At 43.7% G+C, this 72,089-nt stretch overlaps 1 protein-coding gene across 1 annotated transcript; it reads right to left on the reverse strand.

The window, feature by feature from the left end:
- Window positions 1-16,566: 16,566 nt before the first annotated feature.
- BCAS1 (brain enriched myelin associated protein 1) lies at window positions 16,567-53,403 on the reverse strand. The gene is made up of 12 exons (XM_052683892.1): window positions 53,330-53,403; window positions 53,136-53,217; window positions 48,129-48,709; window positions 42,662-42,820; window positions 42,055-42,099; window positions 38,192-38,329; window positions 35,435-35,470; window positions 34,891-35,094; window positions 29,217-29,381; window positions 25,327-25,392; window positions 21,749-22,018; window positions 16,567-17,506 (listed from the first exon to the last, which is right to left on the reverse strand). Exons 1-12 carry the CDS (start codon window positions 53,396-53,398, stop codon window positions 17,432-17,434), a joined length of 1,890 nt encoding a protein of 629 aa, XP_052539852.1. The 5' UTR covers window positions 53,399-53,403; the 3' UTR covers window positions 16,567-17,431.
- Between the last annotated feature and the right edge of the window lie 18,686 nt (window positions 53,404-72,089).

Below are 72,089 nucleotides of genomic sequence, written 5' to 3' on the forward strand. Positions count from 1 at the left end.
AACTTCCCAATTCTAGTTTTCAGAAGCGGTGTTATGGAGCTGCATCCATAGCAAGCCATGCAGGATCTGCTTTCACAGTTCCCAGAACAGAAATCCAGACCCAGGTACAAATCTGGTATCAGCAGGCTGGATTCCATTCTAAACTGAATGCTGTCTCCAAATTTACTTCAGGGCCAACTAGCTTTTGTTAGAAATATTTATGTGCTCTTATTAATCCCAGTGGGAGCACCTCAGACGTGCATTATCAGTGATTTCCTGTCCCAAGAATGCCTTTTGCTCTCCCAGCTGATATGAAAGAAGTTAACAGGAAGACCAGAATTTTTTGGACCAGACCAGGTTGTGTAGAACAGTCTCGCTGAGCAGGCAGTGTGTTGCTGACCTCATCCTGGGGCTGAGGGAGCCCTGGGCCCAGCCCAGACTGTCCTGAAGCAGCTGCTGGGGCTCTGCCTCCCACCAGGCTCAGCACTGCTCACAATGGCACACAGGGGTCCCACTTGGTGGAGGGTTTGGAAAACCCCCCCATCCTAGGACAAGCAGCGTGTTCAAAGAAAGCAAAACCAAACAAACACCTGATTTTTGCAAACTGGAAACCCTGCTTTTCCAGCCAGCTGTACCTGGGAGTGATTAAAAGATGACAAAGAAAAAAAGAAAAAAAAAAAGAGAAAAAGATTTCTGAATCTGAGCTCAAGGTTTAAAGGACAAGAATCTGCCAGGAAAGACTCTCCAGCCAGTCACTGGGACAGTCAATGCTGAATATCCTTTGCTCACATCATGCATACATCCACAATGGGAAAGGTACATGCTTTCAAGCATGTAATGTATACATTGCTTATCTTTGCTTATCTAAAGCCTGAGCAGCAACTGTGATCAAACAGAGCCTCAGTGAGCAGTGGGCTCTCTGTGAGTGCACGTGTGTGTGTGTGTGACCACAGGGCTGGCGTACAGCGAGCTGCAAGACAAAAGCTGATGCTTCTATGAAAATTGTCTTGACTGCATAGCTATTCCAGCCAAGGTGTGCCTTTCTGGGCGCATCTGGAAATGCATGTAATTGCTTTTCTGATTGAGTTTCATGTTTTAGTAACAGGTGGTTGGACTAATCCTCACAGAGTGGCATGCAACACAAAGCTTAACTCATCCCCACACTGCTTTTCCCGTGTTGAAGCAGCACACACCCAGCTTAAAGGTTATGAAACATTTCAGTGAAACTCTCTGAGTTATCCACCCCCCGATATGTGCAGTGAAGATGTTACACAAACGTGCTCACCTCGACTTTATCCAAGACCTTCAGGCCACACCTTTGATTGGAATAAATCAGAGGAACTAAACTAAGAGCAGCAGGACGGTGCACGTGCTTAAACATAAAGCTGATGGCTGGCTCAGCTGGAGTTTTCAGTTTCTCCCAGACTTCACCTCTCATTCCAAGGATTTGCTAAAAAGTGCACAGTTCCCCTTTAAGCCCCTTTCCTTACTCCACTTTCCAGTTTTCTTTACGATTTAATTCCTTTCTTCTTCCCACTTCTACTGCTCCTCTGCTTCCCTCTCTGCTGGGGGAGGGGAAAGGGAAGAATAAGTGCTTTGTTGTCCCTCCCCTCCCCCAGCCTGCCAAGTTTGCTTCTCCTCCCACCCTCTGGAAAACTGCATTTCCCAACCATCTGAAAAAAAAAACCCAAAAACCTGCAGTTTTTAATTGACAACGAAATGTTTGAAAAAGAAGAGAGGGGGGGAAAAAAAGGCTTATAATGCTTGTTGTTTTTTTTTTTTGGCCATGTGATGCATAACTGCAGAATGGGGCTGTGCATCTCGGTGTTACATTTGTGATCACATCACTCCCACCAGCGAGAGCAAAGCAAACTGAACTCTTTGAGAAGTGAGAGAAGCCACTCCGCTCCCCCCAGCGACTGCAGCCCCGCATCCTCATCCACTTGGCTCCAGCTCTTTCAGGATTTTACTTCCCTGCGCACTCTATTCTGTGGGCATTTCCTATTCCCAGCTCTCCCAGTCATCCTCACGCTTTATGAAATGACCAGCAGTTAAAACTGCAAGTGGCACCATGCAGCAGTGTGGAGCTGCAGCCCATGCACTCCCACAGCAGCCCCCCAGGATTGACAGAACTCACCCTCCCATCCCTTCTGCACTCCCTGCTTAGTCCTCTTCCGGCCTTAACTTCACTCCCAAAACTGACAGCTTGGAAGGGGAGATTTATTGGCTCACATAGGGCCAACAGCAGAATGAATAATTTCACATAAACTATGAACGTGCTAAATCAAATCACTATCAGAGACTCTAGAAAAAAAAATGAGTCATGAACTAATTTTAAAGTCATACAAATCCAACTGAGAAGAGCTCTGCTTGGAGAGGAACGTGAAAAAGCTGAGACCTCATTTGCACAACGGTTATAACCCTAAACCAGAGCGTTAGAACTAACTAAAACCAAGCCTTAATTCTCAGCTCTGGGGCGCGCTGAAAACCTCCTGCCTCCAGGCAGCTCCTGTCCCTGCTGCTCTGAAAGCACAACCCAGCAGATAACCAAAGCAAAACCAAAACAGCATCAGCCCAGCTTCCCTGTGAGCACAGGGCTTCCTCCCAAAGCAAGAAGGGCTCTCTTGAAGCCTGACACACGCTCTCCCTCTGGGCAGCACTCCACATTCTGGTCCCCAGAACAACATCCTTTCATCCAAAAGCAGAGCTTTATGACACATGAATTATAGCAGTCATTCTTCTGACATGGAATTACAAAGGTTGGAGAGGATCTCCAACATCACCCAGCCCAACCAAGACTTCCTCACTAAGCCATGTCCCAGCAGCACCCACTCCAGAGCACAGACAAATGCTGAAATAACAGGAGAGTGAGAGGAGCAATGGCCCGAGCAGAAATCCTTCTAAAACTAAAACTCGTAATACAAAAATTGCACTAAAAATCTCCAAGAAAAAACTGCTGAATGAAGATTAACAGTCATATACTCATCCACACTCAGAGCCTGCTCGTACATCATGACCCTAAAGTGTTGTTATATTTGTGTTTTATAAACCCAATCTAGTCAGCAAAATAGCCCTGGGAGTCCCACGTTGCCAGCAAGGTTTGCAATGTTCTTACATTTCCAGGTAACTCCCTGTTTAAATGGCCAAAGTGGCAGCACAGTTCACTTGTACTAATTCTTTTTATATCATTATTTGTGTGGTTTTCTCAATTACTATTAGTCAACAATGCTGAGACCACAACTGCAATGGAGAGGTTGTTTGAGATGCATTGTGCAGTGCTTCCAAAGCGTCTCTGAAAGCCATCAGTCTGTGTGCTGGCCATGCACTGTGCCATCATTTGTGCATGCAGATGCAGACTATGCACATGCATTAAATGAACATTGTAAGCACTGCCAAAAGAAAAGAAAAAACCAAGAAGTGTAACAGCAGAGAACCAAGATTTGTGCATCTTTGTGTTGAAGAAAAGCAGCTGCACCATAAACCCTGATGCAGTGCTGGCTGGGTAGAACAGTCACAAATAAAGGTGTTCTTAGGACAGTTGAACAGCTTTTTTTACAAAACAAAAAACCAAAAAAACTTAATGCAGTTAATAGATGAGATGATTGCAAGACCTGCCATCTCCCAGCCCAACCACCAAATGCGAAATAGCAAGAACAGAGTGGGACTTGTGACCCACCATGTGACCAACACTGAACAAAGCTGAATCTCTTCCTGCACCGTCTGCAGAGCAATCACAGGACGGGGGCTGTTTGCACGAGCTGTGTGATGAATCACTGCGAGCGAATAGATTCGAACCAGGTGGCTTAGAAAAAAAAGGAGTTAAATTAGATAATTTGTGATGGCTGTGATCAAATTTATAAGCGGCTCGTTTTACCTCATTTCTTTTTGTCTAAACGGGCCACTCAGTGCTTAAGGCACTTCAGTGTTTCTTTCAGTGAGCCCACTGAGCAACACTTTGAGTGATGAATATGTTGAGCCCCCCACAGTTCACATTTGGGTTGCTTGTTTGGTCCAATCCGGTCTCATTTGAAAGCCAAACCTGACCCTCACTGTTGTTACAAATACCACTCCCCTACTCTAGGTACTCTGAGTCTCACTCTTCAGCACATCCCTTCTGCATGCAAACCAAAGCAGCCCTCTCTGTGTCCATAAAAGCAGCAATGGCTCCCAGCACAGCAGCCTGGGATGGCTTATCAGCAGCTCCACATGGGTTGGGTATAGATCCCCAAATCTCCCTGCGTGCATCAATCCAGGATTAGAGTATTTGACTTGATTCTATTTTCACTTGGTGGCCTTAGAAGAAGAAACTGCAGTTGCTGCTTCAAAATGGAATAAATCGTCCTGCCTGCAAAATATTGATTTCTGGGTCCCAATAAGCCACTCCACGCCTCGCATCCTGCATCCCAAGCTGCACCTGGGAGATCGTCCTGTCAGAGCTCTCTCTGAGGAGCTTTATCAACAAGCCTGAAATAAGTGATTTCTCAGAGCAGAGATGTGCTCTTTCTAAGAACACAAATATCTCTTCTGAAAATCTGCAGCGAGACATTTGAGCAGAACTGGTGCACGTGGGAAGCTGCATTTCACAAGCATCTCACCACGCTGCCTCCACTCCATGTGCCAATAAAACGGCACGGGCCCTCGGAGGTTAAGTGCTGCATTTATTTGGCCTTTAAGTTTTGATAGAGCTTTAGCTGCTGTGTGATCTTTATTAGAAGCAAGGAGACACTGTGCAGCGTGTCAGGCAGCGGCAGATGTGAAGGAGTGTGTGGTTTCTTTTGTTTTGTTTTTGACTCCTAGCAAGTCCTGACAGCCCTGCAAACATTTGACCTGACACTGCATATCAGTACACAATGTGCATTTCTTTATGCTTTTTTGTTTCAAGGTTTCATTCACCGTAGTGTGGTTATGGTCAGAAAAGAACCGTTTGAAAACACACCCAGCCCTCCTGTGATAGGTCTTGCTGCTGTGTTCACCACAGTGGCTACAGGCACGTTACAGGACAAGGCAGCACATGAAGCCAACCTGTGCAGCTGCCCAGACTCACCCCAGTGATGCTCCCCATCTTACACAGTGCAGGGAAACTTCCCTGAGGAGAACCTGGAAGTAGTGTGGCACCACAAACAAGTCTCCATGCCCACCCAGCTGCTCCTTGCTGCCAGCTCTGAGTTTGCTGGTGAGCTGGTTGTTATGGCTGGGTCACTCGGCCTGAAATCAATGAACGTAAGCAATCAAATGTGGTGCTTTCTATCAGCCTGAGTCACATTGCCTGAAGCAGCTTTGGGACCAGCCGTGCCAGCAGCAGGCAATGTAGGAGCTTGGGCAACTGGGAAAAGGCATCCCTGCCCCACAGGCAGCCACCACCTCACGCAGGGAGCTGCAGCTCACACTCATCCATGAGGCTCCTCATACCCTGAGCATCTCACAACAAAGCTTGCTCAGAGCCCCAGCGCTGGAGGAAAGCCACCCCTCTTCTTCCATGGAGGTGACCAAGCTACAGCAATGGCACTGCATAAACCACGGGTCTGGCAGACAGGCAATGGAAATAGCTGAACAGGTTATCCCACCCTCACCGATGCCTGGCAAAGCCATAAGGAAATGCAAAGATCGTTACTGGACCAACTGACACATTGTTTTTCTCCTCCTTCCAGATAAGCCCCAAAACAGAGCCCTCCTTCACAAGCAGACCGAAGCAGAGGCATCCAAGCAGAGAGACTGAAAACAACAACTGCACATCTATGTTCATTGCTGCCTTTAGAGAACATAGAGGTGCTTCTGGTGGGATAGGAGGAGTTGCTGCAGGGGCAGAATGCAGAGAAAGGGGACAGCACACCTCCAGCATAACAGCAGCAGCTCCACGTCAGTGATATTCAGAATCCAGCTGTATTCTGAGTCTGAGAACTAACGTTTCTAACTAACATTTCTTTTTGGAATATTTGTGGGTTCCCTTGAAGATCAAAGTCCCAGAAGACAAAGAAGGCGGGTGTGTAAAAACAAACAAACAAAAGCACTCTGGGGCTCCGCTAACACGGAGGCTTTTCTCCATCACACGGTTCAAACGCACACAGAGTCAGAAATACATACACCAATAGATACCAAACTTCTCAAGGATGAAAACAACAGTTATAAAGAGAAGGGCCTCAAAAAATAATATTTTCTTCCTCTTATCTAGGCGTTCGCCCCCTCCCAATAACTTCTGTTTTAACCTGCGAGCCGTGATTAAAGGACAGCGCGCTAATTGCTTCAGCCAACAGGCTTAAATACTCGTTCTTATCACCAAAGAAATCGCAGCACAGAGTGGTGCCCGTCAGAGCCAGTCGAAGGAACCGAACGTTCGCCTCATTTACACAACGATTCGATCCGGGTCCGTGACTCAGATCTGCCTGAACCAGAGCGCTGACACTGACTACCGGCAACTTCAGACAGCCCTCGTGTAGGAGCCGTTCCCCATCTGCAAAGAGAGGGTTCGGAACACGCTTTTTTCCCCCTTTATTAAACTGAAATACGTATTAATCAGTTCTAGAAGCGTTTCACCATTTTCAGTCACGGGAAATGCCATGGTTCCTAAGCACTGCAGCCACAAAGCAGAACCCCGTTGTATCAACGACTGCAGCAAAAGACAGAGACACTTCACACAGCCAATGCCTCCTCCCACATATAGGGAAAGTGGGAAAGTTTTCTTTTATGCCCAAAGGGTTAAAGGATAATGCACACTCTGTAACTGGTCCTGCTAAGTGTGCTTGTCAAACCCAGCTGAGTTTGCATTCAAAATAATACAGGCAATACTGGGAGATTCCTCCCAGGCTTCATTTCAGGGCAGGGAGCACAACGAGCACAGGGCTGGTGCAGGAGATCATCACAAGGGATGTCCCACAAGGGATCCCCACTGCCCGGTCCTTGCGAGGCTCTCGTTAACAGCTCGGCTCCCTGGGGATGCTCAGCCAGTCACGACAGGTACAGCTGCACTCCTACCTCACTCACACGGTTATCATTGCAATACGGTATTTAATTAATCAGGCGCATAACCAGGCAATTAATTATCTCAATAGGCAGTTACACAGTTATCTGATGCATGAACCAAAAACACAGACCCGGCGGTGCAGCTGCACACACACGTGTGACAAACCAGTGGACCTGACTTAATTTCGAGCACTTGCCAGCCACCATCAGTATTTTTGTGCCAGGCACCCTTTGTCACTTCCATCAGCCAGCAGCTCGCTCAGTTAGATGGCAGCGATAGGTGGGAAAGGTTTACATCAGGAACTGAAGGTCTAGAGCAGAAAACCGATAGATGCTCTCCGAGCAGGTTGTGGTGAGAGCAAACAACGCAGGGCGCCCGCCAAGCAGCGCGGGGGGGGAGAAGGGGGCACACAGGTAAGCTCGTCTCCCCTCCAGCAGCCATCTGCCCCAGCAGGGCTTTGTCCCCCTCTCTCCATTAGCATTGCTTTTATTTCATCCTTAATACGAACAGGGCAGTAAGAGAGGAACAATCCCACTTCCACAATAGCACAAAGAGTGACTTCCGTGTTATGGTGTCGGCCAAATCTCTCTTGACCTTTTTGTTTCTTCTGCATTTGAAAGAGAAAGAGAGAAAGGAGCGGGGAATGCATCTTTTCATATACATAAGGCACTTATTCTCTTTTATTCTTTTTATTTTTAACGGCATTTCTGCGGTGCTTACTTAACGCTCCTGTTAAACTATGCACCGCTGCCCATTTAAGGTACGTTATTATTTTTTTCGGGCTTAAATACATTCGGTTTTGAAACAGATGAAGCCTCCGAAGCTCTCATTCCCCCCTTCGGCTCCTCCTCTCCTCGCTCCCCTCCGGCTTGCCCGCCCCTCTCGGAGGGCTCAGCGCTGAGCCCCGCGGGGTCCCCCAAAGCTGCAGGTGAAGCTCGGTGCTGCCCCGAGCGGGAACTCTATCGATCCAAAGATGCAGAACGAAACCACACCGCGATGCTGTTTTATTCTTCGGGTAGGGACGTAAGGATCGCAGCACCTCCGAACAGAGGTTACAGGGCACAATATCTCAGCTGAGGAATGAACCACGGAGGGGAAAACAAACACACAAACACACAAACACACACACACACACAGAACACATACATAAAACGTGGAACGTATATGATGAACCCCCAGAAAGGAGCGCACAGAGAAGGAAGCCGCAGGCGCGGAGCTGCCTGAGCGCCACTGAGCGGAGCATCGCTGGGGTGAAACCGCTCCGAGAGATTTTGGGGGCAGCTTTCAGTGCCCGCCCCACGGAGAGGAAAGAACCTCCAAAGGACGGCACGGCTTGGAGCCCACCGGCACGGCGGCCCCGCAGGCACCGCTCCCCGTGCGGGTCACGCAGGCTTCGCCCTTTTCTGCTTTTAGCCTCCCGATTTCTATGAATGGGACATGGAAAAAAACAAAAACAAACAACAACAATAAACTGCAAGAGCAGCTCGCAGCGCTTCCAGAGAGAGAAACATCCGAGACCTGAAGCCAGGAGCCCTCCAGCGGCGCGGCAGAGAAACGCGCGGCCGGAACGGGGCTTGGGGGGGGGGGGGGGGGGGGCAGCGCTGGCAGCTGGTGGGGGAGCGGCCTCTGCACGGGAGGGGGGGGGGGGGAGGAGGGTGCTGAGGGCGCTTCGCTGTAACCGCGCTGCTGCTGGCGCACAGCACCGCCCCCCCCTTCTTCTTAACACACAAATGTTGAGAGATACAGACGGGAACTTTTGAGTATTCCCTACTTAACGCCTTGTTTTTAAAGCTAAGGAAAAAAAAAAAAAAAATCAGTTGTGCAACAGTGAGGTTACTGCACAAATCTGGCCCTGGAAGAAATTATATCATGTAGTGCTTATAGGAACTTAATCCATGAGGTCCCAGGAATGCTGGGACGCTGTGTGTACATGCACGCACGCATTGACAAAACCGTTCATGGAAAAATCCGTTTCAGACTGTCATTTTTGGACAGAGCAACTCATTCTCGCCCTGTTAAAGAAGCCCTTTTAGGATTCTACTGGTGCTGACATTGGGTGGATCTGCTGGATGTGTCATATATGATTATAGGACAGATTTCAATCGAGCTTGGTAAACTATGGGATCTTATCTGTGTCCTGACTAAGAATTAAAACAAAGGTAATATTGCTATGGACAAACAGGGGAGCTGCAACAGAACAGTGGGGCTATGTAAGAAAAGAGGAAAACAAATCACAGGCAAACCTTAACATACTGGTAGTTAAAAATATATGTAATTCCAGGAAAATACTTTTCATCCCTGCAATAACAGCAGCAGGTTTCTCAGGTTCACTGAAGAGAACACATCGAGCATGACAGCATCCCAACATGGATGGTGCAGGGGGAAGTGAAGCCCAGAGCAGGAGGGCTGGATGGAGATGGGATTCAGCATCACATGGGAAAGCGACCTGGGGAAATGACAGCTCTGCTTTTCTGGTGGGAAGGGAGCAGCCAGGCTCTGTGCAGCCTGGATAGAAGTGGACAGGGATGCAATTACTCCATGCAAAACTGAGGTAAGCACTGCAGATCTGTGCAGTGTCACTTTGCCCTGCTGTGTCCCACATCAGTTTCAGGAGAGCCACGTGCCAAAGCCACTCAGAACGTAGCTGCAGCATTTATCATGCTGGGAGAGGACTGATACCATTCATGATCTTCACTACTAGATCTGCTCTGCACTCTGCAGTCCAGTTTACGTAACCCTGACTTGCAATCATTCAATTACAGTAAAAGCAATTTGATTTCTCACATGTAAATTATTTTAACACATGCTGAAACCTATAGAAATGGTGGTAAAGCCCCATGTGAATTCAAGTTTATGCACCATATTTTTTATATATTGCATATTTGTTAGATTGGAAGCTGATGTGAGGATTGGGTTCTCAGTAACCACCACATCCAGACTGACCTAAAGCTTAAGAATGTGGTCACCTTTCAGATATACATTAATATATATATATATATATATATATATATATATATATATATATAAAAATAACCTGCTAGCCAGTTGGCTTTGGATCTCTTTCTGTATGAAACACATGTTGGTATTTGATTACTCACTATAATAGCATCCATCTGTGAGAAGGGCTGCAGTGCTAATACACACACGAAATCAGTAATCTCATTCTCAATACCAAGAACTGTTTTATCTGCTTTATCTTCTATATTTCCCTGCTGAGAACAGGTTGTGCATAGGGCTCTGGGGCAACTTCCTTGCAGTCCTTCCACTGTGAACACCTCCCCTTTCCACACCTCCCCTTTCTCATTTGAGCTGATCCTTTACACAACCCAGCGTTGGTTTTTCTGTCTGTTCATCATCTGGCCCAAAGCCAAACCTCCTCGTGGGCCGGATATTAAATCATAAACAGTTCAGGACTAGCGCTGGTAATGGAGGTCCAGTATCAAATGCAACAAGAGGGGGGAAAAAGAGTCAGCGTTGCTTAAACGAGGACATGTCTCACTTGAACAGCGACAACACGGGTGTCAGGGCTGGAAGCATTTCCCCTGGAGGCAGTTCCTAAGCCTACCTCGTGTCAGGTAATGCACACTGAGAACAACCAAGCACATGCATACACAGCTGTGTTTTGTATCTCCTCGTTCACCACGTTGGGAGGAGCCCAAGCCATCCTTGCATGGCCCAGTTACCAGCTCAGCATGGGATCTCAGCCTGGGATCTCCCAGCAGCAGCACAGCCACACTTTGCCTCTCACCTGCTCGTTTTGCTCTGCGGGCTGCTAACAGCAGGATTGATTGCAACTACGACTGGATTAAAGATCTCTTTTCAAGTCTCTGAGATGCTTGCTGGCATTGATGGCAGGATTACTTTCATTGGCTGTAATTCTCATCTCAAATGGAGAACTGAGATCTTACAGAAGTACTCTGATACTTGCCGTTCACTTGTTGGTAGGGCAGAGATCATCCAGATGTGCCAAGACGGAGTAGACAAAAAGCAATACTTAGGTCAATGGAGTAACCCACAATACACATATTTGATCCTGAAAACAAAAACAACGTCCCCAAAACCAACAGCACTGTTTCTGGTGAACGCTTCAAGTCCATTTCTGAACTCAGCGGCTTTTTCAGCTTGCGTAGAAAATAACACCGCGGTTTTACCGGGAGCACAATAAGGAGAAAAAAAATTCAAAACAAACAAAAGAAGGTTGAAATATGGTAATAGTGTGAGTTTAGAGTGATCATCACAGATCTCACTGTCAAAGAAACAGCATTCGTAAGAAGTTCTTTGAGAAGTTAGAAGCCAAGCACCCCAAACAGGAGCATGCATAACCATGAGCTGCTTGGAACATTCCTGGCAAACACCACCTAAGAACAAAGATACATCTGTGAACAAAACGCTTAAGGAACACTCTTTGCAAAGCCTTAAATACCGCTTCTATCCTAGAATACAGGCATTTACAAGTCGTTTTGCCAGCAAGCAGTTGTAATTTTAGTACAATGTTTGTTTCCAAGTACTTGAAAGCACCCACTCTCGTGTAACGGACTAGAAATAGTCACTGCCAACTTCACCCTGTCTGCAGAAATCACTGGTTTTTCCTCCCTGAAGCTGGAAGAATGAAGCACAGATTTATCAGAAAGAAAAAAAAAGAACATCCTCTCTAAATTCCTCCACTTCCAACATATGGTTTAGTTTCAGTTTCCTCCAAGCTACAACAATATGCTTTACAGGAGACAAGATGACGAATGCTCGATTTTGGGCTCAGGAGAAGCAAACAACTTTCTCTAGAAGCACATGCTTTGTTTCAAAGTGACATTTGGTACGAGCCCCGGTGTCCGTGTTGTGTTACATCACTGCAGGTCAACTGCCGGCACTGACACGGGACAAGGCAGGCTGCCCTTAACCCTTCCTGCTCTGCTTCTCCCGGGCACTCTGCATTTCCTTTTGCACCTCCTCTAAATCGCAATCAAGGCTGGCTACGAGCTTTAAGTTCACGGAGGCCGAGGAAGGGATTAACACGGCAACGGCTTCAAAATACACCAGAGAAGCGTTTAGCACGGCGTGCAGACAGCGGCGTTCCGATGAGCCGTGCCGGGAGCCATCGCACAGCGAGATGCTGCACACAAACCTGGCTCCTGCCTGCAAAGACGCACAGCCCCCTCTCCCCACCGCCAGTGCAAAAAGGCAGGGCTTGCTGCTGCTCTGAGAATTCCCGCTACTTCTGGCTATCAGTAAGTTTACATTTTAGCACAGCCATTTACCTTTCACAAAGTATCAACCGGGATCAGAGCTGTTTATGTTTCCAGGTTGAAGTTAAGTGGCTGAATCCACGTTTAAACTTGTAAGTCAGTGAGGTGATTTTGTTACACCACCGACTTACAGGTGCACAACATTCCCAGAACCTTCACAAACGAGCCAAGATACTGCCTCAACTTTCCAAACCAACCACGCCACGAGCTCCAGATGACCTAACACCAGACAGGCTTGCTTACTAAGGGCCGACATCCCCTTAAGACCCCCCATGAAAGACTGAACACACACCAGGACAGAACAAACCACCCCCCACCCAGCCCATCTGCTCCCATTTGGGAACAGACCACTCCTACCTGGACCCTTTCTGCACTCAGTCCCCTCTCAGGGCAGCTGCCATGCTACCTTTATATTCTTTCCCAATCCCTCTCAAAGAGAGTTTAGCTCCTTTACTGCCACCAGCTGTGCCGGCCCACCCCACGGCAGCAGTTAACCCTTGCAGGACCTGTGTGTCCCACCACCACAGCAGACTATGGGAGATAAGGCCTGGTGTCCCTCATAAGCTTACCAGTAGGATTGATCGGAGGTTAGAGAGTGTGAAAGGGGACCCCAAAAGTTTTTCAAGAACAGTCATTCTATTTCTAAAAGCCTTAGTATGGATTTAGTTTACACTGGAATTAAATTTGCATGGCTCATGTTCCTGATGGAGTCCTTTGCTATAGCACAAACAACCACCAAAATGCTTCTGTGCCCAGCATCAGTGAGTTCCCTGGGTACTCAGAGCTGTTTCACATTTACCTGGGTCTGCTTCAGGATTGGGACTGTGTTGAGGATCTGTGTTCACTGTTCTCCATACTCTGCTGTGGTCATAAGGGAGCCCACTGCTCTGTGTCAAGGTGACGGGGGCAGTGTCAAGTGCTGCATCACCTGATTGTAGTGATGTGATAAGGGAGGAATTTGGACTTTGTACCTTTCCAGTTTAAAAGCAAATTGTTAATGCTTCCTCTGCAGGATTAAGAAAAAGCAAAGAATGTTGATAAGGGATTTGTTTTTCTTCAAAGCTTTTGATAATTTGTTCTCAAAAAAATAAAAATAAAAATAAAATAAAATGCAGTGTTGAAGGAATCTGTTCAGTCCTTCAGTCTCTGTCAAGGCGGGTGCAGAATTTCCTGTTTTTGTATTCTCAGAACTGCTAAACTGCTGAAGTTGCCAGTAAAGACTTGGGTGTGTTATCCAGAAGAGGTGGAGCCTTCAGCAAATCCAGCTTCTTCAATGATATTCTCAGATGAGTATAGAGAAATTACAGCTATCCCATCTCTGTGCTCACAAGTGGGCTCAGCCCCCACAGCCACAAATCCTCTGCACTCTAATCCTGGGTGTATTATTGCCATGCTATCCTTTCTCAGTATGAAACCACAGATTTTCTTGCATGCCTTCCCAAAGCCAGCTGTAAATGCTTACATACACTAGAGCACAAAGGTAGGCACAATGCTGTAAAAGCACAAGGTGCAGGGCTAGCAGTGTGACACGCAGCCACATGTACCCACCTGGCAGCAGATTTGTCCATCCCCTGCTCTCAGTGTGAGCACACCTCACCGGTTATCTCTAAAGCACAGCTTTGTCATTAAGGAGCAGAACACAGCTCCTGCTCCCAGCTGGAGAGCTGCTCCAGCTGCACACCATGCTGAGGTGGGATACAGGCCTGGCATGGCCAACAATTAGCACAGGTGCGAGGTGCTCTCAGGTGTGTTCCTTTCTTTGCCAATCTTCTCCTTGGAAACACAATTCAGCAAGCAGTTTCAGTAGACATGCAACCCACGAGGAACCTCAGAAGATGATTGCACAGGAACCAGACCATTATTATGATATTTTGGGGCATATAAGCATGGCTAAGAAAAGCTATGACAACATGAAAAACATGAGAAGTAACGTACCATGAAACTCAGTGCCCCAGGAGCCTGTGCTCTACATCAGTCTCATGCTCAGATGGGCTCCCAGGTGCTGAGCAGCCCAGCATGCAGGCAGTGAGGCTGAGGACACAGGGAGGGTGAGGGGCCTAAGGGCAGCCCTGTGCTGGGCCTGCAGAGCCACAAGGGCTGCTCAGAGCCTCCAGCCTCGCTGCCATGTGCAGAACAGGCTTGGAAAGGGTGGCTTGTTGTTGTTGTTGATGTATTTTGAGAGAGGCTGAGGGTGATGCTTACACCAAACAAGTACTAGCTGCTGAAGTGCAATTATTTATTTTGTTTGTACTGGTAATTAGCGGCTGGTTATGCTTACAATTAATGGGTGGACTGTTTGAAACTGGATATTACATTGTTCTGTGCAGGCTGTGTGCTGTACGAGGCAGTGCAGGGCAGCTTAGCTGGGAATTATCTGTAGAACCCACCTTGAAGTGAAATGAAGTTAGGCATCTGGACAGATTCCAGAGAAGAGCAATTGAGCTCTGGTATACTTACAAAGGAGATGATTTGCTTTCAGGCTATGAAAACCCACAGCACCCGGGCTGCTGCGATGGTGCTCATCTCCACATGTTTGGACACAGCATGGCCCAGTCCAGCTCAGCTGTGCGCTGCATGCAGGAGGGCAGGCCAGGGGGTAAATGCCTGTCCACTGCAGAGGAGTGCTTCACACATAAAAAGCAGCATTTAAAATCCATTCCCCGGGTTATTTGTATCATCATGAGATCGCGTTTTGCCCTTAAAACTCTTCTGCACGCGTATATCTGAAGCAGTCTGATCTGCTTCAATTCCCCTCAAAAGATCTTATGTACAAAACCGGGGCTGTTTGCTGACAGCGCAGCCTAAATGCAACGCCTTGGTTTGGCCGCTCTTCTCCTTTGTCTTGGATTGCAGTCCTTCCCAGAGCTTTGATTTCCCAACGACCCGTTAAGCTTTACCGGGCCCGAACACAACAGCTGTACTTTCAGGTTTCTTACACAGCGTGTGGAATGCGGAAGCTCGACTTCACTGGGGATGCATCTCCTAAGACTTTAGTTCCTCCTGGGGCTCCCTGTGCTGCTTTGTAAGAAGGCTGACTCGCTTCCTCAGAGCTCTCGTTTTCCTGTTGTCAGAGAGGAATCAAACAAAAACGGGGAATTTCTCTGCAGGACGCAGTGCCAACAGAACCCTTATTTCATCTGCAATAACAGCTCCGTGGCACCGGGGCACCCGCGGCCAAACTTGCTGTTTTTCTTGTTTTTCTGCCAAGAGGATTTCCTGATTCCTGGCGTTAACCCCACCGCCAAGGCACAGGGACAGAGCTCATCTCACAGCCCTCGCTGCCTCAGGAGGACAGAATGGCAGTCAGTGCAGTTCTGCTCCTTGAAGCACAGACCAGCAGAGAGCTATCTTACACAGAAGATCTGATCTATCCGTAATATAATAACATTTATACTGTCTGTAATGCAGTAATAATAATGTATGGTGCCCATAATACAATTAATTAGCTTGTGGGTTGTTTTTTTTTCATTTGAAAATAGATTTAAGTGCTGTTCTAACACAGAGCCAATTGCGTGGGGCTTGAAGTCACTGTTACAGCATGATAGCTTATTCTGTTTTTCTGATGGCATTCACTGTGCTGACATCTAGCTCTCTCATACACACATGTAACCATGCTGACTGTCACACCATAGCCTTGCATTCACTGATTTGATTAAAACTGTGTGCTCCTGTGGCACAGACAAAGCCTAAAACCATTTTGTTTTGTTGCAGTGTTGGATTTAACAATCCCAGTTCTTCCCTCTTGATGCCATAAAAGGAGACCCAGGTCTCATGCAGCAGTAGAAGTACTCTGTTATGAATCAGGTTTGAAATCTGTAAGCAGTTGCTGTTGGGTGATATCTGCATATGTTAAAAGCCCATGGAGCCTGGGAGCAGAACAGAAAGTGCTACTGTAACTAAAAGGCCTTTTGTCTCTGCTTTCTGCACCCAGAAGCAAGTTTTGGTGGTCTGCATCAAGCCCACAGGGCAGTGCAGAAATATTGTCCATCTCCAGTGATTCCTATGAAGAAAAATGACTCTTTTACCTCACTCTTCTTTGGCTCATTTCTAGTTAGAAATGTAGTCCCACAGACCTTACAGAATTCACATTTGGTTGCCTGTAGTAATCCTTTCTCAAATAACGACAGCTATTCACTTCACAGGCAGGACTTCAACGTGTTGATTTATACCTAAAGGTCACATCAGTCATCCGAGAACAGGGATGTAAATAAAGAATTTTGTCTCCAGATTAAAGCAGCTTTTAATTTTTTTGAAAGGATTAGTATTCGTTTATTTAATCGTAAGGAGCCAATAGCGTACAGTACTGCATCTTTCAGACACAAATGTGCCTTAAAGCATCAGGCTTATGGCTCCTTGTTTGAGCGAGCTGAATAAAGGCACCAACACCTCTGTTTTCTGCAAAATTTATTAACACAGTTATTACAGGAGCCTCGTGAAGCAGGGAGCTGCCTGGGCAGCTTTGATTTTATTAGGATTAATTACAAGTACGAATATAAACAAATATGGGAAGCAGCTAAGTATTTCTTCCTATCATCTGCCGAACATTAGGAGCAGGATCGAGGCGCAGCCTGGCGTTAGGGCAGCGTGGGGACGCGGCTGCCCCCGTGTGTTCCCATTAGGACCTCAAACAGCTTTAAATCTGTTATCCTGCCTCGCCAAGGCAGGAGAGAAGTTGCCTCAATCACGGAAAACCTTTGCGTTTTAGCTTTGTAATTTACATTAATAACCAAGACGAAGCGTAACTTTAGAGCCGCTGATTCTATCGGACTGCAGGCTTGTGGCTAATTTCAGCGCTATAGAAAACCACGAAAGGTGACTTGGTTGTTTTTACATTGAAGTATAACGTTTATCAGAGGGGATTTTCTTTTCCTGGCTAATTTAAAGCTCTCTAAAGCTGAGGATTTGTTGCTCACACCCTGCTGCACAAACTGCATTCCTTTGTCACGTGCACTTTTTCTGCTATTTATTTAATTCACTGCCGCTTTCTTACCTTACATTCCCTACCTTCCACAGACTAAAAATCACCCACATGACCTTTCTTTAAATATGCTACTACACACTCTTGATGATCTTTACATTTTCTTTCTAACATCTAAAGAACAAACCCTGCAAATGATACACCTTACATGATACTCCGGCGTTTGCTTGAGCCTCGGGCATTTGATGACAGCCACGTAAAGGAAAATAATGAGTCAGCTCTGGTGCAGGTGAGCTCACAGGGAGCTGCCCATCCTCCCACAGCCAAGTGCATTCATTACTTGGATTTCCCAGCAGGTAGGATAGAGACGGGATCTGTTTGCACTTCAGCATCAGACATCCTTTTGGAACCCTGTGGAATAAGATGCAGAAATGTGTAAACTTTTTTTTAGTTGGCATTTCAGAACAGTTAGGTCAGGGATTACATGTTACAGTTTCCCTAGTAGACATCACCCACTTGTTCTCATTCCTGCTCTTTGCTTTTCCTAATCGACCCCTCACTTAGTTTATATTAATATATGAACACATCCTGACAGTCCCAGACCAACACGGCCTGCGAGTTTGCTTAACTTATTATTTTAATGTATTTCTAATATAATTTTCCCAATCAACATAAAAAATGATTGTGCTTATGAAGTGGACCAACATACCAGAGACATGTTGCTGCTTACTTTCAGTATTATAGTTTTGGCCAATTCTCACTAAAATATCTCTGGCCTACATGGTTTATTGAAGCCATGCTGGGAGCTTCTCAAGCATGATTAATAGTGTATTATAGCCCGCCTTGGTCTGCTCTGAGTTAAAGGAGCATTAAATACTTTCATGCACGACAGAAATTCGACAATGTTAGAGTGATAAAACTTTTCTACACGACGCATATAATTCCAGGTCTGGAACCAGTTCAAGACACTAATCCAGTTTAGGTTGAGGAAATGCACAGATCCAGCTTGCCAACTAAATTTTTGGCTAATAATTAATAGAAACTTGGCTCTAGTTTAAGGTACCTTGACCTGATTTTGCTGGCCTTGAAGCCATTGAATCTCAAGAACACAGCAGCAAAATGGATCCACAAACATTAAGAGACAGCTGTTAACAGTGTGTATGGATGCCAGTTCTGTTTGTAGCCCCACGCCTAAATCATTGCAGGCTGAGCAGAAAAACACAGTGACAGTGCTAAATGGGCTGTGTGCTTTCCCTACAATACGAACTGTGCAGAATCATACGTGAAATGTCCTTTCACACAGCATGCTTCATACTGGGAGCCTGACTCATCACTTTGAGACACCATGGGATTATTCTGTGTCACAAGGGGAGAGAAAGACCTCAACTTCCTCATTCCTTTCAAAGAAATAAGATCAGTGTTTTTTTTATAGTGATTAGACTTCACTGCACTGATATCCCTTTTCACCTTTGTAAATCTAAGCATAAAGAAGAGCGGACAGCAATGGTAATGGACTGAAAACATCTCCTGCCTGAACGTAACTGCAGTCCTGTGCTGGGGTGGGTGGGTGAAACACCATTGCTTGCTTCCAGTTACATCATTTTGAAGATGCTAGAACAGAATGATTATTGTTTTGTCACTTATGTGCAGCAACAAATAAAAGACACTTTAAAAAATAACAGGCTGTAATGTCTGTCACACAGTGCCAAATGTCATTTGTTTGGTGAACACGACGTGTTTGCATCATTAGGGTTTGTCCAGCAATCCTAAAAACCTCCTCAAGTTAGATTTCCTCCTCTATAAGACTCACTTTGAGCTGCATTTATTCCGTCCAACACGTGAAGATACTGAATCTATGCTAATCTACAAAATAAGATGATACCATTTGCCATCCTTCCTGTAAATGATGCAGATTGGGTGGAGGAAGGAGTAGGGGAGGTAAAGGTCATTTCAGATAATCCCCGTTTTGACTCATTTAGCACATTTGCAGAAGTGTCTCAAGTTATTTGCCAATACTGGTCTCCCTGCTGCACCCATTTTCAAGGTGATTGCTGAGTAAAGCAGGAAGCAGTGAGGGAGAGGGCTGATGATTCTTGTTAAACTGGAATTTCCAAGCACCGCATAAAATAAAGAACTTTGTTCCTGCCCTTTTAATGGCCAAATTCCAGCTCTGCCATCGGAGACTTAAGCACAGGTATTGCTGCCCTAAGCACAGGTATTGCTGCCCGTGTCTCACTCTCCATTACTCTGCACGGCCCTTTTCAGTGCAGTGAAAGTTGTCTGCATTTGTGACAGCTTGGCTGGAACACACTTTGGGCAGAACGCCTCCAAGTGCACAGCCAGCAATGTCGCAGTGCTGGAGGGGTTTTATGATCAGAAGTTCGTGTCAGATCTGAATAGGTCAGAACGTTTCCCATGTGCTGAGCACTCCCAGCTCCTGACAATGTCAGTATGAGTTATTCCAGCTCAGAAAATGATGTAATTACTTGTTCTTTTATTATCAAATCTAACTTTTCTGAATGCCTTCGTATTTCATGTAGCTTAGAAATTCATCTCTTTAGCCATAAGAGCAGATATTACACTTGCAGTCTGTGCCAAAATCACGCAGCCAGGCCATAGTATTGTTTGCCTGCATAAGTGGCTTCATTTGTATTAAAAATTTCAGTATTTTTCAGCCCAAGTGGGAGCAGATGTTTGAACTGAAGCTTCTCCATCAGCTGCATTCCTGGACTATGACATCCTCTCACTCTTTGCCCTTTCCCAGAGGACTCAGTGCATTGAGGAGAAAGTGGTGTTAAAATAGCTGCAATGGAAATAGCTTGCCAGAGTTCAGGAGGAGCTCCGTGGCCATGGGTTACGCAAGCCAGGCCTCCTGGATCTCTTTCTTAGTGTGTCCTGCTTCTGTTCCATCAGCACAAAGCTTAGTATTTTTTCTGAGTTGTTACCAGAGATCTGCACCATTATCTCAAAAAGAAATTTCTGGCATTGGTTTGTGTCTAATCTAATGCTTTCAGATTAATGAGTCTTCCTTCCTGGGATTGTGCCAAGAAAAAAAGATTTCTCCTTTTGACTTCACTGGGTCCCAAGATGAATGAAACCAGTGCAAGTTGGTAGGTACTCCAAGTTCCAGAGTTCCAGAATTTCCTTGCTCCCATTAAATATATAGGAACATCCCAGGGATTCTTACAGGTCAGGATTTTACCCTGAACTGTGTGTGTGGGGGGGGGAAGGGGGAAGAGAAATGCAGAAAACAGAAGTGGCTGAACTGTCCTACTGCCAATCATATTGCCAAATGACATTTTCTTTTGTTCTTAATCCCCCTACCAATATTTACTATTTTGGTAACTCAAATAGCCTTCGCTGGGATACAGAGTAATTCAGTGAAACACGTGGAAATTAAACGCTTCTTATGATGTGGAAAAAAACGTCTGCCTCAGAATGAGTCACACTGGTCTGCATGGCAGCTGACTGCATAACCCCAAGTCCTAATGGGGCTCATTTTCAGACCCACGCTACCATTTCACTCTGTACTGCTTGACATTTCTTTCAGACCTGGAGGGTTTCTTGTCTGTCTTTTTCTTTTGTGACACTCTCAGAAGCAAAGTAGGCAGGAAGGGATAAAAACTGACCATCTCTCAAGAGAAACCAGATTCACTAGGAATCATGGCAGGTAACGTTCAATCAGTTCACATTCTTTGCACCACTTGAACTTTGTGATGAAGCTCAGGTTACAAGTTTTCCAAAGGATGCTAAAAGTGATCCTGTAACTCTAGACTCATTGTGGCAATGTGAGGAAAGATGCAAAACGCTTCCTTTCAGATCTATCAAAAGTAATGGAAATCTGCACTCTTGCAGAGGGGCTCCAGAGGCAGTTCCATGTCTAACCTGCACCCTGAATGCAAACAGGAGAAAAAAAATCCATGCATTTAGTGCTCTGAGGAAACATTTATCGCATGAGTAATAGCAAGCCTTGCAGAAACTCAAACTTTTCGTGTCCTGAATACTTTCATACCTACATTGAAGGTTTCAGTGAAAGGGAGCATATCAATTTTACAGTACATTTTCACAAAAAGAGAAAAAATAGCACGTGTAATTTTTCATTTGCTGATCTGTGGTTGATTACTAATTCTTGGAGCTTATCTTGTGATATCTGTGCTGGTTTCCAACCAGCAAGAGGAATGCTTTGATTTTCTCTTGGTGTTTGGACCACTGCTCCTCGCAGTGGCACCAACTGCTCCAGAGCAGCAACTGAGCTACCAGTGTGGAGGCAGCATGCCTTGGCAAACTGACACCACCCTCACTTTTCCTTCATGTATACACCATAATTTGTAGGTGGTTCAGCATCAGCTACAGGAGCAGGTGAATCATCCCCATGGCCAAGGCATGAACCTGTGAAGCAGGGGTGTGGGAGCAATTATGGCTGTCCCACAGTGCACTGTACCTGTAAATCACTACCCTAAGGCCCAAGTTTCCTTGCCTTTGACCAACACATTGCATTTTAGCTCTAATCCTGCAAGCTGTCTACAACATGACGCTCCTGACATGGACGCACTGCGCATCAGAGCACAAATCTCACAGGGTTAACAGCTTGCAGGTTGGGAGTTAAAACTAGTTTAAGAAATAACTTATAAAGATAGGATCAACAGAACGTACAAGGCCTTTAAAAAACCCTCCAAATGACTGCCTCTTCTCCATCCTCTTGAAGGAGGTGGGGTCCTTGGCAGCATCCCCTCCGCTCTGGATGGAGTCGGTCTCAGCTGCGTGCTGCTCCCTGCAGTCTGGCTGCTCCCTGGTTTCCTGCTTGCTGCCCTTCTGCTTGCTCAGCTCCGCTGGCGGCTTCTTGTCTTTGGAACTCTCCTTGCTTTTTTGGCCCACTGGTTCACTTTCAGCTGTTGCCACTGGCCTCTCTGTGGAGTTTAACGTCTAAAGCAGTTTCAAACAATGGTTATTTTTAGTGGGAAAAGTAAACATTTTGGAAAGCGATCCGTAAGTATGTTTAAACATGAAAGGCCACCTGGCAGGGAGAAATCCTGCTATCCAACAGGTGTCCATTTCCAGAGCTCGAGAGTGACTCCTGCAGCCTCGACTCATGGAAGTAAGAACTCCCAGGAGCTGACTGACCTGAGCAAAGATGGCAACATCGGGCCATCACCGTCCAGCCTTACTGACAGGTTTGTGGATGCTCCAGCTGCACTGGGAGTCAGGACTCACACACACAGATGCTCAGAGCATCTCTACAAAACTGCAACACTGCATCAGAAACTAAAAATTGGGCACGGCTATGAAAAACCACATAGAAAATGCCACCCACAAGTGCAAAAGAAGAGATGGTAATATCCCAAAGACAGCAATGTCAGTGCACTTATTTATAGTGAAGGCAAAGATTCTGAAACTCAGAAAAGTACAGGATGTGCTTGAAGTTGACAGGTAAATAGGTGGATCTAGCAAACAAATAGCAGGAGAATGAAGTTGTCACTATTTTCACAGTAGCAAATGACTAGATAGGTTTTCTCTTATGCAAAAAAATCTTATTAAAATATTAAAACGTTGAGATAATTAAACACACGAGTTTGCCATGTTGAAAAGTTGGAAATCTTACATCTGCACAGCTCACAGCTTAAAATACGTCACTTTTCCAGCTCTGGGGATTTTACTGTTACTCTTTTAATGGCTGATGTTCTTCTAAAGACCTGGAGTCATATGCTTACAGGACAAGCTTAGCTTCCATTTAAAACAAGTGCATTTTTGGACATCATGGCTTCAAAGAAAAACCTGAAAGGAGGAACTCTCAAGAAATAGAATGCAAATATGCCTCTCAAATCTATTTTAAAAATAATAATAATAAAAAAATCAACCCCTAGGTTACTCTGATTTTGGGCAAACAAGAATGGGGAGCAGTAGCAATACTACTGGCTCTTTTCACTTGGTTCTCCATTCTTCCAAACCTTATCTTTAAACAAAAACAACCACTGACTGCGTGTCATAGGATCTGTAGTGCCACATTTAATACATTCAGCCTTGACCATTTAGCTTAAGTCCTCAACAAAATGTGCTTGGATTTAACTGTTTCCCTTTCTCAAGGGCAGACACATGTGGGTACATATTTGCTCACAGCTGGATTTGTCTGCTTTTAGACTTGAAGTTAGCCTTTGCTCTTGTTCCTCAGGACGTGTGAAGCCAGCACAAGAAATCCAGAGGTGCAGCCCTGTGACCCACAGCCACATGGGCCATGAATAGGCACCATCTGAATTGCAGCAGTTGATGAAAGCAACTTCAAGCAGCTCAGAATTTAAGGGAACAGCGAGGTGAGCTGCACTGACGCCACCTGCACCTGCATCTCCTCACTGGAGGAGAGTCCTGCTTGGATTTACAGCAAGGACCCAAGTGATGCACGAAGCTCTCCCAGCGCAAGGACAAGCAAGGCTCCATAAACTCCAGTTTAATACTGTCTTTCATTCTGACCCATTTTGACTATCAAACAGGAACACACAGTTGCTGGCTCCATCAGTTAGTCTTACAAGAGCCTTCTTATTTACCTTCGCTTGCTTTTGAAACGTTTCACTTCAGTGCAATTGCAGATGTGCACATCCAGTTCAAAAATAACCACAGCACCCGAAATACACCTCTGAGATGGATGTATCAGAGTTCAAAGGTGGCAGAACAACTTCCAGCCCCTGCCAACACCCCGTGAGGTCTGTGGGTTTATTCTGTGTAAAATTAGAGCTGAGTCTTCCTCACCGCACATTTCATTGTGTCGGCGCCTGAGAGTTGAAGAACTGCAGCCCAATGCAAATTGGATGCAACAGGGCTATTTCTGTGAGCAGATCTGGGCCTTTGATGTTTGTGGAAAAAAAAAAAAAAAAGAAAAACACCCAAACACTAAAAAAATATTCACAATATATTTTCCAGGCAAAATAAGAAAAAAATATTCAATCAGATAATCTCTTTGAGGTGTTTCATATTAACCTTGAAAGGCAGGAAATTGGCATATTTTATATTGACAGGAGCAGCTCAGGAAATACAAAGTGAAACCTATGAATAATGAAACATGCTAATGTTTCTTATTCTACAGGCTGATCTGCACCTGACAGATTGCTTTTGCTCTCTCAGCTTCAACGGTGCCACTGAAAGGAAAAAAAAAGAGATTAACGGACAGTGGTTTCCCCATGGTGCTGCAGGAGGCCATAATCCAAGGCTGCATTTTAAACGTGAAAGAAATACACCATAAATTTCAGCAGACATTGGGTGAGTGCTGTAATGCATTTTGGTGGGGCACAGAACGGCAGTGAGGAAAAGAGAAGAATCACAGCATTCCAGAAACACTGTGGCAAAATGTCAGGAGATCATTGAGCAGAAATCCTAAAAAAAGGAGAAAGTCAGCAGCAGAGGCAGCCCTCCTTGTGCACAACGCTGCCTTGACTTCTGGGAGCACAAAGAAGAAAGGCAGCAGAACAAAGAAGTTGTTCAAAAAAATTTAAACTGGATGCGAATTGAAGTAAGGAAATACTAAAGAACATAATGAAAAATAAAATAATGAAATGCTGAAGAACAGATCCAGGACTGTAGCTTTTAGCCACGGGGGGTGATTATGCTGGATGTCCTGATGCTGTGACTCTCAGAAAAGGTAACAGCATTTCCACGTCCAATTAAAATACGGGGGTTTTTTTGGAAGCATTTTTAAAGCTACAGAGCATATAATCTGAAGTTCATATTTCAACTCTCAGTTGAAATGATATGACACAATAAAACAAACAAAAAAACAAAAATGACAAAATATCTGCTGTGACTGTTGGTAAATTGCAGTGAGCAGTTCTCATTCTCTCTTTTTTCCCCTCTTCTATGGGAGCTCCCCCCTAAACAATCCTTTCCTCTGCAATATAAATCAGCAAAGTCAAAATCATCCTATCTGTCTGCATTTAGCTTTGGTGGCTAAACCAAGGTACGTGCAGAACATAACTAACAGGAGAGAGAAGAAATGAAACTTTAACTATTGTAACTAAAGACAACAAAAATCCCATGATTTCTAACCTGGCAGCGGCCTTTGAACACTTGTTTAATGGTATACAGGGATATAATACAGAGAGAAGGAAAGAAATAAGGGAATAAGACAAAACAAGAAAGTTGGTGAGCACGCAGCACTGCTGTGCCAGTCGCTGCCACTCGACAGAAGCTAAGGATGGCAGTAGGTGAAAGCAACCCTCCACCAAGAGAGGAAAGCTGTGGGCACTTACTTGGTGCTCGGGGCTGGGGGCAATCTCCTCTGCCGGGGGGGTCGGCCCTCCGCTGCCCCTGCCTGACTGAAACAACACAGCGTTACGGCGCTTCTGACCCGGCTCTGCTCCGCAGCAGTCAGTGACATGAAACATGGATGTGGAACAGTGCGAGGTTTGGTTTAAGGGCATTTGACACTTCCAGAATCCCTACCAATGTTTTTTAAATAGCCACAGTTCAGATGTAGATTTTGGCTGGTTCTGTTCTATGTGCTGCGATTGCCTTTTACAGGGCAATTTTCCCATGAAGCAGTAAGAAATTCCAGCGTGGTCTCAGTGGACCAGAGATCATGGCCAGCAAACAAGGCAGTGCTATCAACCTGCCCTGTGGTGTTCTAGGAAAGGGATTCTGCTTGCTTTCCAGAGACAAACCTGTCTTTGAACGTCGAGAGCGACTTCCTTTCTCCTGAGCCGTCACACTAACTGCATACTCCTTGAATAATTAAAACCCACTTGGCTTTACAGATACATTTTTATACATATTTTTTCCAATCAGAATTCATTTTCCCAATTTCTGCCTGTCAGTTTATGCCCTCTCTCTGTATACATCTGCCTAACAGCCCCTCTGGCTGCCCACCTTCCTATCCCAGTGCAGCACAGCGGGCTGCCAGGCTGCAACACATGCAGCTCACTCACAGCATCTGAAGTATTTATGACAGGGAAAAACACTGCTTGACAAAACGAGCTCAAGGAGTTAACATTACAGGATTTTTGATCATTAAAGTTCAGTTACAATTAGTAATACAAAGGAACTGTATGCACACATTTAATTAAAAAGCATGTTAGAGGGTTCAGCGTGGTGTTCCCTGCAGTACCACATAAGCTACTGAGTTTAGCAGCAAAGCGTAAACTCCAGAATTTCAATGTGCCCAAATTCAAATGTCATTTTTCATTGCCTATGCTCATTGAAAACAGTGAAAGGTTGTGACTTTTGCTCTAAAGGTACAACAGGACGATTTGTGGTTTTATGCAGCTTACAGATTTGTTACTTGAAACACATTAACTGCTCGATCCTATGTGTGCTGTTATTGCAAGGCCTTGTTTCAGACTCTGATTTTCCTTTGAAGCCACAGAAAAATCAGTAGGTAGCAGCAGCAGCATGAGAGAAAGCTGAACTGCTCCACAGCAATTAATTAATTGTCACAGACCGTGGGGGAAATATCCCTTCCGGACCGAGCCTCTGCTCAGCCCTTTGCACATTTCTGCTCATGAATCTTTATCTGTGGTAGAAATGGGGGAGAGGAGGCACCGTGGGCTGCCCTCACACTGCAGCACAGAAACTCAGTCCCAGAGTGCATGAAGATGAATGGAGGTAAGGTTTAGTTTCCAGTTCTGTGTCAGCGAATCTTTAAGTGCCTTCAGAAATATTTACTAACTTTAAGAAAGCTTATAGTATAATGGCAACCTCCCCTTCTTTTTAAATCTATTTTGAAGTAAAAAAAGCTTTAGCTGGCCTTAGATCATCTTCCTCAATTCACACCAAAAAAGCACAAATAATCGCACAAACATCTTGCAAACTTTGCCTGGACAAAGTCTCCTCTCAACCACACTGAAATTTGGACTTAATGACCCAAGGACATCTCTGCAGAGCACTGCTGACTCCCTGTTCCCACTTCTGGTTGTTTAGGATTGTTGGAAACTTCCTGAAAATACTTTCTGCTTCCAGCAGCAATAAGGCTGGATCATCACGTCTTCAGATGGGAGCAGGTTGTGACAAGCAATAAACTTGCCACATTTTTATAAATAATACGGGAAAACTAGGATGAGACAACTTGATTCAGGCTACAATTAATTACATAGATATTTATATGGGGTAGCAGGCTAGCACAGCTGCTGCAGAATAACCCCTACCACTGCAGATACCATTTGGAAAATGTTGTTAGTTACTTATTCTGCCTCAGAGCATCTTTGTTAGCCCAGGAACAGGTTATTTTATTTACAGACCACACTCACTGCACTTTCAGACCACCTGTTTTGCTCAGCATCTTCCTGGCTAAGGACAAGGACTTTCAGTCCTAGTTTACAGTTGGCAATCCTGCTCATTTGGATTAAAGAATGTTATTTTATACTCTCTTACCTCCTCCACAAAAGAGATATTTTGAAATGATTTCTCTTACTTAAACTTGCATTCCTGTATATAAACACGAAGAAAAAGGGAATTTTAAAGGCTCAAATCATCTGATGTGGTCTAGATCCAAAGGGACTCTTGGACTGCTCACCACTCCTCATTGCTTCCACAGGGCATATGGGGGAATGGCTCACATGCCACCATTGCCACTGAAACACCTGGAGTGGGTTAGGCTTATCCCACTCTGCACGTAGTAAGACAGCTATTTGATTTGATTAATGAGAAATGACTGACTTCCAATTAGCAGCCCTGGATTTTGTATTTGTGTAGACATGGCCCATTTAGATAACACAACAGGGGGATTTGACATCAGAACATATCCTTAGTGGGGCTGTTACACAGCACAAAGCTGCATGACAGCTACATGGCTTGGATTCTGTGCAACATCATGGCAGTTATCCAGCAATCCAAAAGTTATTCAAAGGAAACTGCTTGGGACGCACATCAAAGGGCAAAAATTATATTCAGTATTCAGGATCTGCTTGGAAATTGATGGCCAAAAGTAGAGTAGATGAATATGAAGTGCTTCAAAAAGCCACAAAACCACTTGTCTGAAGGTCTGCCTACATTCTACTTCTGTCTGTCTGGGCCAAACTGTGGATTAACCCTCTGCTCTTTGAACACAGCTGTTTTTTTCCGTAGTGACTAAGATGGGTGTGGAACATAGCTTTATTTTCAAACAGTGCTTTTTCTTTCTTGGTAGGGTTATATGACTTGAAGCCATAGTTGTCGCAGACTTCAGTGTTGGATGCATATTCCTTCTTCCTAACAGACAAATTATTAAAGTGCCCTTTGGAACCAAAGGCCTGCTGGGTTTACAGCGCCTTGGCTGATCCTACAAATCATGGCTGAGATACTCAGATCCACCAGATGGGTTGTGTAGCAAAGTAGCACCAGAAGAAAAAAGTAAAGGCACCTACCATGGGTTGGGCTGAAGCTATCAAAAACCATAAAGCCATAAACATTGCCAAACTCAGGGGATGGGTGGGGAGAGATTTGGAGTGTTGCTTTTGCATCCTAGGGTCTGACTCGTTAATTTCAATCTTTGGCAATGTGACAATTCATAGCTGTGATCGTGTGGAAAACGTGGGCTATTGCATGGCATTATAAGAAAGGAAAAAAAACCACCTCTTTTTTTGATGTATAAACTACTTTGACACCCACACCATGTAGGTGCTTGAAAATAAAACAGCACTGACTAAAAGTTAAATTCTTTCATATAAATGGGCAAGGCTTGCCAAAATAGATCAATTGCGGTATAAAAATCCTCAGGTCTGCAACAGCAACAATTCATTTAATCAGAAACGTTATTTCTGGACTGGGATGACTTTGCTCTCTGGACACCACTCCAGAACCTCTGGAGGAAAACCCTGCCATCTGCACAGAGACTCCTCAGCTCTCCACGCCTATCACTGCACGCCAACAGCTGCCACTTCATCACCTCACTGCTTTCCTTCTCCCCTCCAGTTCTCTTCTGGGAAAGAGGATGAGACTCTGTGCCTTTATTTCACCTATTTCGTAACATCTTCGAAGCAGCAGCTCTGCCTTTGCGTGTGGAGTGCAGCTAAAGGAGCTGCACTGAGGGCTCGTGCCGCAGCAGGACGCAGGGCCGGCCGGCAGCACGGGGACGTTCCACGCCGCGCCGCCAGGGGGCGCTGCAGTACGCGCCTGAGCCCTGCGTCGGACACCGCGGTCGGTTTGCAGTTCGCCGCGCTCTGCTTACCAGCTTAAAAAACTTCCTCAGGTTTGCTTTGGGTGTTTTGCTTTCTTCTCTTCTAGGTTTCACTTCCAGCACTTCTGGGCTCCTCTCATCTTTGTCGGGAGTCACAGCTTCTAGAGATGTGTCTGCTTTCTCACTGTGAGCAAACTCTGCTTCTTCCGATGCGTTCTAGGGATTGTTTTGAGAAGACATTGAGAATGCAGGAAAAAAATAAATACAGACTAATCAGTGAGTAATCAGTAATTTCGGATTTACAAAACAAAACAAAAGTTACAACGTAGCCAGTGGTGGTACTTGTTCCTAAACACAGTAATTTGTCTTCAGCTGCAGTTTAAAGAGAAAATTTAAATGAAATTACTTGCAGGAGGATGCAGTATGAGCAGGTGACACTTGCTATAACCAGTAAAAATGAGCAGTGCCAGACCCAGGTGGTCACATATGGAAGCAGGAACATGATGATGTAATTCAAAAAGGAACAACACAAATACACAGACACCAATAGTCAGAACTCTGATCAGCACCCTTCTCTGACAGCAGTGTGTTTCCTCTCCCAGATGGAAAGCTAAATGACTGCTTGAGATACAGGGCATTCACAGAGCTCATTTATTAACTCACCTAATCCCAGAGGCCACCCCTATGCAGTCTTGGCCCCTGTTAAGAGTTCAGGAAGCTCTGCTGGGTACCCTTACAGAAGGGTTTTGAGCCCTGCTGCACTTTTGTGAACAGCTGGAAAGTTCCTCCTATTATAAAACACTTCACGAAGCGGCATGCAGCTTGTGGCTCCTTGGAAATATGCATCCCCATAAGATTTCATTCATCTCCACAGCTCATTTCAAAGCTATCCAGGGAGATTTCAGTGAGTTTAAAGGAACAACAAAAACATCCACAGTGAACAGGGTGAACAGGAGCTCATTTCTGCTGCAGGAGATGGAGCATACATCTCCTTAACTGCTTCTTCTGCCTTCGATGAATGCCCTGGTAAGTAACATTCTCCCATGCCCTCAAGAACCACTAATTAATTCCCATCCCACTGTAATTGTATGAAGAAGCATCTTCCTTTCTGCCATAAAGAAGCTATTATGCTAATAACCAGGTAATCTGAACTGAAGCCAGCACTTTGTCATGCTGTATCCTTTTGCAAAAAGGCACACAAAGCTATACACACAGCATAAGTTACACCTTCAATACACAGCCTTCAATACCAAATCAAACAGAAGCAGTCACTCATTATTGCCATCTTAAACACAGGTTTCTGGTTAAACACATAGCAGTTACAGCTGAAATGTATGCTGACAGCAAAAGGAAACAACTGCTGTAAGTAAAGCAGAATAATTCATGTTTGATGATTATAGCACATCTATCTAGGAACTCACATTTAATGCATACTCAGTCGTTTTAATAAAAGTAATTTTAGTCATATGCAGAACATAATTATTTAGAGGACAAGACCAAAGATGCCCTGCAGCACCAGATGTCATCTCTGACCAAACAGGGATGCCTCCTACAGCAACAGCTTTCAGCACTGCTGCCCTCTTACACTCAGTGATTGCCATGTAGTACATCTGGTTTAATAGTCCCCGATGGACTTTTCCTACACAAACTTAGCTGAACACTAAGAGTTGATGTAGACTCCTGACACCCAGCAGCATCCCACAGCAAAAAATTCTGCAGCTGAAGTACGTGTTATTTGGAAAGTACTTTCTTTTTATCATCAAATACTTCCATTTGGTACTTTGCTGCTTTTATTTTTGAGCAATAACAGCTGATCTTTCCTATTCACGTTTCATGCTCCAGCAGTCATTCTGCATGTTGCTATCACCTTCCTTTCTGCCAACTTTTTTGAGCCAAAAAACTCTGAGTTTATGTACTTCTTCTAACAGAAGCCATTCCATATATTTATGCACTTCTTCCCTCCTAGCTTTATACCTTTAGCTTTATGATATGCTCTGAGATGGAGACCAGAGCTGCAGCCATGTGCAAGGCATGGACTCAACATGTGCTTCAAGAGCAGCACAACAGCTTCTCTGGTGTTTTTTGCTCCTTTTTTATGGATGAGGTGACTTTGGGAGATGGCAGGAATGATGCAGGAATAAATATCCCTCGTCCCCACCTGAGATGACAGCAGCACAGCCTCCTTCCCATGGAATTGTAGATTTAATTTATATTTGTGAATATTTCAGAGATAATGCCTAATAATTTTAATCTATACTTCTGTCTCATTCACATAAAGTCATTCACTGTCTGTTTGCTTGAAGAAAACAGTTCATTGCTTGAGTTGGAGGAGTGGCTCAATAACGCAGCAGCCTGACTTCTGGGAGCTCATCGTTTCAGTGGCTGCAGTTTGGGATCATATTCCTGTTATTCTGTTACAGCTGCAACCCAGATGAGGTTTGTCTCTCAAGCTACATCTGCGCAATGGCATCAGTGTCACTACTGACAAATGTGTCCTGGGGGAAACGCCAAACCGAGAAGCACTGCCTATTTAAAAGAGAAGAGCTAACAGCTGACTATTCAGGGAGATGGATTTCTTTGAAGTAATCGGTGCCTCTTTGTACGTTTCTTGCATGTTCCTCAGAAGCCTCCAGGAAGATTTGAATTCTGCTTCAGTGCACCTAATTGTGATTTACTGATTGAAACAGATAAACTGTTTACCTACTGAGTTATTTTGTGCTCTATCAGACAAGGTTGTTGCAGAATTTGGTTTATCTCCAGATCCTCACCTTGCAAAAAAGGACCAGAATCCCCTTTTGTCCTGTCTGCCAGGGCGTGTGTTCCAGGTCCAGAGCAGGTAAACGATGATGGGAACTTCATAAGTCCCGAGTGATTTTAACATTTATCCTGCAAGCTCTGTCCAAAAATTTATCTTTGCTTTCCTAATGACACAGTATGGTTGCAGGATCAGCAGTAAAAGGTGTCATTCTGCTTCACTCAATAGCTAACCTGATGGCTGTTTGTATTATTGGTACATAAATTCTCCTCAGTAAGAAGAACACTATTTTGCTGTGTTTGTATGGCAACAGATTGCAATGCATCAACTCTCTTTTTTTTTCCTTAAATAGATCTCCTTTTAAAGACAACTTTTAATTTTGATTTTTAAAGACAGCTGTCTCAATGCTCTGAGATTTCCTCCATTCTTTACTTGCATACTTTTGATCTGATGTAAAGGAAGTGCTGAAGTTCTCTGCCCTGATCATACATCTACAAGGCTTTGAATCAAGGTTTTCAGCACAGATATGTGAAATTATGATCTGTAACTTTATTTTAATATTCCTTAACATTTGCTAGGAATGCTTCGATGACAAACAGTGAAGTAACACTTGTTAATGTTCTCATATGGAACAATCAGGAAATGGTGTGAATAGAGCTGAAGCAGTTTCAACCTGCAGAGCCAAATGAGGACTTCTCTTCCTAACATACATATCCACATCCAGCCAGAGCTGCAGCATTAACTGCAACACGTTGACAGTCACTTCATTAGCTGTGCTTTGAAGTGAAAGCTCATCAGAAGACAGATATCTGAGAGTCTGCCTGGAAGGAGAGCAGTTTGGTCTGAATTCGGAGTGCTGCAGTTGCTATCTGTTAGTTCAAAAGAACTCCCCAGGACTGAATCATGGAACAGCTGTCAGCATCATTGCTCCCCCTAGCAATAGAGCTGTGCATTCAGCATGCCAGAAAGAAACTCAGCAAAACAAAACACTGCAAGCAAACTGAGAGAATCCTCAAAGCAATCCAAGCTGGAGATTAACCTCTACTTTAAGAGCCATCATACATTATGCCTTTTCTTAAAGCCTCAAGCTGATTGGGTTACCCAGATCTCTCAAAGGAGAGAGTTATTGTCTGCCAAGATAATCCAGCAAAGCAACTTGAGACTTCCATAGGTAAGGATTCAACCTCAAGCAAGCAGGTTTTATTTATTTACTATTTAAAGGACCACATTCGGTTTTGTATTGCAGAAGCTTACTCTCAGAAAACTTGCAAAAATAATTGGTCTCGGGGTGATTCCAGAATCAAAAAGTTCACATTAAGCATTAAAAAAGCTTATTCTGCAAATCTTGATGCCAGGTTTCATCTACTAATACAGCTCACTTTATTTGGTACAGTGATTCAAGTAATTTTTAGCGGTTTTGGTAGCAAGGTAAACAGCTTTATTTTTACGTAGGTAAAATTAGATCCAGCATTATGAGCAGAAAAGTGAAAGGATTTTGGCAAGAAGTGTGCAGCCCTGAGGTGCTCAAGATGCCAGAACTTCTGTGGGAACTGTTGACAAGTTAAAAAGCCACACGGTGGTTATGTGGGCCTAATTTAACTGCAGTATGCAACACAGGGATCTTATGGCGATCACTAAGGACAGAACCTACATTAAGCAGAGCCCCAAAGATCCGTAGCCGCACCAGTTTGAACAGATCTTCCTAAATAAGGTTTTGAAATCTTTCTGAGGTTCTACCAGATTTTTGAGTTCCCTGTTTTTCTACAAGAAAAAAAATCCTGTTTATGTTTTTCCTTTCTTAAATACAAAGGGCTTTGTTACTTCAATTGATAAAACACTGAGTTCAGACACGATTTATTACTCAGCTTTACACTGCAACTGCATACAAGCATTGAGCAGAAGGACTCCTCATTTCACCCTGATGTTCAGCAATACATCCTGCTTCCCAGCCTAGCTTTCAGCTAAGCCAGACTACTCAGCTACAGAGGAGGTTTCCGTAGCAATAGCAGCTACATAAAAATGTTCCCTTCCCTCCTCCTCCTATACAGGTTTTCCTGTCATTCTACTTATCCAATTCAGCCAGTTCCACTGGAAATAAGGTCCGCAATAACAAATGTTTTAAGCTTGTTTACTCTGTAAATATCTAAACTTTTTTTTTTTTTTAAACTGCAAATAATACCCAAACCATTTCCATTTTCTCTGCCCACAGGAAAATACAGCTGCAGGGCTAGCTGCTCAGTCTGCATCTGTGTATTTGGAAGCATTTCATTTCTGGGATTGGAACTTGAACAGAAGCCCAGGAAAGCAGTTATCCCACATCCAACATTTCAGTGAAGTTTAACCCAGCTCTTCTCTTAAAGAAGGAAAGCAGCAGCCTTCAGCTGGTAAAGCACTAAGGATCACAGAAACAGTCAGTCCCAATTTAAGTCAAAATGGCAATTTAACCCATGGAAATGCATTTCTGTAAACAACTGAGCTCCACTGCCAGACTTTAAGACTGATACACTCTTGTGATTTCTTTTCTACTGAATAAGAACAGACCCACCAGAACTAAATCATTTCTCAGAAACAAACTACATTTCTACATCTATATCTCTATTAAGGAGATAACTTGATAAATAATATTATCTCTGGGATTTTTAACACGTGTGTGGAACTGATGATTGTTTTTTTTTCCACTAATATTATTACTTGAAAATACTACAGCTGGGTTTTAAAGACAGTGGTTTTGCAAGACTTTTCCAGAGGAGCCCAATTGCCATTATTGGCAAGGTGTAGATGTGACTGCCCAAAGCTCGTATAAACATGAGCAGCTGTATATATTATTTGTGTCCCTGTGCACTTAGCATGCAGGATCTGCTCAGCTTTGCAGATCTGCCTGCTTTACTGCAACCATACACTCCACAGTGCCTCCACATACTGGGTGATGAGCGAGCAATGGGACGGACCAGCTTCAAAACCCAGACATACCTTCTTCCAAAAGAGTTTGCTCAGTGGCATGGGAGTGGATGATCCCTTCTCCTTCGCTGCCTCTCTGGGGGCTTCAGTGGCTGCTGCCTGCTGCTGGGCTGTGGGCTCAGGGGCCTTTGTGCTCTGCTTAGCTGTCTGCGGCTCTTGAGCAGAAGGAACATTTTTGTCTGATTTTACAGAGGTGACAGGTTGCTGTTCACTGATCTAGAAATAAACAAACACATCAGCTGTTGGAAACATGTGAATGATGAGCTGACTGCAGTGTGTTTGGGCATCAGCTGGTACAGAAGGTTGGTGCACAGCAGGCTGCCCCTGCACCGGCCGTGCAAAGCAACAAGGTGCAGCTTACGAGCTGCCTTGCCCTGTCTTGAAGTGATGTGTCAAACAGAGGAAGCAAATTATGTAGCAACCCACCCTTCCTAACAGAGAGGATTAATTGATAAAAAAAAAACTTAAACACTCTTTGAAGCTGAGAATGACGGTGAGAATAATTACCCTTAGACTACATTATTCATACATAGATAACTGGAATCATCCTACTCACTTTGGTGTTAGTTGTCTGTTGGGTCTCCTTCGCAGCCTGGAGGGAAACAAAAGAAAGACAAGTCTGACAACACCAGCGCTCAGTTACACAGCTCAGGAATTGTCTGTCACGATATCTCATATTTTTAGTGAATGTTTGTGGAAGTCCTGGCTCCTGCAACCATGGAAACTGATCCCTGACAGAGGCAAGGCTGCCCGGAGGAACTGCCTGTGCCTGTCCCACCTACAGCAACTCCCCAGCCTGGTGCTAAATCATTTCATGTTAATCCTGCTGTGCTTGCAGTCCTCAACTTGTTGTTTTTTTTTTTTTTTTGAAATAAATGTATGTTTACATACACACTCCTAATCTCTTCAGGTAGGACATAATACAGGGGTTTAAGACATTAGATTTTCATAGCTGGCTCTGTCTGTGCCACTTTCTATGCACACATGGAAACTGGAACCATGTCTGTGTGCTGGTCACTGGCACATGAGCATCAGCCTTCCAGCAGTAGGCTTTGCCCTCTGGGATACAGAACAGAAGGTTTCTGTATGGAAGAGGGTATAGAAAGCCACAATCTCAGGTAATTGTCAGGCCAGCAGCCAGGTTTTGCAGCCTGCTGCACTGCCTGCAGACCTCTTGAGAGAGCTGGGGAGAGTTGTTTTGCAGGAGCCAATAACTTGTTTTTGTGGTTAGCTGTAACAAGTAAGAGCCAGAACGAACGATAAAAAGTAATGTCAATGCCATGAGCTGATGTCAGTGCTAACACTGAAAGAAAGTGATTAACTCTTCTCAGTTAGAATTCTGTAAGTCAGATGCTACACAACTGGCATGCAACACAGGTATGCATGGAAGGGAACAAAGGTACAGACAGCTGTGAAACACCATTCAAACTCAGTCTGAAGCTGAGTGGTCAAATCCCAGTGCATCAGGTTTGTTACAGATTTGTGTTAGGATGCTCGTGCATTGCTTTGAAATTAGTACAGATTTATGTAAACACAGGACACTGAGAAACAAGGTTTTTCTTAACCCAGTAGTCACTCTTTTCTTAACTAAGAGATACGTGCAGTTTTGTAAGACTGCAGAAACAGAACCTCCAGAGGAAGCAGTGAAGTGCCTAGAATTAAACATGAATATCTACACTCTTAAAGTGACCATTTCAAATAAACCAATTTGTTGCCTATTCATCTGGTTAGCACACGTGGCATTTCAAGGATGCAGAACCTTAAAGCTAAAGGTGATAATTTCAGGGCTTTCCTGTCACATCAGTGTTCTGATTTGAATTTCTACTTTCGATCAGCCTTACAAGTAAATGTAGCACTATTTCAGTTCATCTTGTTTATTCTTAATACGTTATGAATAATACCCTGTTTTTTTTCCTATATTTTTGTGCATGGAAATAAAATTATGTAAATAAAACAGTGAAGTCACATGAGACAAGTTTTTTTTAATCTTAAAATATTAGAGGGACTGTTTTTCCTCAAGATAATGGCTCTCATTCCAGACCCAGATATTAAAAAAAAAAAAAATCATATCAAAGCCTAAAGCAAAAAGGAGCCATTTCTCCTAACAACTCATCTCAAGACTGAGATACTTTAAGAGGTTTAGTGCCTTTAAAAGAAAACTGTTTATAGATTCTTTTTTTTTTAAACCTAGAGGAAGCTCTAATTAACGATGGAGAAATAATTCATATTTTAAGTGTATTAAATAAAAATTAATCAGTGTCATGTAAACAATAACATCTTAATTGTTTAAGTAGTTGGCAAGAACTGTAGTCTTAATGCATTGGCAAGATTCCTTCAATGACAAGTGGATGATGGTTTTAATCTCAACAACGGGAAGACAGTGGAAGGAACTTAATTGTTTCCACAATATTAAAGAACTCCCTTGCCTTGTGCTCAGATATAACCCTTGAATACAGAGCCCCAGATGCCCTGTGGGCGTTTTGAATGAGCATTAAGTATTAATTACTTTCCTCCCCCAGCCCAAGGGTCTCTGCTTCTGCATTCTTTGGGCTAATCAGCTACAGCTCCCCGCTGCCCTGCTGCACAGCAGCAAGGCACATTAACCTCTTCTGAAAAAAGCAGAAATGCCTTTCACTGAGGATGGTGAAAAGTTTCAGTTTTTATTTTAAAACTGGAAACCACCATTTGCATGAGAAGCGTGCTTCTCAGACCACTTTAAGTTATTTTAAGTTACCCTTGGAATCTAAGTTTTTCCCATCCAAACTAAACTTTATTAATGATTAGTTATCAAACTTTATTTTGAAAAGTAACATTTTAAAAGGAAATTTCTCATTTCTTCTACCCTATCTGTTGGACATCCCAGTTCATCAGGTCACAGTTTTAGCCACTGATCTGTGCATGTCAATATCAACCTTAAACACTAGTTGAACTGAGCTCTTAAATCCACCCTGCAATCCAGACACGGACATGCCTGCACGCTCCATTGCTTGTCAGTACACTTTATTTTCTCTTTAAGAGGCCAGTGACATTAGCAAGCATTAGTAAGCATGACCTGGGCAGCCCACGGCACAGCAGCTTCCAGGGATGGTTTCAGAATCCTGGCTCCACACAGATGGTCTAACATGTGCAACATTGCACACTGAGATTGTTTCAGCAACGTGTGGCACAGAAAAGCTCTCGCTGTTGGTTTCCAGAGCACTGCAAAGCGCAGCTGGTCAGACCCAGTTCAGTTAGAAATTTAAGGATGTCATTCTGGGGCAGGAACCATCTGTTACTGCTCAGGGTTCTGCTCATCCCCGGGTTTCATACAGACCTTATGCCTAAAGAGTTTGCTAAACGTGCTGTGTCCTAGCTTGGGACTCTCTGCCTTCTTTTTCTTGGCTCCTTTGGTTGGGGATTCTGCAGTCTTCGGAGCAGGCTGCCCACCACGGCCTTGTTCTGCTTTCGACCCCTTATGTGCAACATCATTTAAGATCAGCACTTGTTAAAGAACTTGCACAGTTTGTTTCATGAAAAAAGATTCAAACATTCGTATACTTTAAAGCAAACATTTCCTTTCTACTCTGGACAAATTCTACCCCCCATGCCCCCAAGTCATTTCTCAGTTCAACAAAACTTTCACAAGTAATGAATGAAATACAAAAGATACAGAAATCCACTTGATTCCAAATAGAATCAGTTCACTCAAGTATTGAAGGTAGACTTGTGCATCATCCTAAATTCTTAAGCAGCCAACAGAATTTGGGGTCGTAAGTTTAAACAGGGTAAATATATAAATATTTGAGACTATACTAAACAGTTTTCTACAGACTTAACGTTGTGCACAATGAGGTATTTCTGGAATGTGCAATATCAATATTCATGAGATACCACATGAAATATTACAAGTTCACACTAATGTTCATAATATCAGAGAGATATAAGAATATCAGAATGATATAATGATATTACAAGTGTTGAATCAGAAAGCATTGGTTTTCTTGCACTCCCTTCTAAATGTCTTTAAAGGGCACTTCTTTTTGCAAGTCACTGCCCACAGATGTTGGAAACAGGATCTCTAAAGATATGAGCACCTCACTGCAAAATCCATTACAAAGAGCTACAAATCCAAGAAAAATGCTGATATTTGTATTTTTATTTCCCTCCCCATTACTTTCATGTATTTTGACAAGGAAAAAAAAAGGGGGGAAACCCAAAAGCATTGCTTAAATGAGCTGCAACACACAAACAAGTCAGCACAAGTGTGAGCTGTGCTGGCAGCCTGGAGCACATGCCCACAGTGTGTGACTAACCACAAACAGGGCAGCATTCTTCCCACTGCAGGATTTCAGCATCAAGTCTTGAAGCACTGAGATGCAGTTGTTATGACTTTACTAGAAAGGAACACGTAATATTTTAAGCTGATGCTTGCTGGTATCCTGGATATCATTCTTGTCTCCCATAACATGTTCCTCATACAAATTTGTTTCCTGATTTAATATTAAACAGTCCAATATTTAATTTAAAAAATTTCATTTCATCACATTTCAGTTAGAAATAAGCACTCACTCTCCTGGGAGCTTTGAAACAAACTGACCAAAAGTTTTAGGAGCTACAAAAACAAGTGACTGAACTCTAAAGAAATAAATCAATCAGTCTATAGAATCTACACCATAAAGCATCAAGCACTGCGGTTGACAGCAACTAACAGGACAGGAGAAAAGGCCCAAAACACACAGTGCAACAATTGTGAGCATGGTGAGTCAAAAATCTTGGTTTCAAGATTGTTTCACTCGGTGCAATTACAGGCTTCTTCCATGTGTGTCCTGTCAGTACCTACTGGGGAAGACTTGAGATGTTCTGGAGCCAAATGAATGCCTTTTGGTTAGTACAAACTTACAAAGGATCAATTCACCCCTATGACTCAGTTGAGCATTGTTTACTCTGGAGGCTAAACTCTATGTTTACACGGATGGAGTGACAGCCATGAAGGGTGTGCCTATGCTGCTGAAAGCACACGTCTTTAGGCAGCCAATTAAAGCCAGGGGCATCCCTGATAAAAGCATATTGCTACATAGCCAGGATGGAGCATGAAGCCAAACTTGGTGGTGCTATGATTTCTCCAAGTTATCAGGAAAAAAAAAAAAAAAAAAAAAAAATCAGAAGAAAACCTGTCTTTTCAGCAGTGAGAAAACATTATCGAGTCACTTGGGATGTACCAACCCATGGGTGATAAAACCCAGCTCCTTCCTGCAAAGCAGATGCATAAGCAACAACACAATTGGGACTCAAATGCAATGGCCTCAGTGCCAGCCAAGCAATGCAAAACAACAACAAAAACCAAGCAAACCAGCCAAAGCCCTCTGGAGCTTGGGAAAGGCTCAGCCACACTTGGAAATGCATCTAAGACAAAGTGTTTTCAGAGGTGAAAATGACCATTATTTCATTATGCACATCAACTGCCACAGAAAATGTAAAAATTTGATAGCTGACATTACCCATTTTAATACATTTTTCTTGGATATAGTGAAAATGTCATTCTTCAGATCAGACATACACTAGTGACGATAAAGAAATTCTTTGTAAAGAGCAACTCACATTCATCACAGTATATAAAACCTTTGCATATCCTGCTAGTCATCTGAATTTGTTTACCTTCATAGGTGTAATAGCAAACCAAACCCCAACTGCATATTTGTTTCTATATTACAGCACACCTTCACCAGTCACCTGTTGCAGGAGCACATGATAATGTATGGAAACCACACTGAGCAGCTGGAGCTCTCAAAAGCTCTTGAAAGAGCCTCTGAAAGAGTCTCACACTGAAGGGGCAAGTTTGCACTGCCTTTTCTGAAACTCTTAGAAAGCATCAACTTTGATTAACAGCTCCCAGAACTGAGCTGAAAAAATGTTCTGGAAAAAAACTTCATTGTAGCACAATTCAATAGAAACTGAGTTGGACAAAAAGGTCAAAAATGGGATAGAAAAAGATGCTGATGCCAGAAGTAATTTGTTACCTGATAGGTGAGTGGAAATAACATTTCTAGGGATTTATTCTTGGTGTTAGATTTTTTTCATAGGCAGTGCAAGGAAAAAAAAGAAGTTGTTCTAGTCAAAACAATGTAAGCACATTTAATCTGGGTGTTCCCAGCCCTTGGGACAGCCCGTGATGTGCCTGTAGGCTTCTGGAACACTAAGAGAGGAGAAGGCAGCTTAATGCAGATTGTCTCACAATTCAGCTTCTGTTGAAACTGTTATAAGCTGTGGCATGAATTTAACAATGGGCAAGAAGGGGGAAGGAGAAATCTTTCAACACCTACATTTTTTCCATTCTAAAACATTATATTTTCAACTCTAAGTTTTTCACAGCCCTTGCAGTTTTCACAAACTTGGTAAGCACATTGACTCCATTTGAGGTTTTCATCATGTAATAAATAAAGGCCATAATAGTGAAGTCTTTCTTAACTCGCACATAAAGGACCCTCACTGCTCACGTGCTGGAAACAAGTCTGCTCCTGCCAGTGGAATCCAAGAAAAAAAAATGGTTTATTAAGGGGAACAAGAGGCCACGTCTGCCCACTGCTAGAGGAGCAGTTTGGGGGTAGCATTGTACATGTTTCTAAACAATATGGAGTTGATCTCCCAGCTGGAACATTAAAAGCATTCGCAGGCAGCTTGCAGTACTGCATTAGAACAGCCTTTAGAACAGAGTTGGGTCCACCCCACTGAGGTCTGAGTCTGGGAAGCAAACAGATCCTCATTGCTGCACCTAGGTGGAAGAATCCTCAGTGGCTTTGGGAAGTACATCTCTCTCTCTGCAAGTCCCAGTGCTGCCCATAGCAGCTCCCTCACCTTCCTAAGGCCTGTGCATGTGAAGAGCCATGTGTTTTACCCTGCTCCATGAGAAACAGGGGCTTCTGTGGGCTCAGGAAGATTCCATTGCAAGGACAAGTCACTAACAAACAAAAATGTTGTCAGGACACGAGTCTTACAGAAGACACTGATGATCTTGACTGCAGTGTATGAGATAGAGTTACTCTTTATTCATGCTTGTCTTTCTTTCCAGCTTATTCAGATGGAATAACATTTTAAATTACTGCAAATGATGATATCAGCACGGGAGGAAGCAAACACAATGAAGAAATACTTGCATTAAAGCCCATACATTTATCAGTAACAAAATGAGGATCTGCCTACCTTGTCTTCAGATTCGCTTCTGGCTTCAGCTTTGCTTGGGGAGACCTTAAATACATTTGAGGGAAAAAAAAGTTGTATCTAAATCTTCCAAAAGCTTTGAAGGATCATCTGTTTGGTTCTAGTAAGTTGATTTCTTTTTCCTGAATGCAAAGGTGAAAGGCACAGACTTTTTTCCCCACATAAGGGAAAACTTCTAAAACAAAGGTCTGAAGGGTAACCTAAAGGCAGTAGCAAAGATGAAAGATACATAGAGCAAAAATTATATTGGTTGCATAAAATTCAGTAACACCATAAAAGTGAAAACTAGTAGAAAATTTAAAAATCAGTGCTTCAATACAAGATATTTAAGGCAGCCAAATGCCTCCAGGTCTGCAGGTGTCTGTGCAGCAGGGAATGGTCTCAGAGTAGGTCAGCACCATTAACTCACAACTGCACTGTGCCTGCAACTCTGTACCTCTCACACCATTCTCTAAGGCATCTGTTTGGCTTCGTTATTCCTCAGTGCACATGGCAGCGAGCACATTGCATTAAGCTGATCATGGCCACATGGGATTTTTTATAAGAAATCAATTTGAACTCCCAGATGAAGAAGAAGAGCAGTGCTTACCAGTGTTTTGAGGAAACTCATGACGGAGTTGTTGTCCACTGCAGTAGCTGCCTGGGAGTTGTCTTGCTTTACCTCTGCCTTTTCAGGCTGCCCAGCAGGGAGACTGCTGACACCTGCTGAGTCCTGCTGGAGGTCCCTCTGGTTGCAGTCATCTATCTCCTAAAAAAACGGGGACAGAGTTCCCTCAGTCTCAGCCTGCTTACTTTGCAGAGGAATGCGAAAGTAACATTTGTGACTTGCATTATGTTCCTCAGAGTCACAACCTTAATTCCAACCATATTTCTCCAGCCTACGTCTTCTGAACAATTGAGCATTTATACAGCTCTTTCCCCTCATTTCTAATATATTCAGCGTTTGTTGTTGATTGGAGGAGCATTGTTCCAAGCTACCAAGTATAACAGAAGTAAAGTTGCAAACAGCATCCCAAACAAAACTGCTTTTCTCTTTCCAAGGCTGAACTTGTGAATAGAAACAAATACTGAGATTTCAGTCTTTGATGGCTCAGTGTCTGATTGTACCATACAAAGATTTCTTCCAACACCCTGTTATATTACAACTCCAGAAATAAATTATCTTGCAAATACAAACATGGTATAGATTAAAAAGAAAAAAGCAACAACTCAAAGTAATGCTTTTGAGCCGGGTTGAGCTGTCTCCTCTTTTTCTGGAATTACATTTACCAGAACCCAAAAATAGTATTACAGTGCTTAAGCACTCACAAGTGTGCAATATTCTTGAAAACCACCTTATTCCTATTCAGACACTGAGACAAATGTCTTTTAGATCAGTTTTGGAGAGCCTAGAGCCCCTTTACAGCAAACTGTTATGCCATTCTGCATTTTTGCTTTCAACCTGCACAGATAATGGCAACACAAGCCTTTCACAGGAGAGATCACCTTAAGACAAGTCCTGATGTCCTACTCAACATCTCTTTAAAGACCAACATTAATAGCATCTAGTTATTAATATCCAAGTCTTACGAATAATATTCTTTCCTTTTGTTCATCTGTACGCCATAAATGTAAGAGTGGATCAGTCACTGTTAGAGAAGTAATTGTGCTCAGCATGGTGGTGACCTGGACTTCACTAAATGGAGCATCCCAGCCATGCTGTATTTCTCCAGAAGCTGTCATCCCCAAAGAGACAGCAGTACACATCTTGTCAGTGGGAGGCACAAGTAGAGGAGCAGTTGTTAGAGCACCAGATACCCAGATGAATCCAGAAATAAAATTAAGGCAAGAAACAGAAGAGCCTGACCAGGTGTCTCTAGTGCACAGCATCTTTGAAATACTGTCTCTCAAGGACTGGCTATAGTTCTAATTAACACCAACATTTAATTTTTTTTTTATTTCCCTAAACTTCCAAATATAAATATTCATTTGATTTTGACCAGAAAAAAATATTGAAGAATATTAAATTGTACTCATGAACCTTTTTCCTATAACCAAGGGATTTAAAAGCAGTATTTTTATAGGACTTTTAAAGAGTCTACTTTTTTGTACATCTTTTAGAGGAGGAGAATAAACATCTATAATTGAGTGAAGACTTCAGGAGGCTAACCTGGCATTAGAAAAAATGAACTTAGAGTGACCAATCTTGATGCAGCTTTTAAGGAGCTAAACAGACAGCTTTACATACAAGAACAGAATTCTGTAATTCTCCACCCACTACGTTCCAAATTTACCCATGAAGAAACACAGCACAGTAGCTCAGAAGTGTAACAGGCTATTTAGGAGTTACTTTCAAGGTCCTAACACAACACTTTGTCCAGCTGCCAGTTAGAGGCCCAAGTAGTTCCAAGAACAATGTGTCCCATGCAGAATGCATGCAGACATGCCAGCTCTGGCAGCCCTTCCTCCAGGGATGCCATCTAAAGAGTGCTGGTTTTATGAAAAAATGCTGGCTCTATTTCAGATATGTAAGGGGCAACAAAAGCATGAGGCAAGAGACCCACGTTCTCAGAGTAGGTGACCATTTAGGCGGAACATACATCACTAAACAAGATTTCATTAACAAAGTGTTTGATGCTATTAAAAAAAAAAACATTTTTACACATGCTCAGATCTGAGCTCTCCCTGCTTAGGCTGTGCACATCATTTAGGAAGAAGAAAGCTGCTAAACATCAAAGGAAACAGTTATTATGAGCAGCAACTACTATCTGAACCTATTGCACAAGTGACAGTCACGACCACTGGCAGTACTAGCAGCGTCTCCCTGCTAATTCTAAACTGCCCAACAAATGTAAAAGCTATTGCAGATTATGAAGAGCTGGAGGCACAGTGTTTCAATCCAGAAATCCCTGCATTCTGGCATGCAGAGCACAAAGATGCCACCAAGCAACCCACGGCACACAGAGCTCCCAGGCCAGGAGTCCCAAGCCAGACCTGCCACTAGATACTGTGATATAACTCAGTCAAAGCTGGCCTTGCATAGATGCAGTGATCCTTCTTGCCTTCATGGGAACACTGCTGTAGGAAGGAGTACAGAGTCAGGTTCAGCATATAAATCAAAGAGAGATAGCATAGAGTCCTACAATAACGCATTTTAAGAGCCATTGTCCAATGACCACAGAAGGCTCTGCAGCAGCTCACTGTGTAAGGCATTGTGCAGGGCCCTGAAGGCAAATACTAATGAAAGAAAACTCTCAGAGTAACAGAAGAAAGTCACCATTAGAAGTTAACAGATCCTGTGCAAATGTTCAATTCATTTCTTCGGGGATCCAAGCTTGGGGGTAATAAACACCTTAAGTACTTACACTGTCATTTTGGTTCAGTCATTAGGAAAACATATCAAAAGAACTGCCAGCACTTTTGTTTGTATGAATCACGGCTCAGTGAAACGTTACAGGCATATAATTTATCTTTTCTTTGGCTTACATAGTAAATGCTTCATGATTTCATGAATTCTGTCCTTGTTTTAATTATGCTGTCTTCTGAATGTAGTTTTGTAGACCACAAAAATAAAGAGTGTTTCACCAAACACAGAATGTTTGTGCAGCTCTTAAGCTACAACTGTGGAATCTCTCTTACTTACCAGCAATGCTGCTTGTTATGTGCTGGCACTCAACTCAGGGAAAGTCGTCTTTTTCTTTTACAAATATTACAAGCCATCATCCAACAAGAAATTAAAGAAACCGTGAGCAGCAATATCTGGATTTTTAGTATGGTTATTTGGTAACAGTTTAGAGTTAAGAAAGTAACAGTAATTAATTTCGATGTGGCCATTTCTCCATCCTACAAGAGAATGAGCAACTCTAGAAGAAACAAAGCAACTGAACTGCAAGGCAGAGCCTCAGCTTTTGTTTTAGGAATGCAGTTGAAGTCTGGCAAATACCAGGAGTGTTCAGCTGCTACTTTTCTCCCAGGAAATGCCCTTGTCAACTGTTTCCCTGTCCCCAGCACATACTCCTTCCTTTGTATATTTGAGGATTGAAAGACAAGAATTATCATCAGAAAATTCAAGGATAAGGTTAAAAATGTCACTTTCCCTTATGATACATTCCTCCAGATGAGCAGTAGTTTTAATTCATCTGAACTAGCAAAAAAGCTTTAGAATTTCTTGTCCTGTCCCCATCCCTTGATGGATGCTCATCAGAAATGCCTGATTGGTCTTTCCCATTCACCAGCAAGTCTGTAACTCAGACTCCCAATTAAAGTCACTTCAGCTTATTTAATTAGAAAACATTTCATGCCATGGTCCTTCCACAGAAAGAACTGTGACCTCTTGCATTCTGTTTACAGTCTCAGCAAAACAGGAAATGATTTGTCATTATAAAACAGACGTTTGCTTGTAAAATATAACTATTCCAGCAAACAGCAAATTTTATGCTGTGTGTTTTAGTCAATATCTGCAGGAGTTTACAACAACAAAAAACTTTGTTGTAATAGCTACAGATAGAAGCAACACATCAGAGAGATTCATTCTGATCCATGTCTGTCTCCGCAGTGAATGACTGGATGTGCTGCTAAAGGCTGAGACTGCAGATGCCTTACAGTAACATGTAGAGATGAGATACTGGTGGTGGGTTATACTTCTGAAACACGATTAAAAGCGTCACCTAAGTCTTATGAACTTATCTTTAAAGATATTTCAATTTTTACATTTATACAAGTAATGAGATCGTATCTATTTTATATTTCCTCAAACGTGAAGTAGAAGAATAGAAGTTAAGAGGTGTTTGGGAATAACATGTACTGTCAGTTCTAGCTGCGAGCATCCTCTGAGCCATGTTCAACATTATTTTAAGCAGCTTCAGTGCAGCAGTGTTATTTGAAAGCCCAAAGTAATCAGATAAAAACCATCACCTTGAAAGTAACATTTAGAGATTCCATTGAGGGGAGGACATGCAGCCAGTGCCTCCTTCCTGTTCCCAGCCCTGCAAGGACTTGCACTAGATCCTAAGTAGTACAGACTGGCACCATTCCAGTGAAACTATTAAGAGCTATGCCACTTACACTCAATCCGAAGACTGAATGTTTTCAACAGTTACCTGCTGAAAAAAAAACCAATCCTACAGTTTTTTTTACTGATTTCAGACTTACCAGGATGTGTAAAAATCTCATCATCCTGTCCTTGAAAAATAGACTTTATTTCAGATATGCTTTGGGGCTGAAGTGAAGCTTTCCTGTAGGCAGCGAACCATACCAGTGATAAGCATGAGAACTGAGATGTTACACTCATTCTGGTAACAAAGAACAGTAACAAATGGACGACTTCTCACCATTTGTCTTCTATTGCTATCTGTCCTTTGGTTTCAGACAAAATGATAGCATTTGGGTTACAAAACAGATACTGCTAGAAGTAACAAATTTCCTTGATGCGCACACTAAACCCAGATCTGTTCTCAGCTCCTCTGCCTGGCAAGCTCTCCATGACAAGCTATCTTATATTGCATTCTCCCCTCCTGCAAAATCAGTCCTAAGGACTGGATTTTTTTTTACTAGAATTTGTGATGACTAATAGTACAAAAGCTTTTACTACATCTTCCTTTAATGGAGCTTGCATGGGACGCAATAAGCAGACGCTGCTCGAGAGAAGCAGCCATTCCACAAGAATTTCTTTAACTATCTGGCGTCAAACTCTAGAAGCACAAGTAACAACTTTACCTTCAGGTATTTTGGCCTTCATTTGTAGATGGCCACTCTTTGCCATTCAGACTACTGAGCGTTAATGCTGTTACCTTGCCTGTGCACAGATCAGAGCTGCTGCTGCCTTGCCGTGGGTTCCCCTCCCAGGGATTACCTCCAGTAATTTTAAGACTGCCAACTCACTCCCTGACCCATCACTGCAACAGGCTGCCCTGTGCTGTTATTTCTAGTTGTCTTTAACTGTGGCATAGGCTTTCCATGCACTTGATTTTGCAGGAGGGGAGAATGCAATATAAGATAGCTTGTCATGGAGAGCTTGCCAGGCAGAGGAGCTGAGAACAGATTTGGGTTTAGTGTGCGCATCAAGGCCCAGCACTTACCTTCTCAGTCGGGATGCTGTTGGAAGCACTCTGCTGTCCAGCTGCCTCTTGTGCAGTGCTGCGTCCGTCAGGAGCACCCAAAAGCTGCCCACCCTCCTGGGCACCCGGCTGCGCTTGGCTCTTCTCCTTCCCCTTCTCCAGTTTGAAGATCTTGTCAAAAAAGTTGACTTGTTTCGGCTTCAGCACAGCCGCATCCTCTCCCTCAGGTGTCCCTGGCACTGGGGGGCTGCTGAGTTGAGGTGCGGCTGCTGGCAGGACCCGCTCTGGCTCTTTATGGGTGCTGGGCTGAGGCGCAGCTGCCGCAGGGGAGGCCGCGCTGTCACTCGGTGCTTTGTTCACGCCGTGCGCCTCCGAGCTGACATCAAGCTTCGCCAATCCAACCGATGAATCCGATGCTGGGTCTTCAGTACGCCCTGGTACAGACCATGAAAACGCAAAGACAGAGCGGTGCTTTGCAGATGGCAGAGCCCTGCTGGCAGCGCTCCCAGCAGCATCCCTGCCCACCACGGCAGCGCTCTGCTCCTTTGTCTTTGGGGAAGAAGCAGCTGCATTATCCCGTGCAACGCTCTCCTTCACAGCCACTGCAAAGAAGTACGAAACAGTAATTATCCCACACAGCAAAGAGGTTGTAAGGGTTGCACAATTAAGCACGGTGACCACCCTCCTTAATAAAGTAGTTTAAGATTGGAGCCCCAGCAAGGAGCACATAGCACAGCTTGTTTAAAGCCCCTGTTGTTTTCTTGCACTGAGCACAAACTGCAGCTTATCTGTAGGGCCAGCTTGTCTGATTTTCCATCCTGTTGTCCCACACTGGTGTTGGTGCAAATTCTATGCTCTGCATAGCCCCTGCTCAGCTGCCAGTGCTGGGTTGTAGCTGAGCTTTTGGGGCACTCACCCTAGCAGGCATGTTACAAGAATCAGCCCCGACGCCTTCAGCATTCTAATCAAGTGGTCTGGGTGAATTCACTTCATCTTACTACTTAATTATACTTAATTATAGCTGGGCAAAATTGTCAGTCTCAACCTAACTTGCTAAAATTCGGTTTAAAAATCGCTGTTTTCAGAGTAAAATTTAAATTATGTGTAGTAATTATTATAATCTTTAGGCAATATTGCATTGCATTGTAACAGAAATGAAACTCCAGTTGCCAATAAAGCTTGCCTAAAGATTTTTTTAGATTGCAAAACCCCAACCTCCTGGTGAGCTTTTCACAGTAGAGTTACACCAGCTTTCCAATAGAGATGGGCCAGTGTGCTGGCATCTCATTATTTACACATTGAGTGAATTTACTGAAATGCTCTCCAGCTGCAAAGGCAACAGCTGTCAAAGCACAGACTGCCACTGCAAGAGTGGCAGCCAAGGCCAGCATCTCAGCAGCCACCAGGAGGCCATGGAATCTGCTTCCAACATTTTACATCTGACATTTTGCTTTCTTATTTTTTTGTGCATGTGCAAAACCTGCAGAGAGGCCCGGAGTTCCTCCATACAACATATTCTGCCCAGTAAACAGATGTTTGTATCTTTGTGCCCTTTAATGAGAAAGTTTCTTGCCCTGAATTGTTACTATTCAAGCAAGAAAATTACTCATACTGGCGAGATTCCTTTGCCAGTAATATTCTTCTACAATGTTCCACCAAAATCAATTTCAACATACTGACATGCAAAGAAAAGGTGCAAATAATTCAGCTCCCATATCTGCTGAGGCATCAGCTACAGTTTCCCAAACCTCCTGTAGTGTTATATGAGACAAGGAACTGAAGATATAACTACTAATTATAGCTGGAAACTTGGGAAGAAAGCAAAAAGCAAACCCACCTCCAGCTGAAGTGGAAAAAAATATGCACTGGAAAATAATTGAAATAAATGCCAAACTTCTGTTTCATGTAATAGATAAAAAACAAAGCACAGTTTTTATTATAAAAATAGAATATAAGATCACCTTCAACAAAAGTAGCTCATGAACCTATCAAGCTACTTTTATCTCTAATTGTAATTGCAGGAATGAAAGACCTGGAAAGCATCGTTGGCATGTGCTCTTCAGCACATCTCTTGTGTCAAAACAGTCCCAAGCACTTCAGAGAAAGTCTGCTCAGACACCAGGCAAAGCAGATCTTCCCACCAGAGAGAGGGTATTAACGTGGTGGGTGAACAGAAGGATTCGATGCATGCCATGTTCACAGCAAACTGCAAAGGAGGAAGTTTTTGAAATCGTATTGTTTGGGTGGAAATGTTGCCACTTTGACAACAACATTTTCCAACCTCTTGACACATTTCATTTCAGCCTTTTTTTGCTCCCACAAAGGTTTTCATTTTTAGCCAAAGCCTCTGTTATTGCCTGGAAACGTTCAGCAATGTCTAAAAGCATTTCTGTGCAGCACCTCCAGACTGCTTTCCTCACTATAACCCAATTTTCTCTGAATCTTGGTTTGCTCTTTATATCCCTAGCAGCAGCTTAAGCCACATTCTGGGTGAACATCTATCTTTAATACTCAGGTTGTACAGTTACATCCTCCAGATTCCTTCTTAAAACACAATCCTTCTCCTTAGCCTTTGTTTGCTAGTCTTCTTTCAGCAGCTGCATTCACCCTCATAGCTAATACTGCCAGGGAACCTCTTCAGCAAGACCTGTGACGTCTCGTGTTTGCAATTTCCTGCTTCCTGCCCTTTATCCTGCTGAGTCTTCCACAGTGCACCTCATTTACAGCTATTGAATGAGGAACAACCTGAATCGCCAAGGTCCTCAGCACAGACACGTCCTGCTGTTGGATGCTAGCGTGTGGTGAACATGCCATAAAACAAGTGCTAGGAGAAAATGGTTCTGTTTTTATTTTGGGGGGTGGGAGGGATGAGAACTCATCTGACCAGGGCATTAAAAAAATATGATCTTACTATCCCTGGCTATTTGAATAAAAACCAGTTACAAAGAGATATTCTGTTTAGCAATGTTATTATAGAACTGCAGCATTATTCTCTTCCTTGGAGGTCAGACAATCACAGAGACAATAGGCATATGTACTCTGCGTGGTTCAAAACCCAGGGATACACTGCTGCTAGCTCTCTCCCCTTCCCCTTGTTGTTAATGGAGCACTTTTATCACTTGAGGTTCAGAAAGGCCAGCAGCAGACATTAGAAGTCATTATCCTTTTGCCACAAAGAAAGATGGCAAGAAGATGTAAAGGAGCCATTGTATTTAAATGGATTTAAAAGCAGGAAAAGGTGGATGATAGCACTGTGCAATGCCTGCAGCCCAGAGAATCAGGAGAAGCAGGAAAGGCAAGCAGTGGAAAGAATCCCTAAGCCCACACATCTGTCAGCCTGTTTGAGCACAAGCAATGAAGTCCCCAACCTGCTCACCCAGATGTGAAGCAGATGGTGATGGGGCTCTCCAAAACAGCATCACTTCCCCTAGTCATATTAAGTTAACTTCCACAACTCCATTTTTTCATTATATTAGCAGATATAGATTTCATACACTCATTTATCAACTCTATCATTTAATGCACAGCACGTGGTCATATCTGGCAATGTAACAAGATGAAGACCACAGACATATCTGTTATCACAGCCTACTTGCTTCACTTGCCTTTTGCTGCATGAAATAAATAACTGCACTATTTTTTGCCCTTTCCTCTCCCAATATCAACCAGATTTTCTTGATTAAATTATGAAATCTGGCATGATTTCAGTGGTATCTAAGCAGTAAATGATTCAACTATTCCTTACACATTAATAAAATTACGGAGTAATATCAACATAGCCTAGTCCAATTCTGCAGCTTGCTAGTTAAACTTGTTTAGTAATTACATTAATTGAGGAAACCATTCAAATAAAATAATAACATATGCTTAATTTTACATGTTAAAATTAAAACATGCACTTACTTCTTAAGTCTTTACCTGGCTTTTATTTACTGCCCAGATCTCCTCTGGTTTACACTAGCAGGAGCACACAATGACAGGCTTGTAGTTTTTAGTGGGCAGCCATTTCAATTGACTTCTTTTAGCTAGGTGGCATTAGGAAATTTAGCAGGGAAAGGGGCATTCTGATTGTAATCAGTACCATCTGCTTATTTCCATACCAGACTTGATTATTTTTGTCTACATTTAGATTTTTTCAACTGGATGTAACAGGCTGAGAAGTTTCTCTTAAAAACGAATAATAGAATAATATTTTCTTTCCTTACTGAGATTGGAGGGAATTGTTGGCTTTCATTATATTCTGAGACTAGAAAGAAATCTAACGCAAGGAAAATAGTGGTAGAATTAACTTGGCTGGATCTGCAGAGACATGAACTGAAGCAATGCTGCAACAGTGAGTGCTGCTTAATACGGCTCCAGAGCCAATGAGAGGTAGCAGGAGAAATTAATGAGGTGCTGAAATGTAAGGGGGGAGAGAGAGAGGGAGACATCTGAGGCTGAGAGCAATTGCCCACCAATATGTGGAGACAACATTTCAAAACTGCTCACAGCCCGATTTTTAGCACTTAGGCCATGTATTTCACAGCTGATATTCGGAAAGGATGTGAACAAGGAGAGCAGGGCTGAGCTGTTGACAGGCACCTTTTCTTGGAGCCCAGGATCCAGCCTGCCTCCAGTAGCATCATATGCCAGCCTGGTTGCTGCCCTGCTATGCACATCATGAAATAGGTGAGAAATGGAATGCTCTTACTGAGGCAGTGACTTACCCACATCCCTCCAAAATCACCTGATACCTCTCTTCCTTTTCCTGTTCTTTATTTCATACAGGAAAACACTGCACAAGAGCCAAGCCATGCTGGATTCCGTTCTATTTCCAAACTAACAATCACAATTTACACATAAGGGTATATCAGCCACAATCAAACCGTGCTTGCCCTGTAATATTTCGTGCTGAGCAGACTCAGAGGTAAGAACTAAAACATGAGTTCATCACTTAACCTGAGACCATACATCAATACTTATTGTTGCTCCAGCATAAAATTCTCTCTTTCATAGCAAAAAGAGACTTAAACGCTCCCTAGTGCATACCTCCACCATTCATTGCAGGAGAATGATCCTGGGCAAATACAGCAGATCCATTTTTAACAGTTGCAGGAGATTCAGGTAGAGCCTGAAATACCAAACAAAACAGTTCTTAGGATTAGATACACCATGAGATTTGAAACATAATAACTGCAGTAAGTTACAGCCAAGGAAGGTGAATGTGGGCAGCTCTTAATTACCTGATAGCTTATTACTGGACACGGGCAATCTCCTTCAACTTCCTCTGGGGCACTCCCTGTGTTCCCCATAGTTCCTATGAAGTGAAGAGGAAAGAAAAGTATTATTTTTCTTTCTCATTTATATCAGTTTACCAAGTAATTCAAATGGAGAGACAACCAAGGTCAATAGACTTTGATAGGCTGCTTAAACTCCTGATAAGCTCCACCTGTTTTCTCAAAAACACCTGCCCTAGTCGTCAGCCTGCATCAGCAGGGTGTTCCAGCCTGGTTACTCACATGGGCTCACAGCTGCTTACTGGAAATGCCATGGATTACGTTCTTCTTTCTTGAAGAAAAGCGGAGGCAGTCACACATTGTTTGTTAGGACTCATTAGACAGGAAAGAATTGGAGTTAATAGGAAAATGAGGTGAAAAAGACCAAATTATATGAAAGAATTACAGCAGCTTTGTGGAGGTTTACATTTTTGCTGTCGCTTTTTAAATAACAAGAGAGAAAAAAAAGTAGATGCCCATGGCTATGAAATGTGGGGTGGCTTTGCTACTCAGCTGCAGTTCGTAGATGACCTGAGTGGTGTTCCCTGGGCTAGCTGCAGCAAGGCAAGGCCATGAATCAGCCCCCATGGTGTTCACTTACAGTCCTGGATGTGTTTTTAGAGCTTTTTGCATCTTGTGTTGATACAGCTGCATCACTGCTGCCCGTATTTGGCAGGTGTAAGACCACTTCTCGTGTCTGTACATGTTGGAGTCAGAGCTCTGACTGCAATTTGAGAATAATTTTAGCTAGTTAATTACCATTAGCTCATTAGATAATTAAAAAATTTCAGTCTGAAATACATTTATGTACCCTCTGAATTCTTTGGGACCAGACACATTCCCTGCAAGTGGCAGAAGGTTGAATATAGAGGAAGGTTCCTGCTGGCTTTGGCTTAGGTTATGCATTAGGCTTCACCAGTGAACAATAAGGGGAGACCTTTCTGAGCCAATCCCTGATGGAGGAAGGTCTCCAAAGAGAGGAAGGTTGAGGGCTGCAGCCAGTTCTAGCCCCAGGGCATAATGCTGGACTCCTGGCATGGGCACCGTGAGTGCCAAGTGTCCAGTATTGCTTTGCTGAACGTCTGCATCGATCAGGGAAGTCGTAGTGGCACGGTGGAACAACTCCTTCCTTAGTGCCTTCATTAAGCAGCCATTGGCAATTGGAGAAGAGGAAAAGCATTGTTCCTTAAAAATTGAATCTCCGAATCAGGAGGAAGCTCTGATTTCAGCCTATACCTCCAGTGTCTGCTTCCAGTTATTGTTTCAGATGGTGGGTTCTTGCTAACCGCAGTCCATGTGCAGAGAAATTCAGGTCTGGTTTCTATTTTATGCTGCATCGTAGTTGATGTGAAATACAAACTGGGCCTCTCTTCAGGCCTGCTTTTGTCCTCTGAGTGCCCAGTGCTGAGCTGGACACCAAATGATCCCCACCAAAAGATGCTGAGACACGAACTGCAGCTGCATACAGTTGAGAATCACCACACTGATAGCAGCTGTAGCACTGAGCCTTGATTTCAGATGCAGAGTTATTTTTTGTGGGTTTTATCTTCTCAGCTGATATTTCCACTATAAATCAGAACTTCTGATTTATTGTGGAAAACAGCCAACTTCCCCCCCTGGATGTACAATGGCCTCTTGTCCTTGCTACATAGTTCTGTTTCTTAGCAACATTGAATATTATTCTATTGGAAGAGAAGAAAACAAGATTCAAATCCTACTGCTTACTCTCAGTGGTAAATTTAGTATCTTGTTGAATCTGGAGGATTTACTTTTGTTTTCCATTCCCAAGGCCTCCTGGTTTATGCCAGGAGACAACTTAAGCAGTGGATGGAATATTTGCAGGCTGCATGCTTCCATTTTCGTGTGCACTATAAAACCAGTGCATATCTGAGAGAAACAAAATCCTGTTTTTTTCTTATTTATTTCTACAATGATTTGTAGCTTGGTTCTCAATTGCTCCAGTTTCCTGTTGATGCAGCTCTATTTGCATCAAATAAGTTATCTTTAACTGATAGAGAACAGAGATCACAGGCTCTGATCTCTGGTGTGTTTTTTCCTGGGAGAAAAATTACCCATCTTCTGCAATCAAGTATATAATACTGATCGAAATAAAACGCATACAGTGATTATGGGGGCTTTTAAAATATTACCCCTCACAAGAAGCCAGAAAAGACTCACAGGCTATTTTTGCTAAAAGACTGGGACTAACTTGCTGTGTAACTGCCCTGGAATACATCCCAGAAGACAGAGCTCCACCATGCATGCACACACATGCATGTATATAATATTTTCAGAATTCTACCTCCTTGCAACAGCAGTTGATTATTGCATTGGGATTTAAATGGTGTAAGCAGTATTATGACTGCCTTTTTAGCATGCTCTGGGGCAAAGTGGAAACAGAATGACGGCAAATCTGTGGCTGTTCCTCACAGCACTGAACTCATATCTGGTCCAGACTCTCCAGTAAAATCAGGAAGATTTTCATGCATGTCTGTTTCTGCCTTATTTTAACGAAAAAAATGAAAGATCACTGCCACCTACGGACAAAACTGAGAATCGGCAGAGGGGATATCGTACAAAATGGTATCAGGGCAGAGATTCGAGAAGCCAATTGAGCAGTGTCACAGAAACTCACTTCTGGCATCGCACCTAGGAGTTGCCGCTGCAGAGACTATGACTATTTATATTGTATTATTAATCATGGCTATTCATGAGTGCTGCAGGACCGATCGGTGCTGCTGGAAGATGCTCATGAAAGCAGGAAGGGATCCTGATGCAAGAACACGTTTTTAAAGTGTGAACAAACCCTCAAAAGTTGAGAGGAAATGGAGTCAGAACATTCTCACCCTTGGGGTTCTTTTCTAGATAGGGATTTTGTGATTAACTTCCAAAGATATTATTTACCCTCACGGGGGGTGGGGGGGCTCACAGCCCTGCTGGAATGTAACCGGACTGGTTTGGAAGGAACACTGCCAGTCTGCAGCTCAGACACAGCTCAGAAACCCTTCCCTGCCCAGATAATGTTTCACTGCTCCTATCATAGTAAAGAAAAGAATCCAAATGTCAACTTGTACTTTAAAGATTATTTTTATGTTACACGAACTGTAGAATGCCTCAAGCATGAACTCCACACTAGGTAAAATTTGCTGTTTTCCTCTCATTCTCAAAAGGCTTTGTTTTGCTCTCAACAGTGCAGTAAGCATTTTGAGAACTAAGAAAATTACTGCAAAATCTGTGGTCTGCTGGGCACTCTGGTTAAAGCCAGGTGCTGACATTCACAATATATTGACCAACCTACAGCACTGCAATCACCTGTGTCACACTATTTGTTAATATAGAAAGTACAAGCAGATTCCACTGATTCCTCACTAAGACTTGTCATATGTTACACTTAAATGTCAGAAGAGAACAAAGATCAACTTCAACCAGTTCACTTTGTGTATCATTTCATTATAGATATGTCTGCTCCGTAAGCATTGGAAAAAGACCAAGAAAACCTTGCATAATTTCCCCAGGCAGTGATGGACCTAACATGCACCAATTCACACAAAGAGCATCTATATCATGTCCTCAGGGTGAGGGCTGGATCCAGTACTCTCCAGCACCTCTCTATAGCCTGCCTCTTGGGAATGGGTAAATATGGGGCTGTGTCCAGGCAGGGAAGCATTGCTCCTGCTGTGATGCAAGTGGAGCCAGGCAAGCAGAGGGTTTAGTCTGTCTCCTTACCTTTCTTCTGTGCAGATCTCAATTGCTCCCTGGCAGGAAAAGATAACTCAGACACGTGCTGGGTATGATGAAACCAGGCGACAACTAAATCTAAGGATTGTCAGTGACCATGGAGGAGAAATGAACAGACAATGGACAGCAAAATGACAGAAGGAAGGATTGAGTTGACTCACCCACAGCAAACAAGAAACACCCAAGAACAACTCAAGCTGCAGCCAGGCAGCTGGCCGTGCATTCAGGACATGCAAAATTACAGTCTTTGAGGCTCTGCAGGCAGTTTTAATACAAACCCTTCAGCCACTTTGCATTGTAGTCAAATGGGAAAAGCAAAATTGTTCAGACATTCACACCCCAGTTTCAGGGTGGGAACAGCTCAACAATGGCACAGAGGTGAACAATCCCAACCCGGATGGTAGAAACACTCTATCAGAAAGCAGATCCTTTTATTCTTCTGTCTTTGCAGAAAATACGAACGCACAGAAAGGGAAAATTCGTACTAAATATGTTAATGCCTAAAAATAATAAGTTGAGGACTTGTTGGAGCTCCCAGACCCCCTTAGCAGGAAGCACATGCAGTACCCAAGTGTGGGACAGAAGTGGCAGCAGAAGAAGACCAAAAGCAAAGCCAAGAAGAGCACAGATGAGAGCAGAAGTAGCACAAGTTACCTCAGGGAAGGCACCCAGCACTCAGGGACCAGCACTGCTTGGGGCAAGGAGCTGCTCGCGTCCACAGCTCTGCCCTGCTCTGCCCCAGCCCTGGCACTGTGCACACAGTGGGTGCAAACACACAGAGGGAGGGGTACTCCTCCTTCCCAGCCCTTTGTGAAGGGTGTTCTGTTCTCCCTGGCCACCCAGACCTGTACAAATGCATACCTAAGTTTATGGCTTTGTGGACAGCCATTGCCTGTTGGTGCTGGAAATTGTGGCTTTGGGATGGACACATGAAAACCACTTCCAAACATGGGTGTTTCTCACAGTGAGGAATAAAAAAGTGAATTTAATGGCATGGCTCTTTGCTGTACTTAAAGAGGATCTTCATATCCTTCTAGTATGCAACTGACCAAGCACTTACATCTTAAACCTACTGGCACAATGTGCTCATCCCTCATGCGAGTCACTGAGCCCACACTGGGGTGCCTGAAGCAGGAATGGACCTTTTTCTTCTGTGCATTCATGCCTCCTCATAAAATAAAACTGTTGCAAGAGCTGGGGGTTCCCAGAGGTTCTCTTTAGGCTTGCTTTCATCCCAGCCTGCTGTACACAGATTGCTTAACTGTCAGCTTCAAGTGTTCAAATACATTAATCAGCTTGTTTCAAGTTGGGTTATCCACAGAGTATGTGTCTCAAGAAAGAATTAAGTTACAGTACCACTGCAATACCCTCAAATTTTCCCTACTGACCTGCTCCTATCATGCAGGCAGCACTGTTTCTCTGTATCACTGTTTTTTGAACGTAATTTTGTTACTAGCCATGATAAAGAAACAGAAACAGATCTGTAACAAGGGTGATGTGCTGGCAGCTGGTGGTTGCAGGTGTTTCAGATGATGACAAAGAAAAAACATACATGAAAGCAGTGCTTCAGATTACATCCACCAGCTCAGCAGTGTGGGAAGATGAAGGAATATTCTGATTCCTTCAAGTTTTTGAGCATTAGGTCGAACACCTTTGTCATTTTTTCTTTATTTCATCATTTTAGATGCTGCAAGCCTTTGTCTACAAGCTCAGAAGATACCCAAATTCAGTCTCATTATCCTGTCCATCCTGTGTCTGGATGATACGTGTCATGGTGGCCAGCAAACTTACTGCAGGCTCAGGCACAAAACACCAGCTTGGCTATAAAATCAGTCATCCAGTCAGTGACTCTGGGCCTGCTCCTGTTTGCTTTTTATTTTGGTCATTCACATTGCATTTAATTATTGTTATGAAATAATTTTGAAATGCAACATGTAATCATTTCTTTCCACAAATACTTCATTCCTTTTAAAATGTCAGCAAGATTCAGTATATGCTTGCAATGTATTTTGATTTCCTTGGATTTATTGCTCCTAAAGAGTTATCAAAGTCAGACACAACTTAATGAGCATCATATACTTACCTACCTTATGGCATATGCTGTGAATATAAGCAAGACTCCACTCCCTTTCAAGAAACGTTATTCTTAGAACTGACTGGTAACCAGATGGCAGCATTGCTGAAGGGTGTCTGCTTGCTTTCCTTTATTTGCCACAGCCATAGAGACATCCTGTGTGTTCACCAAGGGCAGACCAGAGGTGCCCATGGTGAAGCACTGCCTGCTTCACTGTTCTGGCAGAGATGGAGAGATGAGCAGCAGTACAACCTCAGCAATGCCAGAGGGAGCCAAAAAAAGGAACTGCAGAACAGCCAAGGGAAGGAAAAATTAGGCAGTAAACCAGGTGAATTTTGACAGCTTCAGACAAAACACCAATGATACTTTGACTCAGCCTTTCCCATTTTAATCCCAATAAGATGAGTGAAGTGAATCATGGGCTTCCTCTTTCTTTCCCACAAGGGAGGACCAGCCCAACATTCACACTGCCCAATTTCCCCGTTCCCAAGGCCCGTCAGCCACATCCAGTCTCGTGCCAGCTGAGAAGGAGGAGTGGGTTGGATGGACAGGCATAGCGTGACACACAGGGCTCAAGGTCTGAAGGTTTGCCCTGGTATGCTGGCTGAGTAACATCTGTAAGCACCATGTTGTGAAATAGACGTTTCATGTGCAGTGAAAAAACCCGGGTTCATTGAGTGCAATTTCATTCCTGGCCAAGACTACAGCAGAAAGGGAAAATTAAGTATATTTTTGCCTTGTTTAGCCAAAGAAAGAGGCTGATCTCTCGGGATTAGAGATCTGCATTAGTGATGTGCTGGAGTTGGTGAGATAGAACTGTTTCTCATGGTAACTGGATAAATCCATCAGGAGCTACGTAACCACCTCCCTTTCTGTGGTTTTCAGCTGAATCTAGATGTCCAAACCACATCTAATATCATCCATCAGTCTCAATGGGAATTTTCTGCAATGAGAATGTTTGCCCAGTGCAACACTTGGTACCCTGTTTCAGAGAAAGCTGTCCCTGCATGTTGGTACAGTCATCTCAGAGACTGGGAGAGACCCCAGCTTCTAACACTTCAGTGCGGGTGGTAAACAGCAAAGGGCACAGAGTGAACCTGAGGCCTCAAATGCAGCCTTGCATTTCTAGGACACTTTGAGTGAGACCTCTGCAGTTCTGCTCAGTCAGACCAGCAGAAGTTCCTTCAGTAACCCATCGCAGAACAGGTTTGCAAAAGCTTCCAAGCAATCCAGTGTGAGGTTGTTGCAGACCTGGGGCTTCAGCAGCTGATACACCCCAAAATAGGACACAGGCACTCCTGTACACCTGGAATGAAGTTAATAATCCTTGGAACAGATGTGGGCTTGAAGGATGGTGCAGAGATAGAGTCAGCCATCATCCAGCTGTGCAGATATCTTCTCCTTTGAGAGCAGGTGCTGTCCTGAGCCAGACTCCGAAGAGTGCATCTGAAGTCCCGTCCCTCCAAAACCTGTATGTCTAACTGAGAGTAACAGGGAAAACTGTTTCTACTTAAGTTCTGCTTAGAATCTAAAGTTTATTGGATCTGACTCCTTTACAGTTAGCAATTCCTACTTATTACTAAGAAATCATGCTTTCAGCAATTAGGTTTCCCCCACTGTCTCATATTAATTGTTGAATCTGTCTTGTATTTAGCCAGTGCAGCCTGAATGGGTAATGAAAGGCAGTGAGTAATTGCTTCAGTGCAGGGAGCCGTGTGGGTAAACCAGCAGTAATCAGTACCATGCTCACAGCTTCGCAGTGGCTTCGGTGAGCACAGCTGTGGCTGCAGTTGCTGTGCTCCTGCTCCAAAGCAATTCCACCAGGCTCGGAGGAATCCCTCCGGCCTCACTGCAGTGTGAAGGCAGAATCTGGCTCACGTTCAGCTGACGCACCATGAGGAATGAGAGCCATTCGTCAGACAGCTTACCGGATGGAACCAGAACGTGATTTTCCAAGCCGTGTGTCTCAGCCTCTGGTTTCTCCAGAGGGTCATTGTGGTTCACAGTGCCGATGGAGGAGGAGGATTGGTAATCTGTTATTCTCTGCTTTCCTCATCACAACGTCAGGCTCCTGATGCCGCTATTTTTTTTTTTAAAGAGGGAGAATTACAAAATATATATCAGCCATTTCTTCATGTGGGAGCTTCTGGAACAAAGAAAGGTTACTGTGTCAGGATTGAAACACAGAGGCATTGTACATATAGCTCCTTAGTGGGTGGGACAGGCATCTGAACTACAATTATTCTCCTGTATGAGCATTTTATGTTTCCATCAAATATGCACTGATGGTAACAATACTATGTTAAATATTTCACTTCATTAATACAGCTTCTGCAAAGGCTGCCTCATTGCTTTCGGCAGCTGTCACAGCTTAGGAGCCTGCAGGATGCACAGTACCCCATCAGTCTATCACCCTTCCTCCTCCCAAGGCTGAAATATGAAATGTGAGGAGCCTGGAGTACTCAAAAAGACTTACTATAGACAGTGTGTACTATGCTTTGCTTTACGGAGAAACTAGTGAGGTCACAAACTGTGAACCTGCAGCTGCACCAGTGGTAAGAGAAGCAGCTTATGAAAGAGGGTGCTTGACCCATGTGGATCATATCTGTGATGCTCTGCTGTCCTTAGAAGGAGCCAGGTATGGGGCCAAGATTGCCCCAGTGGATGAAGGGATGGGATGGTGTGGGGTTCCACCCTAAATTTCCAGCAAAATGCAAGTCCCCCACATCAGATTTTGTCTTGGCAAAGGCCTGGTGCCAGATGTGGGCAGTGACCTGGTGCTAGCAGTCCTGCCCTCTGCCATGGTTTAGATCCCCATCAGCCCTCATGTCTTTGGGCTGAGATACCTCCCACTGACATTCCTTCTCCAAGGGATCAGTGCTGAAATCACAGCTCTCTGATATTAATTTTGCAGTAAGGACTAATGTTCCCTGAGGCAGAAATGAAACTGCATCGACTTTAATTTGTCACATCTCAAGTTCCAAAAAAAGGACATCCAGACTCTCAAAGAAATACAGAGACTTTTTTTTCCATTTCAAAGATGAACCCGAGCCCAGCTGATGTCTTGCTCTGCAATAGCTTGTTAAACTGCTTCCCCTGGATGTCATTTTTTCAAGGTGGCAACTCAATGCTGAATCTTTACTTCTCTGTCCTTTAGGACCAGTTGCAATGACTTTCTCCTGCCTGCTGCCCCATTGCAGACCTCATAGCACCAGAACTGCAGTTGGCAGCCAAGTGTTGGATGGCAGGCTTCTTCCTGAATTCCTTGGTAAACATCAGAGGGTTTGTCTGAACGGAGGTACTGTGTTAATCTGTCACAATATTCTACATTACATTAGCAAGTGGATTAGAGGTGCTGAAATAAATGTAATAGCAGGTTTTTCTTGCAGCACAGGTGGGCTTGTGGGATTTAGGAAACACATTTTTTGCAGTCGGACTCTTTGGAAGCAGCTCATTATGTAGATGCATGATCAAAATAGCATTCACTTGTATTTCATTGATTTTTAATGTCGTAAACTTTAGATGCACCCCCATTCTATGTCTCTATATTGTTGAGATTACAAGTGCTGTGTTATAATGTCAAGAAGCCTTGTGTATTCTTAAGAATCAACACTTAGGAAACACAATAAAACAATGTGGGTGATAGCAGAGTGAGTAATGCTCTCAGGAGCAAGCCAATTGTGGATCAGGTAAACAAACGAAGCCTGGGAGTAAATGTGGGTTGGGTGAAAACACCTAACAGTCTTGTTGGTACAGAGCAATTGCACTTTGCCTTTGGGACAGGTGCCAATGGGAATGTCCCCAAGGTAGAAAAGCATGCCTGCTGGCTAGCTGCAGTGGTGGCTTGGGCGGCACTGGGCAATGTGCAGAGGTGGTCTGGGTGCTGCCAGCCCTCTGCTGCTTCTCCAGATCCAGATGGGAGAGCTGCTGCTGCCTGCAGCCTCTCCTAAAGGTCCCAAGCATGGAGCAGGAGCTCTGGAGAGGTGATGGGTTGCTCATTGTGAGCACAGGACAGGCGTCCTCCTGTCTGCACCAGGCTGTGCTTGGGTGCTCATGTGGAGATGTATGGATAAGTGAAGTTACAGCATAGGCTGACTGTCAGTCTTAGTGCCATAGGAACTCCACAAAGGCAGGTGTGAGATGGCATGGTCAAAGCACAGCCATCCTGGATTTATAGGCATCTGTTCCTATTCAAGGAGTGCCAAGATTTTACCTCAGATTTCTGCTGAGAAATTCAGATTTCTGCCAGAAGGAATTCATTCTTTCCTAACAAACATCTCTTCCACTGCAGAGAAGCAAGCATCCACCTGTATGCCTCCAGCTGTCAGCAGGAATACTTACCTGGGGGAGGTGATAATCTATTTCACATCTTTTCACAATAACAAAAGGCTTATTGCCAGCTTTGCCCCTTTTATTCCTCACCACCTTATCCTCTTTAGCCTCACCGTCCCTCTGCACGGGGTGGGAAGCCACCTAGGCTGATGTGTGTATGGCACATAATGCAGGGCAATGTGATTCGGAACTGTGATTTCTAAGAATGGCATTAAAAAAGTTGTGGCTTCTCCTATTGACTTCTGTAGAGAAACACTGCTCTGTTGCATTATAAAGAGCAGAGATTGGGCTGCTGCTGCTACTGAGGTGGTTCTTTCATGGATAGAAGCCAGTTTGCTCGATGCACTTAATTTTAAATTACCAATGCATTCAATTATACTCGATTACTAACACAACTTTAGAAGTGGGGTTTTTTTTATTATTATTCTCAATTAGAATGAGGATGGCAACACTGAAATAAATATATATATAGTATATATATATATATAACCACTATATATATATATATAAACACAACTCCCAGAGTGCAGCCATTCCGAAACAGGAAAACGTAGGGGGAATTTGCTCCTATGGAAGCACTTTCCCCATTCCGGCCGCAGAGGAGCAGCAGTGAAGGCGGTTCCTGCTGTCCCACCCCGGCAGATGGCAGCGTGCGAGCGCCGCGAAAGGACAGAGCCCAAAGCGGAGGGATGGGGCATCCGAGCTGCCCAGCTCCGGGATCCGCAGCGCGGCATCCATCCGTGCGGATCAGTTCGATCTGAGATCGCTTTGGATCCGAACTTTGCTGCTGTGTGACCGACTGAAAGGAAGTGGCTGAAGGGGCAGAGCTGGGAGTGCTGCAGATGCTGAAGCTGAGTTCTGCCAGTGTCCGTGTGCATCTCAGCAGGTAATCAGGGACGTTTTGCAAAGGGAGGTTAATAATGGAGCATCTGTTCCTGACCTCCCGCATGAAAGAGAGACCTCAAACCAAAGCCATGTAAATAATGAGCATTCCAGCTCAGTGAGTGAAAAAATTATTCAGAGATGACTCAAAATGAAAATATTTCCCCCCCAAAAAAAGGGAAAAATAAATCTTCGGTTCATCTAGATCATCTGGAAGACTTTATTTGACCAGAAACTATGATTAAATAGGCCATATTGAATTCATTTCAAAAGAAAATAAAAGCCCTCAAATTAAACAAAACAAAACGCAAAAAGAAAAAGGAAAAAAAAAAATAAAGAAAAAAGCCACAAAACAAATGTCACAAAATTACAAACTGAGAACAAAACCTTTGAATTCATTGGAATACTTTTCCTTAACTTTTTTCTTCCAGGACTTAAGCAGCTTCATCCACATCTAGGAACAAGTTCCCTCCAGCTCTTTCCTGATGAAACAATTACCTGCTGAAAACAAGTGGCCCGTTCTCATTAATCACGGATGCGATTACTCAGCTCAGAGTGTGGCACTCACACTTCCTACACATCTGCCATGCAAACTGACCCAAATCCTTTGTATTCCTCTATTTACACATTGGCTGAGCCCACATGTAGCAGCACAAGACCTAAATCCCCGAGGGGAGGCAGACAGGCAGAATGTCATCCTCTATTACCATTGCTGTGACAGCAGATATGTAATTCTTGCCCTTGTGCATATTTACAGAAGGAATGCCCTCAGTCAATGGGAGCCTGTTTTTTGGCAAAGCCTTTACTGAGTGCTGCTACTGCAAATTCTGCAAGTGGAATTGGGAGAACGTATGCCTTGCTGGTTATAGCCACAGATGCAGGCAGCTGGACTGAGCACCGCTGCTCTACTACAGGCAAGGATTCCCAGGGGCTGAATTCCCACCTGAATGGCATTTCCCATTTCCCAGTGAGCTGGGAGAGCTGCAGGAGGTAGCAGCCAGCGGTGTGAGGCAGAGGGGAGATGTGTGAGGGACACTGTTGGGGAAGCAGTATCTGGGGAGGCAAAGAGTGTCAGCCAGCACTTCCCCCTGATGCTGCCTGCTGTAATGGTGAGTGATTCACAGGGAGTGCCTGCAATGCTGCTGCTGCTTTGCATTTCACTTTCCCCATCAATCTGATTAGAAAGGTCAGCTACACTTGTCACAGGGTGAGCCATTTCAACCAGCATTTCTTATGGACTTGGGGATTTGGGGATTTAATCATTAGAGCAATACTGTAGATATTGCTGTGCTGTCATTTGTCTCCTTCCTATCCCCGATAAGCTGGAGCAGTGAGGTGAATGCTGTTCCTCCTGCCACACCTGTCCCTTGGAAGCCTCAGCACCTTGCACTTTTAGACCTGGTATCTCTTGTTTTCCAAAGTCATTGTGGTCAGTGACTGTTGCAAAGGGCGTAGGTTGGACCACAGCACCCATGAGGGTGAGATTTCAGAAACATTCCGAGGGGATTGGCTGCCACATGGAAGAAAAATACAGAACAAGAGTTACCGCTGGTGTGCATTTAAAATAATCTTAAGTAAAACACTGTAGGTTTTAAGATCTTAACAGAGATTAAGAGACCTCAGTAAAGAACAGGGTGTTCGGTGCTCAGCTCAATCCACCTTTCTCCTGTTGTGCTTTGGAGGTCTTTGAAGCTCATTACTGGTGACAGTGAGAACAGTGACCGACCAGAGGCCTCATCTGAAAGAGCAATTCCAATAGATCCATAGTCTGATCAGCAGTTTGGGTAGGATCTAGGAGATTCCAACAAGAAGCCACTTTCTTTCATCCTAATTTTATCAAATGGAAGCATTGTATCATCCAAAAAAGTTCCACTGATCCAACAAGCTTCCATTTTGGCCATTGTTTGGGTGGTTCTGTGATTCTATGATTTAGTGTTTTCTCCCAATCCAAGTTCAGGTTCCCAGTGGACACTGAAGTGATTCCTATCTGAGCACGTGGACTTCTGGCCTTCTCAGCTCATCTTGCTTGTATGACTTTGGAAGTTTGTCTTTCCAAACCTGTTCAGTCTGGTTCAAAGCTGTCCACTGTGTTTATCTTTGTGCAATGGTTTTTGAGTCAGTTTATGAATTTTGCATTAGAAAGAACTCAATGCCTCAAAGTGAAATCCTGTTAAAACCACCGACTTTTTTCCAAGCCAGTGAGTTTTACATAATTTCCCCATTAGAAACCACCTTTCAACCATATGCTGTCCTTGATGCCAAGCTGAAGGCCGTCTGAAATGTCAGATCTAGGATTACCGAAAACACAAATTTGGACTGTCTGGGAATTTGGCAGAGGTTGCTTTGCAGTGTGATCTCAGTTCATTTGGCAATTGGTAGGGGGTAGATTGAAATTGAGTTTGCCTAATTTGTCCTCAAACCTAAGTGCCAGCATTGCCAGCCATGAGGTTCAGGCAAATGGAGATTGCCAAGAGAACAAGCTGCACTCTGTTGTTTTCTCTCCGATGACAAGTCTCTCAATATAATTGACCTAATTTTTACATTTCTGAATGTGGCTGCCTGGAGATCACTCATTCTCAGACAGCTTGGTGCTCTGTAACCGTGCACAAGTACTTCCAGACTCTCCCTCCTTTTTGCAAGGGAATTTTCTATCTGCTCTCTTCTGCCTTCAAATAAGGAAGAACTTGTCTGATTAATTGCACATGTATGTTCATGTTTGTACAAATCCAACCGAAAGTGACATGTCTCTTATTTAGTCAACAACCTCTGAACTCATCCTTGAAGTGCTCTTTTTTATTGTTCATGCTGCTTGCCATTTCCCATGTGTTATTAAAATAGACATATTGTGGTGGCTAAATGGAGAATTTAATTGTAAAAGAGCTGTTCTTGCCACTGACATATCCATGCATGGGTTTGTTTTTTTAGTGTCTGAAGTAAATCCATAAGTCACAGCTGTGAAAATAATCTGTACACATCAAGTCAGGAACAAGCACATACATCCTTAAACAATCAAGCAGTCCCCAGTTACGTTATCTGTCTAATTGCCTCTTAAACAAATAATTACATTTAAAACTAAGCAGCATCTACGATTTCTCTGTAACATCTAGCTATTTAAGCATAAGGTCAGCATACATTTATCTGACCGCAACCAATTTTCTCTCAGCGCTGACTGGACACGGTGTGAACATACTGCTTGTTGCCATCACCTCCTGGGGCAGCCGAAGTATTTCCTATTCTAGCTTTATTCTTTTGAACAAAACATCCAAGTTAGGCACGAGGGACTTTCTGAAGATGGATCTACCCCCCATCCTACCATGTGCATGCTGTGCATGAGCCACGACGCTCAGGCTGTCTCCCAAGCCTCATGGCTGGGCATGTTTGCTCTGAACTTGTCTCATCCCAGTGTTAGCTTCTTCAAACCATGTTTTCATGCTATTGAAGCTGCTTCCAGGGGTTATGGAGTCCACACTGACATTTTCAGGTGGGGTTAATGATTTAGTGTGACTCATATGTCAGTGCTAACTCACTCAGGTCTCACAACAAATCCAACCGATGACTCAGGATGCCTTTTTATCGTTGTGTTAAATGATGGGTGCTTGCAGAGTCCAAGATTTCCAAAAGAAAGAAGTAATATATATTTCGCAGTTTTTTGCCCCTACTGTCTCTTTACAACCTTGGGAAGCGATTAGATAGCCCTTATCAGAAATAGGTCACATCTCCCAGAAAACCCCAGGCTGTTGGCTCCCTGCTGCTGATAGTGGGTTGGGTTTAACGGGGACATAGTGGTTAATATTTTTGCAGTCAGCATGTGACCCCTGCCACAGGAGAAAGAAGAGAAAGAGAGTCTGTGCTTCTTGTGGTGCTGCCAGGGTTGCTGAGTACAAAAGACAGAGTAATTCCAGTCTCATGTAGGCATGTGTGAGCCTAATGGAAAGGAACCCATCAATATTACCATTTTGCAAACCACGAGTAGTGTGAAAGAAGACAAATAACAAGAACATTACAGAAATAGTGTTGTGTTTTTTTTTTCAGGTGCTGGTGTGCACAGCCATGGCTCTCTGTGCCCAAACAGAAGAATGGTCCCAGCATAGAAATAGGTCCACACCAGGATGAGACCGGTGCATGGCTCTTTGCTCCTGCTTTCCCTGGGGCACACTACAGAAAGGGGCCACTGGATATTCCAGGTAAATCCAGGCATCCATCCTGCCTTGCAGATTAGATGCAGCCAACAAGAGCATGGGTCCCATAGGAGAGACATTTGTTCAGTAGAATGCTTTCAGATGTATTCCATCCATTTCTGTCAGTGAACTAAAACAGCTTTTTTCTTTTTTTCAGACATTGTCAATAGTCGACTGAATGCTCCAGTTAGACACTAACTTTCGTAGCACTTCCTTTTGAGCAATAATATGAAATGAGGACTTGATTACGTAGCAATGGACTGAGTTCATTTTAGAAATAGTGCAGGGATTGCAGCAGATATGATCACTGCATATCCCTGTCCCTGTTAATTTGTCAGAGATGCAGCTAGCATAAACAGAAGCTGGGCTTTTGGTCAAATGTAAAGAATGAGTTTGAAATGCTGATTCACCGCAAGAAAAGTATGAGCACAGAGCTGAGGCTTGGAGGTGCCTTGTAAAACAGGAAACTTATTCAGCAAACATTAGTAATACCTTAAATACAGTGTTACAAGAATACAAGACTTTGCTATGCTGGTGAGACAGAGACTAATTTTTATTTTTATTCTTATTTTTATTTATTTGTTGGCTTTTTTTCACTTGGGCTGGGCATTCAAAGAGCATCTTTGTTGCATTTGCAGAGCCTGCAGTTTCATTAAAACACTTCCGAAGTCTGATCCCTGTTTTTTTAAGGGTTATAAATAGCTGGTAGGAAGTACCACACGTACCACTAGTTTGTATAATGTTTAAACTAGGTCAGCGTGCAATGAACTCTGCAGGTAACGGGGTCCAGTGGACAATTATTGCCTGACACTTCAGTTTTCTATTTGGATAATTTGACCTTTTAATTGAGCACTTAACCTGAAAGTTTGCACAGTTCAGGGCCAATTTGTGGGGAAAAAAAAAAAGCGTAGCTCTACTACATGTGTTGTTCCCTAAAATCCCAATTAAAATGAAGAAAATGGAAAAAAGCAAGAGTTTTCATGCAGTTGATGATCAGTGTTGAATTTCACAGGAAAAATGCATGGGTGTTTCTCACTTCAAGCAGAACTGTCATGTTTTCCAGCAGGGCAGAGTGGTCACGTACTCATTTCAGCGTTGGGATAGGCTGCACTCTTTGGCCTCTTCCTTATCGTGTGAGAGCTCTGTGCTGCGCATTTGTTCCCAACACACTCCGTGTGAGCTAGGTTTGCTATCCGCATCAAAAAACCACCATATTTCTTGTTTTCCTGATGCTTTCCTGGAAGCGCTGGATTTGCTGTGTGTGCCGTCAGTGTGCTCAGCAATTTCCTAAGACTGAGCAGGGGGAAAGCATGAGCAGACACAGCTGTCAGGCTGCTCCCTGTGCAGCCCCCAGCCGCCCCAAAAAGGCATTTCCCACCGCCCTCCTAATTGTCTTGATGGTCTGATAAACTGCGAGCCGTAGGCTGGGTCTCATGCCTAATGATTGAGACTGGTTGCAAGAGAATTCTGCAGAAAACACTTTTTTGTTGTTGCTGTTTAGAAAAGCTACATCCGGATCAAAAATAAGGATTCCTTGTGTACTTTCTGGAGCAGTTGGTTTTCTTTACAGCTCCTATGGGCTGCCCAGCTGGTAAAATGGGTTGTAATACCACCAAGGAGCTCACACTGTGTTCCTGAGGCCTCAAATTTTTCCACCTTGATAGTGTCCAATAAAAGATCAAGGTTTAGAAGCAAACTGCTGTTCTTTGGATCAAAGACTGCTAAAAGCAAGGGCAGTGCTCTTACTCATAAGCAAACTCAATAATCCCAGCAAAGTCTCTCATCACTTCCCTGGGATGAATATTCCAATAAAGATTATGCAGCTCATTGCTGCTAAGAAGAAGGAGGGGAAAATTTTGCAATTGGTGCCTGGGAGCTGATAACCAGTTTCTATCAGCCTTTTACTAACAGGTTGCCCATGAGAATTAATGAAAAACTTAAATCAGTATTTCCACGCCGCTGACTATCTGAAGGATTTTGGCCGGTTGGACTCCGGATATTTCAGTGGAAAAAACAGTGGTTTTGGCTCAAGCTGTGCTGAACCAGATGTCTACAACTGTCCTCAGTGTCCGTTCTAGCCGAAAAAACAAGTGATTAACATGCACAGTGAATGACAGACTGCTTCAGAGGAAGAGCCTTTAGGCAAGGGCTGACACAGCTTTAAAAAAATATATATCTAGAAAATGGAAATGGTCATTTTCAGCACAGCTAAACATATCCCTTTAGTCATCAAAAGCAGGAAGGCAATGCTATGCAACTGGGAATGTGTGTGTTGTCACAAGATGAAGGTTTATCTTTAATGGGGACATAAGCTCTAAAGTGAAGTAAATGTGCAGAATCTCATGGAGGAAATATGGCAACTCAGATCTCCTGCTGGGGCTGGCAGCAATGACCACATGTATTTCCCTGTACTCAATGTGCTCTCTTTAATGAGAAATTGTCGATTAAAACATTTGTTGACAGCAGCGAAAATGACTAAAAAACACTTATCAAGGAACAGCACAGAGCCACATCCCTTTCTTTCCCCATCAGCTAAGGTGGGCTGGGCTGTCTGTGTGCCCCAGCTGACATGGGCTGGGGGAAATCTTGCTCTGAGAGTGCCCATGAGAAAGAATGTTGGACTTGTCAGTGCAGGGAAGAGCAACCCATCATAGGATGTTTTTATTATTCATGTCTAAATCCTGTCCAGCTTGAAAAAAAATAAAGGATGTTTTATTTTTTATAAATATGAATTAATCCTTATAGCCTTACAGGAAAACCGGGAGTGTAGGGAGATCAAAAGAAGGGGAAATCTGCACAGGCCTAGAAAAATGTTTGCATGTTTTACAAATGAGCACGATGTGTAGTAGATGATCAAAGTTGTGAATTAGTTCAAATGTTTGTCTTGGAACAGAGCAGCAAACGCTGCATTTCTATTTCTTCCTCAAGTAAAAATACCATCTCAGAAATGAGAGTGACGTGCACATCTCTGCAGTAAATGCAGCTCTCCTGTGTGGACTTTCCTACTGTCCTCCTTTCTGATGAGGTGAGATTAACAGTGCTGGACACTGCATTGCCTCCCTCTGACCTCATCCCCAACCACGGTGGCACTTCTGGTTCACACATGACCAATTATTGTTGTGCAACACAGTGTCTGAGGGCCAACTGCATCTTTCATTTCCTCCCACCGCGATTCATCAGTTTTTCAGACTCCAGCAAGCTCCTAACGACATCACACTAGGAAGTCCAGGATAATTTGCAGCTGAGACTTGGGAGCTTGCATCCACCCACCAAGCACTGCCATGGTGTGTTCTGCCATAGGTTCTTGTTCCCACATGCCAGCGTTGGTGAGATTTCCTCCCACAGCCACACACCACTGGGTCAGGGCTGCAGGACGGGCTGGTGTTGGGTCACTGCGGTGCTGTCGGATGCAGTGCCCAGCTCCATGCTTGAGCATCCGGGCAGAGCCCTCTGTTGTTTTTTTTCAAAGTGGATATGAAGTCATTAAGTTCACAAGAGCAGATGGCAAAAAAGTGTGAATGTG

Source organism: Tympanuchus pallidicinctus, unplaced genomic scaffold (assembly GCF_026119805.1).
Source record: "Tympanuchus pallidicinctus isolate F22 unplaced genomic scaffold, pur_lepc_1.0 scaffold20, whole genome shotgun sequence".
Classification (NCBI taxonomy): domain Eukaryota; kingdom Metazoa; phylum Chordata; class Aves; order Galliformes; family Phasianidae; genus Tympanuchus; species Tympanuchus pallidicinctus.

What these genes read in the sequence shown, in the direction of transcription:
- BCAS1 (XM_052683892.1), bottom strand. Translation starts at nt 53,398, where the DNA reads ATGGGGAACACAGGGAGTGCCCCAGAGGAAGTTGAAGGAGATTGCCCG. An exon ending in TGAGTTTCCTCAAAACACTG is followed by an intron (nt 42,100 to 42,661) that starts GTAAGCACTGCT and finishes AATGTATTTAAG; the next exon opens with GTCTCCCCAAGCAAAGCTGA. An exon ending in AACAGACAACTAACACCAAA is followed by an intron (nt 35,095 to 35,434) that starts GTGAGTAGGATG and finishes GTTTATTTCTAG; the next exon opens with ATCAGTGAACAGCAACCTGT.